The sequence below is a fragment of the Vulpes vulpes genome, chromosome 7, assembly GCF_048418805.1.
Source record: "Vulpes vulpes isolate BD-2025 chromosome 7, VulVul3, whole genome shotgun sequence".
NCBI lineage: Eukaryota > Metazoa > Chordata > Mammalia > Carnivora > Canidae > Vulpes > Vulpes vulpes.
The window spans coordinates 40,314,007-40,386,095 of NC_132786.1; the positions used below are offsets into that span (position 1 = coordinate 40,314,007).

At 41.6% G+C, this 72,089-nt stretch overlaps 1 long non-coding RNA gene across 1 annotated transcript; it reads left to right on the forward strand.

Annotated features, from left to right (window-relative positions):
- The first annotated feature begins 5,035 nt into the window (after nucleotides 1-5,035).
- Nucleotides 5,036-37,459, forward strand: LOC112916090 (uncharacterized). The gene is made up of 3 exons (XR_003234258.2): nucleotides 5,036-5,095; nucleotides 26,313-26,375; nucleotides 33,147-37,459. It is a non-coding gene; the product is annotated as an uncharacterized lncRNA (long non-coding RNA).
- Nucleotides 37,460-72,089: the final 34,630 nt, after the last annotated feature.

The window sequence follows — 72,089 nt, forward strand, 5'->3', positions numbered from 1 at the left end:
GTTGCAGAGGACAGATGAAGCTCTGGAGGCAGGAGTCTGTGGTCTGACACTGCCCCAAGGAGGAGCTAGACACCCTCTTATTGCTTCTGCCTTAAATAAGACCAGGATGGAAGGTGGAAGCTAAGGAAGACCCAGAGAAGCTACAGGTTATGGCATTTCAAACTGAAATGAAGTATTAGCTTGGCTAAGTCAGAATGCACAAGGCATTTTCACTTGTTTGTTTGCTTATTTATTCACTGAATATTTACTCAACAGCTACCATGTACTAGTTTAAGAATTTAATCATTTTCTAAATGAACTAAACATAGACATGAAAATATTATATTTACAAATTGATTGCAATTATAGCAAATGCTGAAGAAATACAAGCACCTAGGCACAATTTCTTACTTTTAGTGACAATTCTTAACCTGCTAAAAATCATTATTTAATCCAATTGTGGTCACATTCAGGCCCAAGGTAAAACTGGCTTACTAATTGTCTTTGGCTTTCTTCAGTTCAAAAACAGACCTTGGCAGTCCTCTAGATTTTGGCATTTTGGCCCATGAACTTTGCTCTCAGTGACAACATCATCAGGGAACTTGTTAGAAATGCAGATTGCCCCAACTATTGAATCAGGAAGCACACTTTAACAAGATCCCTGAGTGATTCCTGAACCTATTAACATTTAAGAAGCACTGCTATAGACTATATCTGGGCCTTTTCTAACAGGAAAGCCTCTCTTTGAATCTTGAATGGAAGACCACTTTGTCCTTTTGAACTTGCAGCTAAAAGACCACACCATCTCTATTACCTGCACGCCCCAAGCTCTGCTTGAGTCAGTCTCTGTTCTGTCCCAGTGGCTCAGAGGTCTTCACAGCAAGACCTGCCTCTGAGTGTCATTACACACCTGCCACCTTTAGATTCCCCACACCCAGCAAGGAGTGGCTAACCTCCACACTCATGGTGATGGTGGCACTGTTGTGACAATGGAGTGAACTCCTGGTGGCACAGGGCCCCACCTCCTGCCTGCTCCTTCCCATTTGATCCAAATCCTTAGAAGCTCACTTATTCCATGCCGTCTTTTCCCCTGCCTAGTTGGGGGCTCCCTGGCATGCCCATTTACACTTCACTCCCAGTCTGCCTCCCTGAGTTGCTATAGAATGAAAGCCTACGGCCTTTGGCCCATTTACAGATGCAACCATGGCAGAGAAACTGGCAGTAGCAAGGCTGTCAGGCTGACCTGACTGTTACTGCAGATCCCTTCCGGAAATTTGCTAATCTCATGATCTCAAATCTCTGCCAGGCAGCTCCTGGCCAGCAACCTTACCCAAGCACCTAGCCTTGCCATCCAGGGCTATCTTATGCTCAGCATTGACCATCCCTTGCTTCGGCAAACTAACAAAACACTTAAGAAGAGGCATAGTACAGACCTAGGATCACACATGTTACCTGGCATATGCCCAACTCCCTTTGCCTGGTCAACTGAGATCATTTTTTTCTCTCAGGTGTTCCACCTCACTATATTTGCAGATTAATTATCTTTGTGCATTGAAATTACTTTTCTACCTAACAACCTGATTAGGCTTCTAAAAATTGTTCATATGCTTGAAAGGGGAGAGAAAAAAAGAAACTAAGCTCTCTCATCTGAAAACTGAAATTAAAAAAAAAAAGTTTAAAGGAACTACATCCCCTCTGCCACTAAGTAGTTTAAAGTACTTAAACAGATATGAAATTATTTCTTCAGTGTCTCTGATAGGATCCTAGCTGAGTTATAGCATACAGCTTAGGTAGTCAACTCATCATATTGACAGTGATTCTACTGGGCACAGCTCCATGAGCAAGGATAATAATGTGGTTTTAAAACTGGTTATTTCAACATGGCTGTGTACTTAGGTGGTATAAACTCAGCATAGTAACCAGTCCTTCACTTATAGAAGCCATGTAGATTTGCAGCCTTGAAGTTCTTCCACATGGAGTTTAAAGTAATGAGTAGTGAATGGTAAAGGTGTCTTGGGTCTGGTTGGCTGTTTCTGTGCAAATGTAAATAAAAGTTCTATAGTATTTTTCTCAGATCATACTTGTGGAAAGTGGCAATATCCGTGTGGTACACTGATGTCACCTGGAGGTAATCTGGAACCCAGACAAGATAGCTTTCAATGAAGATGACCATCCATGGGTCTCCTGTCATCCAGGTAGAGCCTGGTCCCCTGACAATGGGGGCAAATCACTATCCCAAGGCACACAGCTGGGAAGCATTTGTATCCATGGCACAAATTCTTCCAAGTTCCACCTGAGGGCAATTTCTGACACCCCACCACTACTTAACCCTATTCAATACTTCCTCTCTGCCTGGCTTTCTCTGCCAGAAGATTGCTCTGCCTATCTTCCTTCTTCCTCTCCTCATGACTATTAATTATTCCCAGTTATGGGAAGCTTTTGGAGTAACAAATTTGTTTCTGCCTTTGAAGGTCAGAACACACATAGAGATGATGACCAGGCATGTGCTTGGAGGGCAGCCAGTGGTAACGCTGCTGTCCAAGGGGCAGGACACATTCCTAATAGCAAGCTCCACAGCAGTACCCTACACGCAAGTTGGGACCCATTGCAGTTACCATCACTTTGCCCAACATTTTTGAGTAATGAGGCCATTTCCCAGGCCTGCCATTCTAGTTCCGTTGATACTTCCAGGACAAACATATTGTATAAAACTCAGAGCAGTCCTGGAATTTCCTCTGTCATATGTTAGAGGTGTGTACAGCTATCTGGTTGCCTAGTCTGGAAGGTTTGCCACCCACCCACACAGTGAAAATTCTTTAAAAAAGGCCCCTGTCCATTTTAACTGCAAAGAAATAGAGTTCCAACAGTCTTAAAATCCTGGAAGTGTTTCTGTTACATTTGTGTATATTTAACAATAAAGTGGCACTTGGGATTTCACAAATTTGAAAAATTATATAGACTTATTTCAAAGAAAATATAATTCTTAAGAATCCCAAAGAATACTTGGATCTGGGTCAGATAAATGCTCACTTGAAAAACTGGTCTATTCCATGAAAATGTCTTTTAGTTGCAATTATTGCTGGAAAAGAAGTCTAATTTTTGTTCATATTATGTAAATTTTCAAATATACACAAAAGTACAGAGATAAAGGTGGTATAAGGAGCCCAGGTATACATCCACCACCCAGCTTCAACAGCCATCAATTCATAGCCAGTCTTGTTTCTACTTATTTATGTATTTGAGAAAGAGTGAAAGAGAGAGAGAAAGAGCATGAGTACATGGAGAGGAGGGGCAGAGGGAGAGAGGACCTTAAGCAGACTCCATGCTGAGTGCCGCTGAAAATGGAGCCTGACATAGGGCTTGCTTGATCTTATGACCTTGAGATCAGTACCTGAGCCTAAACCAAGAGTTGGATGCTCAACCAACTGTGCCACCCAGATGTCTCTGGCCAGTCTCATTTCTATCCTTCATTTATTCCTCATGTATTATTTTGAAGCCAACCCCAGACATCATATCATTTGTTATTACTTCAACACACATTTCTATAAGATAAGGACTATTTTTCACCAAAAACTAAATCACAATTCCATCATTACATTTAATTTCTCAATGTAATTAAGTGTCTAGTCTGTGTTCAAATTTTCCAGAGTGTCTCATAAATGTTTTATTATAATTGGTCTATTCAAATCACAATCCAACTTTTTAGCGGTATAACTAGTAAGTTAGCAAATGTTTAATTAAGACTGTTAATCAACTTGAAAAATTAGTTTGGGGATTACTCTGTAATCTCTGGGCCCCTATCAGTGAACCAAGGGGTATGTTTTTGTTTTTGCTTTTGTTAAAGATGTTATTTATTTATTTGAGAGAGAGGGAGAGCCAGAGAGATCACAGAGGGAAAAGCAGACTTGCTGCTGAGGAGGGAGCCTGACGTTGGGCTCGATCCCAGTACCCTGAAATCATGACCTGAGCAGAAGGCAGATGGTTAACTGATTGAGCCACCCATGTACCCTGCACCAAGGTTTGAGAAACATTAATGTGGAGGTTAAGTATGGGCTTAGGAAATAAAATGGTCTGGGTTTGGATCCCGACTCCTCCATTCACTGTTACATTACTTCTGGCGACTCACAAGTGATGAGCCTCTTTTGCAAAATGAGATAAAAACAGTACTTAACTCCCATGTAGAGTCACCAGATGAAACACAGCATGTCCAGTTCAATTTCAGAAAAATAAATTTTCAGTGTAAGTATATCCCATGCAAACATCCAAATTTAATGGTGGTTTGTGTTTTTATTTGCTCTATCTTGCAATCCCACTTTCAGGGGTATTGCAAGGATTCTGTGGGATAACACATGTAAAGGGCTCGCTGTGGGGCCTGACACACTGTAACTGCATGATAGATATCAGCAGGTCCATGAGTCAGTCCTGAGAGAGAAAAGGGGGGGGCCATGCAGCCCTCCTGTGGGACTCCCATCTGCTCTCTGCTTTGTTTGAGCACTGTCCTCCCAGGTGGGAGATAACAATCTTCAACAAGCTCTAAGTTTGAGCTACAGCCAGTAGTTCCCTCCCACAGGTTTCCAGGCCTAGCTGAAGAATTGTATAGTGCTTGGGCACTGAGATGCTGCTGATAACAAAGACATTTCTGGCTTCTTAAAAACTGAGAGCTCTGGCAGCTTCAAGCCCGCACTCCCACCTGGCACCAATCAGGGGAGCTGAGTAGCAGCTGCTCCCTTTTGCTGGGCCTGCGCTTGCCAGTGTGCCATCTGGCCCATTCACAAACCAGTATCACCTGCCCGGACCCTGGGGGGGGATTTGAGCTTGCAACTCCAGTGCCTCCCATCCAGCCCTCCCTTGGGCCTCAGAAAATGCTGAGCCTGAAGTGGGGGCAGGAGGCTGGAGAGAAGGGTTAGAGGGAGAAAAACAGAATGGATGATCCAAAGAAAACATCGTTACTGGCTCCAATTCAAGAATCTGTGAATTGAGTGAGACCCACAATGGAGGATAAAGGGAGGGGGTGGGGCAGGAGAGGTACAAATAAAAATGAACATAAACCAAACCCAGGAAGGGCCGTGTAGGTGTAAGACTGGCAGAAGCAGCTCAGGAAGGAAGTCGGAAGCAGGTAAGAAATAGGAGTGACTGAAGACTTTGATGAACAGGGGTGAGTGGGGGAGCAAAGGGGAAAGGGCAGATGCATGGTGACTAGGAAAGTGACCACTAGTGAGTAGTACAAACTTGTCCCCCAGGGGATTACATCTCCACAAAGTATAGTCCCCAGCAGCCCATTTAGGAGCTTCTGAGGAATTCTCACCTGAATGCAAACAGACTGTGGCTCCCATACTGCCAGCTCCAGGCGCCGTCCCTCTTACTAATGGGCAGGCCAATGCCAGAATGGGCTTTGGGACCTGAAGCCTAGCAAATGGGACATAAGGCCAGGAGGACAGCTGGTGTTTGTTGCCTTTGCAACTAGGTGTTCCCTTCCACTGAATGTGCTTGGCACCTGTTTGGGGGTGGAGGTGATGACGGAGAGGCCCAGATGCAGCCCTGACCCCCTCCAACAGAGCTCCACTGAGTAACTGAGTTCCACAGCCCTCCTTCCACCCCTACTCTTCACTGATCTGCAGAAATAGCTAAAGGATGAAGGGGTGACAGGGGAGCAGGGTAGAGAATCATTCTGTCCCTGAAAGCAGTTTCTGAAATATCTCCTTTCCCCCAAATGGGCATCAAACTGTTGGAAAGCAGGAAACCTGAGAACGGGAAATAGGTCACAGAAGACCTGCCTTGAGAAAAGGGAAAGAGCAGGGGGCCAAGGGTGGTGGTGGGGGTGGCATGACGGCTTTGCTTTCCTGGAGAGAACAAAGCAACGAGATGTGGAGTAGATATATTAAGGAGAACCTGCCAGAAGAATGGGTCACAATGGTCCTACACAAAGCCATTTTGTGTAGGCCTCCCACTCCTCAAATTCTCTAGGCTGAGACCATCCCTCTGGGTGAGGAGGTGACATCCTCATCTGCAGGCAGCCAGTTTTAGAATCAGCACAGAAGTTTAAGGAGGATGAGCCTTTCTCTTCTTGCACAGGAATTTGGATGATCTTTGTTTACTCAGTTCTCACGACATGCCTTTCTGGAAATGTTATAGATTTTTCCATTTGGGTCTTGCGTATTTCTTATCTCTTATTCTTAGGATATTCCTAAGCATTTTATTTTTTGTTTGTATCGAAAATAAGAATCCTTTATTGAAACTTTCAATTGGTTATTCCTCCACAAGTGAATACAACGTTAGCTTCATTTACAGGTATATCCCGAATCCATATCTCTTGCTGAGCTTTCCTATTAGTTGCGAGAGTCAATTTGTAGATATTTTATTTAGAATTTTTTGCACCTTTGTTCATATGTGACATTTGCACATCATTTTCTCATGCTGTCTTTGCCCAGTTTTGCCATCAGAGTTATTCCAAAATCATGAAATGAATTAACAGGGCTCTTATGCTTTTGTAAGCTCTGGAACAATTTATGCATTATTGGTGGTATACATTTGTGTTTGGTAGAATGTACTTGTCAAAATTCCAAACCTCATGGCATTTATTAGGTGTGTATCTTTGCTCTTTGGGGATGTATGTATACGTACCTGTGTGTTTTCATGACAGGTCTTAGATCAACTTTTGACTAAGTTTTTATCTTCACAGAAGATCATCTCCTTCACCTGTATTTTTGTTTTTATTTAAAACAAAGTCCCCAAAAGTATTCTTTTATAATCCATTTCTTGAGTTCTGTTCTTTCTTGACCCTAATTTTGTTCGTGTATGTGTCTTTACCCTTGTTCTTCGTCAGACTTGCCAGAGATTTGTCTATAGTGTAACAGATCAATTTGTTTTTTCATCTATCCCACTACTTTTTTGTTTTGTTCATCAATCCCACTACTTTTTCATATTTTATAACATTTTACTTAATTAGTTCACTTTTTTCTTTTACTTCTTAGGGTTTGCTTTTTATTTTTCAGTCATTTCTATTGCATTAGGTGTTTTTCCTACCCACCCACACTTAGTGTTTCTGTTTTGAGTAGGACAGACCCACTCCCCATTCAAAGTGGTCACATTGGTGTTAGTATTAGGAGTGCTGAACTAAGAATATCCATGCCATGCACCGCAGGTGACCATGCTTTTGCAATCACATTGGAGTTTGCCTGAGAATGAAGGCAACCCAGAGGAAAGAGATTGATGATATTCATTGAGCACCTGGATCTACCCATGTCTGAAGGATGTACCTTGGATTCTTTAATTACATAAGCAAAAACGTTTTTCCATTTGCTTAAGCCAGTTTAATTTGGATTTCAGACCTTCATAAATTAAGGAATTTTGCCTTGTCTTCCAGTAAAGCCACTGGGGTCTATATGTTTTCCTCTGAGCATTCCCTGTATGCTGCAGGTTTGGATGTGTTTTTCTTACCATAGTTCATTTCTAAATAGCTAGTAATTTCTATTTTGGTTTTTCCTTAACTTGAAAGGTTTTAGAGCTTTTAAAATTCCAGTTGGATTGTTCTTGGGTTGTTTTTCGCTTCTATGTCTTTGATGTTGATTTTATTACATTATAGTCAATGAGTGTGGTCTAATTTTTGCTTGATTAGAAATTTCAAAATTTGTTAAGATTTTCTTTTTGTTAATACATAGATGGTTTGGGGAATGTTCCATGTTCTGTATGTTTACAAAGTCAGTGTATATGTTTTATATCCACACACATAATGTTTCTGTGAATGTAAATATTTTGTAATAAGTAATATATGCATGCTAGATTAAGTTTATTAATTGTGTCATTTGAATCCTATGCATCTATGACTGTTCATCCATTTTAGTGGAAAATATTTTAAAATCTCCCTTTAGGGTTGTGAACTTTTATTTTTTTATACTTGTACCAGTTCTTGCTTTATGTAGCTCAAGCAATTTGCTGGTTGCATTAGGATTCATGTTATAATTTCCTGGATAATTGCACCTTTTCAGACTCTGAAATATATCCTCTTTGTTTCTTTTGATGCCTTTTTCTTTCTCCTTTGAATTCTATTTTGTCTGATATAATGTTGTCACACTTGAGGTTTTTTGTTACCATCTGTTTTGTAAATCTTTTTCTGAAGATTTTTTTTCCCCAAAGATTTCTTTCTGTGTCATGTTTGTATCTCTTGTAAGTAGCAAGTAGTCGAATTATCTTGTTTTTATTTTTTGCAACTGACGGTATTTAGCAGGTGAATGCTATCCACTTATTTTATGATAATTGCAGATATAGTTAATTTCTGACAGTAGAAAAAAAATCTAACCAACTGGTATTATAGTTCCACACCAGGGAATAGTCTCATACTATTTTTTAGGTTATTTTCTTCCCTTTCTTTGTTCTATTCTCTTCTTTGAGATATATGTTACAGTTTTTGGAATGCTCTCTAACACTCTTAATTTCATTTTTCCATCTTCCCTCTGTTTGTTTTTCTGAACTGTCTTCTCAATTTCTTAGCTCCATTCTCTGACATGTTGTTTTTAAGCTTTGTCTGTTACCATACATTCATCTATTGAAATTATTATTTCAAACATCATGGTTCTTATTTTCGGTTTCTCTGACCATTATTCATACAACCTGATTTTGTTTTAGGGCTGTATGGTCTCCTTAGCCCCTTTGAAGTTATCATAATACCTTTTTTAAATTTTTTTTATTTTTTATATTTTTTTTAGTGCCTTCATCTCTTTATCAACTCTTTTATTTTAGCCCTTCTGTATAACTTTTGGTGTCTCTCTCAGAGTGTTTAATTTACCTAAAGTTTTAAGTAATTCCCACGGGGGTTCACATTTTTAGCAATACTCTCTTTTGCCTATTATGTGAATGCAATGCCTTTTAGACAAGGCTTCTGTAGCCATATAGGGGAGAGGCAGACTGTGCTTTCAAGGTGCTGTGCTGATGAAGAGCTGGTATTCAGTTCCTGGGCATCCCATGATCCCCCTGGCCTGTGAACTGTGTCTCAGAGCCAAACTGCCCATGTTCACTGCTTCTTTATTGGACTGAAGGAAAGCAGTCCCACCAACCATTCTGTGGTACTCCAACTTCTCATTCTGTTCTTCCCTGCACCCCTGGGAGCTAGGAACACCTCAGAGCCACATAAGCCATGAAAAACAGACCTCTGCTCTCTGGACTGGAGCTGCTTTTACTTTATTTTATTATAAATAATCAAAATTTTACTGTGCTGCATCAGAACAGTTCACAACCTTCTATACACGCCTAGAAATCATCTAACAGAACCAAGTCCCCTCATAACCAAAGCTTCAGAAAGCCTCACATTTTTACTGCATACATTAAAATATTTATACCCCGTTTTTGCCTAACATCTTAGGTCCCCTTAAAAGGCAAGGAAACATTTCCAATTTAAAATGAGATGTTTCTCAGAATTATACTGCACATTTCAATGTGTTCCACAGGGTTTATAATTAATAGTCAGAACAGCACCTGCTCTAAATCTTAATTGCTTTCTTCCCCATGAAAACTGATGCTGGAGGTGTGGGTGAATTGATTTGTACTACATAATACGACTGCAGACTCAGTTTTGGCACACACAATACAGAAAAGTGAAACACCTTATTGAAATTTTTTTCCCAAGGAAAAGCTTAATTATAATGGCTTCAGGTATTCCAGTCAAGTATCTGCTGACGAACATGATGGTGACAGTACTGCTATTTACCATTTGATGCCACACGTCTGCAGAGCCAAAGAAACCAAAGAGGTGGCATTATTTATCTGGTAATGATAGAAACATTCTAGAATCCAGTAACTCCATTTAGCATTGACTGTCTTTTACATTCAACCTCATTGTCCCTTTCATGTAGTTGTACCTCTTGGTGAAGGAGTCCTAGGTTCCGAGTCTACCTTTTCTCATCATGCCTGCACCTGTGCATACAGTGCTCACCTTCCCCAGACCTCAGCTCTCTCATCCCACAAAGAGGCTGTAGAGTTGGGCATGGCAAACACACAGCTGCTGCCACAAGTGAAGGGGCTCCAGCTCTCAGGCTCCTGGAATAAAATTTATTTCACAAGATGTATGTGGAAATGCCACTTTTGTAAGTTAAATTATTTTTCTGAAACTACTTCTATTATCTTTCCTTTTAAACAAGTAGTATGTGTTTATTTCTGGGAAAAAGATATGAAAAATGCAGAGAAACCAAGGAAGAAAATTTCCTGCATTGCTTCATTCAATTGCATTTTAAATGCCAAGAGGGACATAAAACTTTTTTTTAAAAAAGCATAAAATGAATCTTTCTGTAATATGGATGTTTGAGTTGTTAGCTTGATTTCTCATGCAATAACTTTACAACAGGTTTTAGGGGTGTTGCCCAATATATCCATTCATGCAGTCAGAATTTCTGGAGTACTCAGCTTTCAGGCTATGCTTCACCTCTGTTGCTGTTCATGCTGTACTTTATGTCAGTGCTACACCTTTCTGTGCATGCCTGCTGACGTTTTTGTTGCAATTTCATGCTGTGGGGCAGGAGGCCCATTTGTCCCGTGACTGACCCACCATCTATCTGGACTACAGAAGCTCTAATAACTCAGTGCGGACATAAGATACCACTGAAAGGCCAAACTGAGCTTTACTACTCTCGCAGTTATCTATCCATTCTCCAACAGAAACATTTTAAAAACATAGTTTAGGAGAACTTGGGAGGCTCAGTTGGTTAAGCGCCTGCCCTCCGCTCAGGTCATGATCCCGGAGTCCCAGGATGGAGTCCCCCATAGGGCTCCCTGCTCAGCCAAGGAGTCTGCTTCTCCCTCTGCCCTTCAAACCACCTGTGATCTCTCTCTCTCTCAAATAAATAAAATTTTAAAAAATAAAAAATAAAAACACAATTTACTTTTGGAAGTGACTCCATCACTCTGCCAGTCCCTTGGGTGGTGGTAGGAGGTAGGGGGCAAGGGTACAGAACAAGTAGCTCTCCCAGAGAAGCTGAAAGGCTCCCTCTGACCATGGATTTCATGAAATGCTTCAGTTGAATAACCAGATTCAAACATATACCAAAGAGATTGCTGTAAAACTTAAAAGTGCATAGGCCATTTCACGTCTTAGGTCTTATTATAACTGTTGTTCTGACATTCCCTATCTGAAGTAGAACAAGGAGGCCCATTATTAGCATGCCCTAAAGGAACTCTCATCATAAAAGGAAGCCAGGCTTATTAATTCAGTTACAGTCTTGCGGATTCCCAGTTCAGCTTCTTGTGTTAATGAAACATGCATAGCAGTTGACAGTAGCTGTTGAAATTAGCTGTCATATTTATGGTTTACCAGAGCCTTTTCTTCAGAGATTTCTAACAAAGTGACAGGGATTTCCCAGTAGTCTAGTACTTTATTTCTCTGGGTTTATTTGAGATGTCAGTAAATGTAAGATGGGAGTAAAAAATGTGTATTTTTACAAAGAACATTTATTTGATGCTCCAAAAATGTATTTTCTTGCATAAAAAAGTCTTTCTTCATTGCATTGTGTTTTTGTTATTCGGAAGTATATCATTTCAACACATCTTGATTGGAGCAATGAATAGTGCTCAAAAACAAATAACCCGTTAAAAAAAAAAACAAATAAATAACCCTCATAAGTTATGTAATATAGTCACAGCATACATGTAAGCATATGTATTACAAATATATACATATTTTATGTAATTATTTTAGGTTTGCACAGACATATAGTTTAAAAGCCATTTTACTTGTTTTGTTATATTTATAAAATATGTATGGAGGAGAAAAAGTTATCTGTGTTTATAATTTCCAACATATGTTTCACATCAGCTGTGGAGTAGTGATTTACTATTGGAAGTAATTTTATAAAACATTAGAAACTCTGTGGTCATTTGAATTTACCTATTATGAGTTTGTAAGGGCTTAATTATATTAAGAGCCTAGTAGGGATTGTATTGGTAAAATAAGACACGATCTCTGGGTCTTGAGTTCATATGTCAGTTGGAGGGACAGGGTGAGGCAATAAACCGCTGTGTGGATAACAGACAGACATCTGAGCCCAACACAACAGGCCACAAAGGTGAGAGTAGTTGGTCTATGTGAAGGTGAAAGAGGAGGTTAATTCTCCTGTTGTGTCCACCATACGATCTCCCATTTGGGTTCACGAGGTAACATTGTGACCCAGAACTGTAGGGGCAATGCACAGATGGAACCTATTTCATTGTGTCCCCAGGACACATCAGCGAAGTGGATTCCAGGTACTATCTTCTCTTCATGGAATTGTGTGTCTCTCTAAAAATCACCAGCTGTGACTGACTCATGTTCACACATTCCACACCAAAGTGGGTGTAGGTGCAAATACAGTTTACAGTACTTCTTATAGAGCTAAGCTCTGCCTTGTTATCATTCTTGGATTTGAATGGAAGGAATTATCTATTTCTGGTTAGAAATTAAAGGTAATTTTCCTTCCTTGGGTGGGTAAAAAAGAGAAAAAAAAGTAGATAGCAATGATTTCTGTCTGCCTGTTAGGATTTCTCAGCAATTTGTGTTTTTCTCAGCAGTTTGCGGTCCAATGTATTAAAGAAGTGGTTCTCAACCAGGGTTATTCTATCTCTTAAAGGACACTTAGTAATGTTGGGAGACATCTTTGGTTGTCACTGGGTGTGTACTGGTGGAGAGTGGGAAGGATGGAGAGGGTATTCTTGGTGTAAGAGAGGCCAGGGATGCTGATAAAACACCCTACAATGGACAGCACAGTCTCCCTCCCCAAAGAATTATCCAGCCCCACATGTCAATAGTGTCGAGGTTGAGGAACTCTGGGTTGGTTGGAGGATACCATGACCTTTTGAAAGTGGTTGCTAGAGGGAAAAGTTGAAATAGCGATCTGAGCGTAAGGGGTTAATATTTTTCTAGAAACTGGTCTCTTGGATGAGAAAGCTTTAAAAAAAAAGCACATCCACTTCTAGGTGTCTATAGACACCTATAGCAAAATCTTCAACTTGCCGAACTGTCTGTAATGGAAATCACTGAGTTGCTGCTCTGTGAGCAATTCCTCTCCCCTTCCAACCTGCCCACCATGTACACCCTCCCTTCTCCTAGCGCAGCATGCCTTCAACTCTTCATTGTCTGCATTTTTGCCATCCTCAGTTGCATATCAGTTCTTACAGGCTGTTTTCACCAAGAAATACCACCCACAAGATATTCAACCCTAGAGTCTGCAACCTAATTTCAGACAGCTGAATATTTCTTTAAATTAAAGAATTCTGATGGCAGGAGCTGATAACAACTGTGCACATTTTTTTTTTCCTGGCATTCACAAAGAGACATGCATTTCAAAAGGCTGCCTCTTCTTTCCAGGATACCATTAGAGGGAAAATAAAACAATTTACCCTTTGAAGTCTTTTTATTTAAAAAAAAAAGGGGGGGGGTGGTGAGAGAAAAAGTTTTTAAAGGGAACTTTCCTCAAAGGAAATATTCTAGACAGATGACTTGATTTAGGGCTCTTACATGCACTTAGCTTTTTAACAGTCTGAATAACTCAGCGAATCTGAAACAAAGAAGGTTCTAAAAAAGCAACTCATGGGTAGGACTGTGGGTAATGAAATTTGCTTTGAACAATATGATCACTGTGTGTGAATATTTCGGATGATGACCAGAACATACACACAAAAATCTTTGTTCTATTAGTTCTGTTCTAATCTTAGAACCAGATTAGACCCCGTGTTCTTGCCAGTGTGAAATTCTGCTTCCCATGGAAATAGCCACTCCTTCCCCAGGAGTGGGCAGACGACAGTACTCCAAACTTTTAGAGATGTCCTAGAGCAGAAGTGGCAAAGATGTGGCACATGCATGGCACACCTGCTGGCCTCCACTCCCCCTTCCTTTCCTATGACCAGCACTGTTGAATAACCACTGCCCCTTTCTGGGTAAGCCCAAATAAGGTCCTGGAATCTTCATATGGCATTCCTTTCTGTCTATGACACCTGAGGAGGGTCTCACTGTAGAACACAAGATTTTCAGGTCAGAGGTTTGACAGTGTCTTCTTTCACCTATACCACATAGTCCAACATCCTGCTGTCTGTGAAATGCAACAAGAAAACACACAACTACACAACTCTCACAGACCAAAAGCACCTATAAATCCTCAATTATCACATGGTCTTCTTGGTTTTAATAACTGTAGTAGATCAATCGCAAAAATAGCTGTTAGCTCCCTATATCCACACTGTCTGCAATATGACTTTGCAGCTACTCATATCAAGAGATGAAGAAGTCATTTTGCTCCTTGAATCTGATCTGGTCTAGTAACTTGATTTGGCCAATAGAGTGCAGTGGAAGGGACAGTGTGACAGTTGCTAACCTGAGCCTCAAAAGACCTTGAACTCTTCTACTCTGTCTCTAGTTCCTCTGCCTTCACCATGATCCTGTGAGAACATATCCCATTGGCCTGCTGGAGATTGAGACTATGGAGCAGAGCAGAGTAATAAGCCCACTGCACCAAGCCAGGGCCCCAGATTTGGGAGAGAGCTCAACCAAGTTCACCAAAACCACCTAAACTGCCACAGCTGGCCAAAGATGCATGCAAAAGTGAGCCTTGCTGAGCCACCCCACATCAGACCCAGAGTAGTGAGCAAAATGAAGTGTTTATTACATTATACAACCAAGATTTGGGAGTGGCTTATGAACTAGTAATAGGTAACTGGTAAAATAGCAAATCACAGTCCAATTTCCATCTCTCCCACAACACCTTCTTAATCACTTCAGCCAACATCATTTCTCATTTTCCAATGCACCACTAAGTATTTACTAAACCAATGGTTCCCATTTTTTGTTCCACAAAAATTCTATGTACACCTTAGTCACATACGTTTAATATCTGTTGAGAAAATGAATCATCACAATCACCTAAATTTAGTAACTTTTAAATGAACATTTTTTTTCATAATTATATATTTTGCATACAGTTAAAAAGAGTTGTACATATATGATGGAGACATTATTTATTCAGTCAAGGGACAATCATTGTTACACTTAAAGATTCAAAACCCCCTTATGAAACTTCAGCACTATTTTGGAATCTGGACTACAAAGTTGGAAACCTCTGGTCCATGTTTTTTGTCATTTAATCATGCAATGTCTAAGGGTGTGACTTTAACACTCTCTCAGATATTCATGGTATTGTTCCTGTTTTGAGAGGAGGGACTATGTCTGGTCCTTCCCTTGCCCTGCTTTGTGCCCCTTCTCCCAGCACTTAAAACCATGCTGTGCACACAACTGTAGCAGTGTGGGTAGGACTGGAGCCAACTACAAAGGCCTTATGTTATCTGTAAGGCTGTATCTTGTAGTCATTAGGAAAGCAGACTCTGAAGTCAAGGTACTTAAGTTCAAAGCCTGGCTCTGGCACTCACTAGCTCTGTGATCTTGAGCAAGTCAATTAAACCCTCTGGACCTCAGTTTCCTCATCTGTAAAATGGGCAGATTAATATACCTATTTTATAAGGTTGTTATGAGGGCTAAATATATTCTTACATATAAAACATTCAGATCACTGTGGAGCTTGCTAACTTCTGTTAACTTGCTAATATTAATTTATATATTAATATAACATAAATATTTATAGTACTATTAATAATGAAGTCCTTAGAAAGAATACTTGGCACAGTGCTTATTCAATGTTAAATATTATTGTTACTAATGTTGTTATTGCTATCATTGTTACTATTATTACTAAATATTTCAAAGTCTCTGAACAGTTGATTTGTCAAAACAGGAGTTTGCTAGTATCATTGCTGAATATATGATTCATGATCTAAATAAGCTCGGCTCCTTGAGTAAGCTAATTTTGAGGGTAATTTGGGCTAATTTTGGCATTGGATTTCATGATGGCAGATAAGAGTTTTGAGGAAACAGCCTGTTCCCTTTTTGTTCAAAGGAATAGATGTGACCGGACCTTCCTGAATGTCTTCCTGTTAATCATCTGATTCATGAAAATGCCTGAGTTCACCTTCTATACCATAAGCCCTTTCACATTCAGGAGAAAGAGCAGCAAAATCTGGGATGCCTAACCCCTATTACTTTTACTCCACAAAATACACTCAGACTTTCCATTTATTTTTAAATGTCCTCTGTGTTGCCATTATGGGCTTATTCCCACTATGGGGAAGCTAATTGTGCCCCTAATCTGAATGATTACATCTGAAAATCTTTTTAGCATTTTCAAATACTTGTCAACTATAACCAAGGACAAAGGCAAACCAAGGCAAAGTGTCACTTAGGTTGTACCCCTCTGTATCTCTTCACCCTTCTCAATGGGGCTAACCTTGTTCCTTTACCCATGGCTGTTGACTTACAAGGACCTGCTGCATTATCCCAAGAAGGAACATGGATCCTATAAGGGAAGAAGTTTTGCCTTTGAGAGTGCTCATCTGGGTTATTTGTGACAAGAGTTTTCACATTTGGGATAGGTGTCTATACAGGCAGCTATGCAGAGGTATTACATTTGGGGGATGCTCAAAAGACTTGTTTGGCTTATTAAAAACAGGCTCTGCAAAAGGAACCCTTAAACCAGTTAGAAACTAAATCATTCTGGCAATGTCAATGTGTTAATTCTTACTATCACTTATTTTCCTATGTTTCCATGGCCATTTGAGTCTATTCTTCATCAGGTATTCCACAGTAATGAGAGAAGGGCCAGACTCTTCATTTATCCATTCCACAAATGTTTATTGAGCTCCTACTAGGGTCATTGAAGAAGATACACAGTGGCTCTCTTCTCTCATGGGGTTGATATTTTACTGGACAAAATGGAATGTAAACAAATAAATAAGAAAAAATAGACGATGCATATGCTGAGAATTTTTGTAAAGGGGATTTGACAAAGAATACCAGAGGGGTTACATCAAATTTGCTGGTCAGGAGGAATTTCCCAGAGGAGATAACATCTAAGCTGAGATCTTTAAAAAAGCAGCCAGCCATCAAAGGTTATAGGAAAAACATTCCAGGCAGAAAGGCCAGGCAGTACAAAGGCTCTACAACAGAGCAAGCATGGTGGTGTTTGTAAACCAGAAAGATGCCTGCTATGATGGAATATGGTGGGCAAAGGAGACTGAGGCTCAAGATAAGAGAGAGAAAGAGAGAGAGAAAGACAGATGTGAATTCGAGGCAGCCTTTAAAAACCAGGGTAGGATGCTTGATTTTTATACTAAGTGTGTTAGGAAAGCATTAGGAGAGTTTACAGCAGGGAAGTGATATGACCTGGCTTCAGATTTGAAAAGAACAGTCTGCTGCCATGCGATAATGACCATGAAGCAGGAGTTCAGGCAGGCAGACCAGTTTGGGAGCTCCTGTGGAAGTTCTGACCATAGAACATGGAGATTTAGGCCAGGACTGCTGGCCTGGATGGGAATAGGGGACTGGTGAAGGAAGAACAACTGTTGGGTTTGGAACTTGAACAGCAGGGTGGATGGAGATGCTGTTTTCAGAAATGGGGAAGACTGAAAGAAAACCAGGCTTTTTTGGCATTTGTGTGGGCCGAGGGGGTGGGAGTAGGAATCATCTGTGTGCTTTAAGTAGTTAATGCCAAGTAACTAAACACAGTCTTGTCATAAACGTGGGTGGCAGCTTCTTTCATTGACATTATATTTAGATATGTAAAGAAAACAATCACCTTTGCAACTGCCTTTTTGAACATGACCAAGACTGAAACTGCTTCTTAAATAAGTTAGTAAAACCAAACATTTGATTAGGTTTTCTTTTCTTTGTACATCTTTCTGTACGAGGCTCTAAATGAATGTTTTTTCATGATAGCAATGATGATAACTTACAGGTAAGCTGACCTTTATCTTCCAGACCACATCAGAATAACTGTGTAATTACTGGCTTAATGGCTGTCTCCATCACTAGAATGTACACTCCACAGAGTCAGGGGCCTTATCTGTTCAGTGCTTGACACATTATGGATGCTCAAGGTGTTAAGTAAACAAATGAATAAAAGGTTACAGTTTAGAGAACCTTTGGAAGGTTATTCCAGTTTTGACTATTAAATAAAAAAGTTTTCTTTTCTTTTCTTTTTTTTTTTAAGTAAGACGGGCCAGAGAATTCCATTTCCTGGAATATGAAATACACATCTATGAAACAGATTTATTCTTCCTGCTAAGCACATCTGAAATAAACATAAGGGGACTCTGATGGTAGAGAAAGGAAGGCAGAGAATTCTGCTAGGGACCTCAGGACCTGAAGAATACCACAGTGCTCTCTGGGGTTTTTTTTGGTCTCACAGATCCTATGCTAGGAGCTGAAAAAGCCAGACAAGGGTTCTTCACCCAACGGTGCAGACAAGAGAAATCCCCAACAAAAGTCTGCTCTCTTTAGCCAAAGGACCAAAGAAAGGATAACCTTGAAAGTCATAAAACTTACATACAATAACCTCTGTACTTCAAACACCTCAGCCTCATCCCCATCCATGCTAATACAACTAAGTGGAGAGACTGGACTTCCACCCACACATGCAATCATAAGGTAGAGGTAGTGGCAGAAAAAGCCAGGGAACCAATAATGAGGATCCCTATTGCAACATGGGGAGCCTGGCCCTTCATTCTCATCTGCATTTATGAGGTATCCAGCCCCCTATTTTCTGGGGTGGTATGAGGGGAAGCTTACTGGGGATCAGGACTTCCAAGATCAACCAGCAGTAATGAGGTCCCTTCTCCTTCAGTATCAGTGAAGACCATAAGGGGCGTTAGAAATCCCACTCCCAACTAAAAGTATCAAGGATTCCCCCAGCACCACCTTCTCAGACATCAACAGAGGATGTGGGAAACCTGGACTTCCACCTACACCTCCCAGTAAAGAGGCTCCTGTTTCCCTACTGGAATGAGTGGTATCAGCAAAACAAACAAACAGAAAACCGCTAAAGCAGACAGTTCAAATAAGATTTAGGGTCACATAACAAAATGCAAAAATTTTCATATTTTAATAGCAAATCGTTCATCAATATGATCAACAGAAAATCATATAACCAGTAATATCCTAAAAAGAAGGAAAAGAGAGAATCAACAGATGCCAGCACTGAGGTGACAGAGATGTTAGAATTATTTGACAAAGATTTTATTGCAGCCATGATGAAAACTTTCAGGAAGAAATTAAGAACATAATTGAAGCAAATGGAAAAATAGGAAGCTTCTGCAAAGAAATAGGAAGTCTTGAGAAAGACATAGAAAATATCAAGAAGGACCAAATATAAATTTTAGAACTGAAAATATAAGAACTAAAATTAAAAAGCTCACCAGCAGCACAGAGAGGGTAGAGGGATACAGGCAGAGAACCGAAGAGGCAACAATAAAAATCACTCTAAATGAGAGAGAGAACATAAGCTAAAATTAAGTTAATGGAGTTTCAGGAACCTGTGGGCTGTAACAAAAGATCTAACATTCATGTCATTATTATCCTAAAAGGAGAGGAGAAGAGGCAAAGTTGAAACTATACTTGAAGAAAATAATGGCAGAAAACCCTCCAAATTTGGCAGAAGATATAAACCAACAGACTGAAGAACCTGAGTGAAACTCAAACACAATAAACCCAAATAAATGTTTGCAAGGGCACATCATGATTAAACTTCCAAAAACTAAGTAGAAAAAACCCTGAAAGCATCAAGAGAGAAATGAGACTTCATCCATAAAAAAATAATTAGAATGACATCATACTTCTCATCAGAAACTACAGACCCAGATATGGCCCAACATATTTTTTTTAAGATTTTATTTATTTATTATGAGAGGCAGAGAGAGAGAGAGAGAGAGAGGCAGAGGCAGAGGGAGAAGCAGACTCCTCACAGGGAGCCCAATGTGGGACTCCATCTGCAGACCTGGGATCATACCTTGAGCCAAAGGCAGATACTCAACCCCTGAGCCACCCAGGCTTCCCGGGCTCAATGTATTTCAAGCCATGAAAGAAAAGAACTGCCAATCTAGAATCTTGTACCCAGCAAATATATCCTTGAGGAATGAAGGGGAAATGAATACATTATCAGATAAAAGAAAACTAATAGAACTTGTTGTCAGCAGCCTACCCTAAAAAAATGGCTAAAGGAAGTTCTCTAAACAGAAAAGACATAATAAAAGAAGAAACTTTGGGAACTTGGCTCAAAGAGGAAATCTCATGGGAAATTGCAAAATACATTAAACTGAGTAAAAATGAAAATAAACATATCAGAACTTGGGGGATACAGTCAAAGCAACACTGGGAGGGAAACTGATAGCACTAAAATGAATATATCAGAAAAGAGGAAAAGTCTCAAATTAATGACCCCATCTTAAAAATCTAGAAAGAGAGGAGTAAAATGGACTCAAAGCAAGCAGAAAAATGAAATAATGAAGAGTGTAAATCAATGAAACTAAAATTTAAAAAAAAGAGAGAAAATCAATAAAGATGTGGGTTTTTTGAAAAGATCAATAAAATTGGCAAACCTCTAGCAAGTCTGACAATGAAGAAATAAGAGAAAATACAAATTACCAATATCAGGAATGAAGCAGGGGATATCACTATAGACCTTGCAAGTATCAAAAGGATAGTAAGGGAACACTACAAACAACTGTACACACATAAATTTAATAACTTAGAGGAAATGAACAGATTCCTAAAAAATCCCACAAACTACAATTAACCATTATAAAATATATAATTTGAATAGTCAGAACCATTAAGTAAATTTAATTTTTTTAAAGATTTTATTTATTTATTTGAGAGGGATTGAAAGGGAGAGAGGAGTGCAGGAGTGGGGGACAGCGGGCAGAGGGAGACAGGAAAGCTGACTGACTCTCTGCTGAGCAGGGAGCCTGAAGCAAGGCTCAATCCCAGGACCCTGATACCAAGTCTTGAACCAAAGGCAGATGTTTAACTGATTGAGCCACCCAGATGCCCTAGTAAGTTGAATTTTTTTAAAAAACTTCCAAAAAAGAAATTTCAAGGCTCTGAAAGCTTCACTTGGAAAAAATTTCAAATGTTTACAGAATTAACATCAATTATATACAATCTGTTCCAGAAAACAGATGAGGAATGAATACTCCCAATTCATCGTATGAAGTTAATATTATCCCGATACCAAGATCATACAGACAATACAATAAAAAAAACCTATAGACCAACATCCCTTATAATTAAAGATGCAGAATTCTTAACAAAATATCAAGAAATAAAATTCAATAGCATATAAGAACTATGCACTATGACCAAGTGGGATTTATTTCAAAGATGCAAGGCTGGTTCAATATTTGAAAATCTACCAATATTAAATAATATATTAAAAGGCTAAAGAAGAAAAATTACATCATGTTAATCAGTACAAAATAGTATTTTACACAATTCAATATCCATTTATGATTTTAAAAACTCAGAAAAATAACAATAGAAGAGAACTTTTCCAACCTGATAAGGATTATCTACAAAGAGGTCATAGCTAACATACTTAATGGTGAAAGACTGAATATTTTCTTCCTTGGATAAGAAATAAGGCAAAGATTTCTGCTCACCACTCTAGCTCAACATAAGCTAAAAGAAATAAAAGTAATCTTTTTTTCAAATAACATGGTGGTCTTTGTAGAAAATCCTAAAGAATCTCCAAAATTTCCTAGAATAAATGAATTCTAAGGACACAGGATACAAAATAAACATACACACATTAATGTATTTCTATATACTAACAATGAATACACGGACACCGAAATTAGAAATATAGTACCAGGATCCCTGGGTGGCGCAGCGGTTTGGCACCTGCCTTTGGCCCAGGGCGTGATCCTGGAGACCAAGGATGAATCCCACCTTGGGCTCCCGGTGCATTGAGCCTGCTTCTCCCTCTGCCTGTGTCTCTGCCTCTCTCTCTCTTTCTCTGTGTGTGACTATCATAAAAAATAAATAAATAAATAAATAAATAAATAAATAAATAAATAAATAAATAAATAAATAAAATATAGTACCATTTTTATTCTGTCAAGAAAGAATTAATGGAACGTCTGAGTGGTTCAGCAGTTGAACGTCTGCCTTCAGCTCAGGATGTGGTCCCGGAGTTCTGGGATCGAGTCCCATATCTGGCTTCTGCATAGATGTGTCCTTCTGCTTGTGTCTCTGCCTCTCTGGGTGTCTCTCATGAATAAATAAAAATAAAATCTTTAAAAAGAGAGAGAAAGAATTAAATGCTTAGTGTACATCTTTTTTTTTTTAATTTTTTTTTATTTATGATAGTCACAGAGAGAGAGAGAGAGAGAGAGGCAGAGACACAGGCAAAGGGAGAAGCAGGCTCCATGCACCGGAATCCCGACGTGGGATTCGATCCCGGGTCTCCAGGATCACGCCCTGGGCCAAAGGCAGGCGCTAAACCGCTGCGCCACCCAGGGATCCCCTGCTTAGTGTACATCTAATAAAACATATTTAAGGCTAGTATTCTGACCAGTACACCATACTGGTAAAAAGAAATCAAACATAAATAAATATAGAGATATACTATGTTTATGTTTTGGAAGTCTCAGCAAATTGATTTGTTCAAACTGATCAAAAATCCTGGCAAGATTTTTTTGTACATATATAAACAAAATTATTCCAGAATTTATATGAAAAGACAAAGGAACTAGAATAGCTAAAACGCTTTTGAAAATGAAAAACAAAGTGAGAAGAAACAATCTACCAAATTTTAGGACCTATTATACAGCTATAGTGATCAAGTCTGTGTGGTACTGGCAGAAAGATAGATATAAGATTAATGCAATGAATTAGATGTTATGGGCTGAACTGCATCCCTCCCAAATTTATATGTTAAAGTATTGTATTAGGTTTATTCAGAGAAACAGAAACAAGAAGCTGCAAATTTATGTATGTATGTATAGATGTTTTTATTTATTTATTTATGGAATTGGTTCACATGATTACAGAAGCTGAGAAATCCCACAATCTGCTGTCTGCAAGCTAGAGAATTAAAGCCAGTGCCATAATTCAGTCTGAGTTCAAAGGCCTGTGTAGTATTTATATACATATAAATATTCTCTCTATAGAGACAGAGACAGAAATTATAAGCAATTGACTCATGGGGTTATGAAGTTTGAGAAGCCTCAAGATCTTTATTCAGCAACTGGGATGCCCATGAGAGCTGAGGGTGTAGTCTAAGTCTCAAGACCTAAGAAGTAGGAAAGACAACCATATAATTCTAGTCTGAATAATGCCGACAGACCCAAGAACTTGAATGTGCCAAAGAATTGATGTCCTGGTTTTAGGCAGTCAGGCAGGAAGAGTTCCCTTCTACTCACAGGAGGAAGTTCAGCCTTTTTGTTCTATTCAGACCTTCAACTGATTGGATGGACCCTGCCCGTATCAGGGAGAGCAATCTGCTTTACTTAGTCTATCCATTCAAATATTAATCTCATCCCCAAAACCCTCGCAGGCACACCCAGAGTAAAGTTTGACCAGATGTCTGGGCCCAGTAGCCCAGTCACATTGACACATAAAATTAACCATCTGGAAGCCCTAACCCCAGTAGTTCAGAATGTGACTGTATTTGGTGACCTTTAAAGAGGTAATTAAGTTAAAATGAGATAATTAGGGTGGGTCCTTCAATGTAACTAGCATCCTCATAAGAAAAGGAAATTTGGACACAAACATATACAGAAGGAAGACCATGTAAAGGCACAAGGCACATGTCAAGTCAAGGAGAGAGGCCTCAGAAGAACCCAACCCTACTGACATCTTGGTCTCAGACTTTTTGCCTCCAGGACTGTAAAACAATTGATTTCTGTTGTGGTGCTCTCAAAGTCTGTGATATTTTGTTACAGCAGTCCAAGCAAACAAATACCATAGAGAATCCAGAAATAGACATGCACAATTAAGTCCAACTGATATCTGACACAGAGTGCAAAAGCAATTCACAACAGTGCTAAAGCAACTGGATATCCACAGTTGAAATGTGAATCTCAGTGTCTGACACCCGGTGCAAAAATTAACTCAGATCATGGACTTACATGTAAGATGTAAAAGTATAAATCCTTTAGAAAAAAATAGGGAAAAAAACACTTTGGTTTCTAGGGCTAAGTAAGATATCCTTAGACTTGACATCAAAACAATTCCTACAAACAAAAATTGATAAACTGGACTTTATCAAAATTAAAAACTTTCTTCTGTGAAATGCCCTTATAAGAGGATATAAAGATAAGCTACAGACTGGGAGAAAATATTTGCAAGCCATATATCTGACAAAGGACTAGTGTCTAGACTGTATAAAATACTTTTAAAACTCATCGTAAAAACAACGACAAATCTAATTTCCGAATTAGAAAATGGGTAGAAGACACAAATAGATATTTCACGATAGAGTATACAGATAGTTAATAACCACACGAAAAGATATTTAACGCATTAGCCAATAGGGAAATGCAAATTATAACCACAATAAGCTATCATTTCCTGTCTATCAGAATGATTAAAATAAAAAATAGTCACAACATCAAATCCTGGCAAGGCAGTGAAGAAACTGGATCACTCAGGTGTTACTGATGGGAGTGGAAGATGGTTCAGCTACTCTGGAAAACAGTCTGGCAGTTTCTTAAAAAGCTGACCATGCAGTTACTATATATGACTCAACAATTACACTCCCAAAGAAATAAAGATTTGTGTCCACATAAAAGTCTATAGATAGGTATTTTATAACTGCATTATTAATAAAAAACTGGAAACACAGATGTCCTTCAACAGGTGAATGGTTAAGCACACATTCACACTGTACTGTACTATGGAATTCTGTTCTATGGAATATGATGCAACAGTAAAAAGAATTGAAATATTGATACATACAACAATCTGAGTGAATCTACACAGAATAAGGCTGAGTGAAAAGTAACCAAAAGGTTACTTACTGCATGATTCCACTTATATTATTCTTTTTTTTAAAAATATTGTATTTATTTACTCATGAGAGACAGAGAGAGAGAGAGAGGCAGAGACACAGGCAGAAGGAGAAGCAGGCTCCATGCAGGGAGCCTGACGTGGGACTTGATCCCGGGACTCCAGGATCATGCCTTGGGCCGAAGGCAGACACTCAACTGCTGAGCCACCCAGGCATCCCGTGATTCCACTTATATAATTCGTGAAGGAACAAAATTATAAAAGTGAAAAGCAGAGTTAGTGGTTACCAGGGATCAAACAGGTGATGAGGTGGGAGGAAAGTGAGGATAGCCATGAGGAAGCCTTATGATGATGGTTCTGCATCTTGACTGTGTCAATATCCGGGTTATGACACTGCACTACAGTTTGCAAGATGTTATCAATGCAGGAAACTGGGTAAGGAATATATGGGATTTCTCCATATTATTTATTAGAACTTCCCATGAATCTATAATTAGCCCCAAATAACTAGTTTAATTTTAAAAATGAGTTATATGTATATTTAAAATAGCAACATGCAGAATGAAGTATAGAATCTGAGGGCTAGAAGGGCCTTTGATGGTTTTCATCTAATCCAAAATACACTGTATCAGACAAAATTCATTTTATCATTTTGGTTTAAGATAATAGTTTCATGTATAGGGGCACCTGGGTGATTCAGCTGAGCATCTGCCTTCAGCTCAGGTGGTGATCCCGGGGTCCTGGGATGAAGTCCTGCATCAGGCTCCCTGCAGAGAGCCTGCTTCTCCCTCTGCCTATGTCTCTGCCTCTCTCTGTGTCTCTCATGAATAAATAAATAAAATCTTTAAAAAATAGTTTCACTTATAAATATGTTAGGATATGTGATTACATGAAGAAACTTTTTTAAAAAGATTTATTTACTTATTTTAGAGGAGGGAGAGGGGCAGAGGGAGAAGGAGAGAAAGTCTTGAGCAGACTCCTCACTGAGTGAGGAGCCCAATGTAGGGCTCGGTCTCAGGACCCTGAGATGACTACCTAAGTCAAAACCAAGAGTTGGACGCTTAATCAAGTGAGCCACCCAGGCACCCCTGTATGAAGAAACTTTATTCAGACGATGTTTAGTCTAGGCTTAATTTATTAATGACTTGCAAAATATAATCAAGAACATCTTATCCTTAAAAGAATGGGTTAAAATAATCCTCTATGTCTATGAAGGAAGGGTCTGTGAGCTGAGGTCCAACTGCATTTAACAAAGAAGTATTCTGGCCCCTTCTTTCATGAAGCCTTCTTATATTTCATGAATAATTGAAATATAATAATAATATAACAATTGGAAAGAATCCCAGTTTATTTCTTTGCGAATGCGGACATATATCTTTCTAGTTTCTAACTCAAGGACTGATACATGGTAGATCTTGAATTCATTTTTGTTGATTTGGTACTGACATTTCTTGCTTTACATACTATCCTTGTCTATTGCTTTTTCAAGTGCAGAAATTTGCAGTGGATCACTGAACTGGAGAGATGAAGGACAAGAGGACACATCAAATAGGTATGGGTAACAAAATTCTTCAGTATCCAATCAAAAGAGTAAGAGACACCTTACAATACCTTCCTGTATTTCTTCGCCTATTGGTAAAAACTTGAAGAAATCCACCTGGTGAATAATTATAGAGTTTTATTTTTAAAGGTCTTGGATTCTTAGATATTTTTCTCTAGCACAACATGCTAGATTCTGCTAACAGGCACTGTCCTCCTCTGATGTAATGGATGGCTCCGATGGCAAGGACTTAACCATATCACAGAAATGTTTTCTGTCCACATTTCTCCTGAATTTCTGTTGCCAGCAGAGGAAATCAGAGGCAACAGAATCAGAGTGCCAGAACTTGAAAAGGAAATTTAGAGGGCACATAATTACCCTCCTCTCTCCCCAGGTAGATCACTGACATGTAGAGCTCATAAGTACCTTAACAGTGACAGGATGCAAATCTCCACATTCCAAACTTTTGTTTCCTTCACTTACATTTCCCCACTCAACATGTGATGTCAAATCTCAGGAACAGAAGGATTGTACTATATTTTCATCTTTTGCTTATATGAGAAATATTAGATCCTAAGTCCTTGGAGGGTAAAAATTTTGCTCTTTTTACACATTATATGATCTTGCTTGCTATGTGAAGTCATATAACATCCCCAATTTTTGAATTGATAATTTGAGCATTTGTCCCTTCTTTCATAAAGTGAATGTTGCTAATTTTTCTTAAGGCTGAGGACTTGCATGGCATTTGCATTGCTCAGAAGGGAGTGGTTACATGGAGAGAATTCTGTGTCAGGACTGCCAAGTCCTGTCAGACGAGCCCTGGCCTGTGCTCTTTGCAGGTTTGCTTTCTCACAGGCTGCTAATCCAGAAGCCATTTGATCTCTCTGGCATGGTCCTGGAAACTGAGGAGCAGCCCCACACTACAGCAGAAAGGCATTATTCTTCTTGCTGCCTACTTGTTCTAAACAGATTGATTTAGGGCCCAGCCAACTTGCAGTGCTACTAGTAACAAGCAAAAAATAAAATAAATAAAATAAAATATACAGTCAAACATACATCCACATTTTACAAAGGAAATAATTTAGGAAATAATTTAATGATATGAATCAGATTTCTACTTCAGCATCCAAAGCCAACTGAGAACCTTTCAGTTATTTTGATATCTACTAGTGTAATTGCTAATTACCTAATTTTGAGTCCTTTTAATTCCCTCAAAGCTATTGGGTCATGCATGCAACTTCTCTGAGAATCTAAAACTTATCGCACAGGTGTGCAGAGCGTGTGAGTTTGAAAGGAGGTCATCAATCACATGAAAATGAGCATGTGAATGGCTCCGGAGGCAAAATCTTGTACTGCTTTCTAGGTATCAGGAATGAAAGGATAAGAAATCTTAAGGTTGGGATGCCTGGGTGGCTCAGTCAGTTAAGCGGCTGCCATCAGTTCAGGTCATGATCTGAGCCCCACACTGGGCTCCCTGCAGAGGAGGGAGCTTCTCCCTCTGCCTCATACCACCCCCACCAGCTCTCATTAATAAATAAAATATTTTAAAAAAAGAAACCTTAAGGTTATTCATAGCAAGTAGTGTTTGATGTTGAAAGGCTGGCCATGTCCATGGCTATCAGAGGGCTGAGCCTCTTAACCCCATCTAACTGGGACAATTTACTCCCTCTAAATTGACAGATATGGGATAACACAAATCTGAAATGATAATTTTGCTTATGACTGCCATATGGCAATCCTTCTTATGTAATGTAGCCAGGAGTCCCAGGGAAGAAATCCCTTAGCTAGAGAAAAGCGTTGCAATCAGGAGCAGCTCATTGCTTGGGGAGTGTGCTCCCCTATCACAAAACCCACAGTGCTGTTCTATCTCTGAACCCTGGTCAGTGACCCAACTAAGTGTACTTCCTCCCCTGGGAAGCACTTCAAGGAGGAAAAGACAGGTCAGCATCAATCATGCTGTTGTTACCTTATGAGCAAGCCAGGGTCAGTGGCCTTCCTTTTGTACATGAAAAGCAACTTGCCCCGTTTTCTAATCTCTAAATATATTTTTTTAAAAAGACAAGTGTCTGAAAAAGGGCTCCATCCAGGACCATAGTTCAGAGCCCTCAGGTTCAGATGACATAGTCCTACTTCACCCATTCATCTTCCAAGCTCCTGGATGACAGAAGAGCTGGTGTAACAGAGAAAGATGACATTAGCAGATGGCTGCCCAGACAGAATGTCCCATAGAAGCAAGACTGCCCTTTGCCAAGGCTTTGCAGCCACTGAGATGCCTGGAACCTTGAGGCCTGGAACCCCGGATGGGAGCTGGTTTTACAGTTAGGTCCTTTGATGTGGTACCTAACTGTTTCTTTGAAATATTCATAGTGCATTCCATTTTTTAAAAGGAACACAGCAGAAGACATGGCAAGTCCATACCCATCCCTTCCTCCCAGAGGTAACATTAAGCTGTTGAATATTTCTGCAGCTCCTCTAGCTATTACTCCTTTGACTTCTGCACAGGACTAAACAAGTGAGAACAAAATCTGAGAATAAGTTGGTGCACACCTTGATCTTGGTTTCTATGACAACTCAGAAAGGAGAAAATTAAGGAGAATTTATGCAAAAGAAGTCATTAATTTTGTTGTATATTTTTTATTGAAGTATAATTTATTAACTGTAGTAGACGTATCACAAGAATATAAGTGGGTCTTGATAAGTGCAAATGTTGGTGTCACATTCAGTCAGTCACTATTTTTAAGTGCTCAGATTTCTAAGGTCATATAACAGGCTAATCTAATTATTTTCAGGTAAACTTGTAATATTTTTTTTCTTTTAAAGGCCAGATCTGATCTTGGAAAAGCTAAATAGAGAAGGAATAACAACCTGCTTCTTCCCAGGCCAAAGTGTTTTATGAGTTGGAGCTAGGTTTGGACCCACTCTTCAGAAAGAAATGGATCTTGGGGTAAACCGAATTTCCCTTAACTTTTGGTATCTTGAAGCAACTCGTTAAAAAAAGACTCTAATTTTTAATTGAGCATCTAATAATCTTCATCGTTCCCATTTCCCCCCCGCTATTCTATTAAGAAAAAAAGGAAAAAGCTTTGACCCTTGAAAAAAAGGCCTCAAGAACTCTGAATGTTACAAATTTCATGAATGTTATTTTTGATGTACAATTTTTATTGAAGAAGGTACTGAATTTTAGATAGTACTTTCAAAATCCTAAAACATCAGTACTTACTAAAAATGTAGTCCCCACCCCACTCCATTTAAATTAGCTCTTGGAGAATCTGCATTGTACCAAATGGCTCTGAAGCTGGGACACATGGAAGACACCTAGAGAAACCCAAACTTAAGGGAACCCAGGCAACAGTCCCAATGAATATCCAGTAATGCCTAAAACCATGCAAAATTACTTTTTTCCTTTTTCATTCTATCAGTATCCTTCTGGTGGACAGGCTCTGAAATCCACAGAGATAAGCTTGCAAGCTTGCAATCCGGCAGCACAGTTGGATGGTTAACTATGGAGTCAGAGGTTTAAAGTTGGACTTTGCCACTTACTAGCTATGTCATTTGCCCTCTCTGTGACTTGGTTTTTCACCTGGTAAAATGGGAGTGACATTTTAAAATTTTGTTAGTTAATTTTTCTAAAGGTTATCAGAATTGGAGAGGGACAATGACAGTGCCTACCTCATACTGGGGGGAGGATTAAACAAGGTATAGTAGCCTATTAATATAGGCTACAAATTTATTTGTAACCCCCAAATCAATACCTGTGGTACTTTCATGGTCATCCTCAGATATATGCAATGCTGAAGAATGTGTGTCGTGATGTGCACAGTCTCAGTTGAGATTGAATAAGATTCACACTTTGCCTTCTTGTTTCAGCTCTCAGATTGTAAATTAGTGTCATTCTGGAAGTCTACTTAGTGCCATGTTTTTGCATTTTTATGCTTTTTGTTAGTGATTTAGCTGTTTAAAATGGCCCCCAAGCATAGCCCTAAAATGCTGCATAGTGTTTGTAAGCACAGAAGGCTCTGATGGGCTATACAGGAAAAAATACGTGTGTTATTAGATAAGCTTCATTCAGGCACGAGTTACAGTGCTGTTGGCCATGAGTTCAATGTTAATGAGTCAACAAAATCAACTAAACAAGGTGTCTTTAAACAGAAACACACATAAAACAAGTTATGTACTGATTAGATGATGCAAAATGCTGTGACTGGAGGGTTGCAGGAACCTACCCTTAAATCTCCTCTAGGAGCAATGGTTCAGTATTCATTGATTCAGTATTTACTGCAACTTTATAGAACATAACTACCTCAAATAATGACAACTGGCTGCATACTAAGCCAAGCACTTAAAGTGATCCCAGGCACATAGTCACTGCTATAGAAATACTTGTTAAATGAAGAAATTCCTGAGTTTTTGGAGTTCAGATGCCATCTCTAAGGAGGCTATATAAAAGGGATCTAGTAGGAAGTAGAACAGTAGGTGTCTCCATGGTCCTTCTAAGGAAAGTCAAGGATCCACGAAAAGGGAGTTATAATGGGCCACAGCAGATTTGGCAGGTGGAATTCCCTCAGATTTTAAGGCCTGTTATAAGCACTAGGGCTGCTTTAAGCAGCAATCAGAAATGCTGCTGGAAAGGCAGTGTGATTCAGAGGTCTGCTGCTGATCATGAGAATCTGATGCTGAGCATCAGAACCACCAAGAGGGCTTCAGAAACATCTGCTAGGCAAATTTCCCCAGCTTCACCTCAGAAGTTCTAATTCAGTGTCTAGAGGTGGGTCTAGACATCTGTAGCCTTGAGCAGCTCCCCACCACCGTCCAGAAACAGCATTGGGAGCCATTTGGGTGAAAGAAAGAACTCCTCCTTTGGAATAGGACAGGCTTGGTTCTAATCCAGCTACATAGCCTTGGGCAGGTGATTGAAATCAGTGAGCCTGAGTTTGAAGTAAAAATGATTACCCCAACCTTGAAGCATCATTGCTGAGAAAAACAAGACAACGTATGTAAATTTCGAGATCTGATGTCTGGGGTGTTGTAGATGTCCAGTGCATGGTAGGCTCGTCTTCTTTCTTGTTAGTACTTCCCCAACTGCTGTTCCCATGTCTCACTTTATATATGGAAGTGACCCTCCCTCAGGAAGCACAGGATTACTTTCCAGCAGGGTGGAGAATTTGTGGAACGCCTTCCCTCTGGCAGGGCTCACACATCTGGCTTAGAACAAATGGATATGAGGGCACCTGGGCAGGAACTGGGGACAGAGCCCAGTCTCATTTTCCTTGCAGTTTCTGCAACCCCGGGAAGCCTGCCACAGGCTGCATTGTTGGTTAGAATCTGAACCGGAAAGAAAGCACTCCTTCCTTGGGTCTGACGTCAGCCTTCCTTAGGAACTTGATCCAGAGCCCCAGGGGCTTTGCAGATGTAATTGTTGGATTGAGTAAATGCATACAGGCCAGGTGGGTAGCGTGGGCGCCTGAGCACAGGTGGCCACCGGCCTCAGCTGCATCTGGCACCAGCCGAAGCTTCCCCAGAGTCATCTGTAGGCCCTCCGGGTCCCATCTGTTTGCCAGTGTCCACAATGCAGGCCCCTGAGGCCCTAAGCAACAGCTCTGTACCACAGGAAGAGCTGTCCTTAATAAGAAGACCTATGTAGCCTCCTTTACTTCCTCCCCTTCCACGCTTACCATCTTGTCCAAGCCTGTCTCCCCCAGTCCCCCACCGCCTCCCGGGGCCAACTCCTACCCAATCTCCAAAGTTCAACATTTCTTCAGGTCACTCCCAGGCTTTGTCATTCATGTTTTTGCTGAATCTTGGCTAAGAGCTCTGCAAGTTTTCTACCTCCTCTCTAGTGGCAAAGCCATAACTGCCAATAAAAGTGATTTCCTTCTGACGCCTTGGCAGAGTGAGATGAAGCCCTATATGATTTCCCTTACATTCCCCCTGACTGAGTTTTGTTCCAACCAGTGTCCAGGATTTGCTGAAGTTCAGTTCTGTCCAGTAGAAGGCAGGAATTACACGATCATTCATCAAACTGCTTCAAGTAGAGTAGAATTTTCCTAAACTTTGAAGTATGTTCTATTGACTTCTTCCACCTGGAGTGAAGAATGAGGACAGCTTATCTAGGACAGTGGAGGGTTGAAAATCCACAAACACATATGTTATATTACCTGACATTTCTTCAGGGCTAACTCTGTGTCAGGCCTGGTGTGAATGAACCAAATCATTTGATCATTTCAATGTCCAAGGAGTTAAGAACTATTAGAATTCGGTACTTTCTTGATTTTACTGATGAGGATAATGACACATAGAGAGAGATTAAGCATTCTGAACAAGAGCCCAAAGCTTAGAAGCCATAGCGTCAGGATTCAAAACAGAACAGAATGTCCCCAGAATCCCCTTCACTAAGCAGGGCTCTAAAATAGCATTTTTCAACCCAAGAGATCACTGACCCTTAGGCTTCCTAGACACTCCAGGGACTGCTGGGGGCAAGAAGTACCAAATTTGGGGGCACCTAGTCTCCGCCCCTCTCCTGAGCCCATCTGCCCTGGTGTCTGCTGCAATCACAACCCTTCTGCTTTTCTTTGTTATACAGAGTGGGCTTCCAAGTAAGTCTTAGTTTGAAAGATGACCTGAGGCGAGTGTGTAGCTCACCTGAGTTCCATTGGTCTGGGATTGTCTGGTTGGTGTTCATAACTCTAGCACTTAGCAGGAGATCTGGTATTTGGTGGCTGTCTAACAACTGTGTGTTGAATGAGCAAATGATGCTACCCACCCTTGCCTTCCCTTCCTCCACAGCAACAAGGAAATGAGCGCAGGAAAGGGAAGAGTGTGACCGAGCAGCAGAATGCAGCAAGTATGGCCCTGGAAGTGACCCTTCATAACTCTGCCACTCATCCAGTGAACCCAACAGGCCTCGAGGGCCTCACCTGTGAACTCTGGGTGTTGGACTAAAAACCTCAAGTTCTAATATGAATATTTCATCTCTATGAGTCAACAGCAAGGACGCCAGAAATGGGAACTAGTTGAGCATCAGAGGTGTCAATCACATCTCTTATCTATTAACAAGGGAATCCTCCTTCTTCCAGCGAGTGCACAGGGTACATTGTCTGATGTTATCTCTGGGAGCTCCCCTGGGGAAAAAATTAATGGTAAACCTCCCAAGGAAAGAAACAGACATGTATAGACAGTTGTTTTTAAGTATGACTGGGTCCAGGATGCTACATGAGAATGTGACCATTAAGAAGGTTCTGTCTACAGAGACAATGTTGAAGAAAAAATTACACAGGCTGGAAAGTGATGAAGCACCTTCGGGATGTCACTCCATCAGAAGCAGTAACAAATGCAGAGACACTGCCAGTCAAATCACATCCCCCAGATGTGTCGAATATATCAACACTGACCTGAGAGAGTGAGAAGTAGCCCTTGCCAGAGGCATGAATACAATTTTTAAAATAATTTCTTTTACAACAGATTTAAAATGGTATTCTTTCTGTTTTACTTTTAAGTGAGGCAGCTGTATTTGTTTCCTGCAGTTGCTATAACAAATCAGCCCAAACTGGGTGGCTTAAAACAACAGGAATGCATTTTCTCAGAGCTCTGGATGCCAGAAGCCCCAAGTAAGTATCACTGAGCTGAAATCAAGGCACCAGCAGGGGTGTGCTCCCTCGGAAGGCTCTGGGACAGAGCAGGTGGGTTCTTGCCTCCTATAGCTTCTGGTGGCTGCTGGTATTCCTTGCCTTATGGCCACAGCTCTCTCAACTCTGTCTTCTTGATTACATTATCTCATCTTGTGTCAGGTCTCCTCCTGCTTTCCTCTTATAAAGACACTTAGGATTCAATTGTGAGTGCACCTGGATAATCCAGGATAATCTCAAGATCCTTAGTTTAACCACATCTTTTGGTATATAGGGAAATGTTCACCTGATATCTTTAGGGGATATTTTTCAGCCAACTATGGTCCCTGAAGGCCAAGAATGAATTGCTAGGCGCCAGGCCACTGCAAGACTCAAAAACTATCCAAAGGGTGAAAAAGAAGAGTAAAACCCCAAACACCATCACCCACCTGGAATCACCCACCTATAAAGACAGAAATGGGTGCTGAAGAGGCCAGAGAAGGTCATAAGGATGCTGTTCATTCCCAACCTCCCCACCCCCATAGAGGAAGACAGAGAACTTTTCCCTACTCCAACCACGGAGAGTGCTGCCAGGAACAGAGTGGAGCTCCGTAACAGAGTTTTAGCTTGACTGCATCCCCCTGGAGTGTGCAGCTGCACTGGCCTGAGCTGGAGAAGCCAAGGGATACAGCAGAGGGACTGCAGTAAATGTGAGTGCTTGCTCATGGGCCCCTTGGGCCTTGCAAAACCCATATGGGCTTCCAGGAGGGGCACTGGGATCCAAGAGAAGAACCCACACACAGAGGCCCCAAGTTGGGGGAGCAAGTATCATAAGGAGGTGGTCAGAGGAACAGCATTGCCCCTACCATTAGGTTCACAACTTGAAGGTGCCTCAAACAGAGAGAAGCAAAATTGGCCATCTGCCACGCCCTATGTATGACCCACTGTCTGATTACACCTGTGCCCCTCCAGAAAGACTTCTAGCCCATTCTCATACCTCCCTTGCCCCAGCTCCAGCCTCAGAGAAACCAAAGCAGTTTCACACTGCAGGAATAGGAGGGAAAATCCTCATGTTGGACCTGAAACCCAAAGCAGGCACAAAATTGGGGGAGAAAAGCTTTAGCTTCAGATGAAGTTTTCAGTTTTGATGTCTATGCTGAACTGGCCATTTTAATCATTGAAATGCTAAAATTTCAAAGTGAGACCCATTTAGGGAACTCAGAGGACTCTTTATTACTACCAGGGACAAAGTCACTGAACCTCAAAGAGTTTTCCCCCAGCAATGGGGAATAAACCAGCCCACAGAATTACCAAATGGATTTGCACATACCAGGAAAATACAGTGGTTTTCTGCACATGCCTCATTAAGTCTAACCCATTCGCTGTGATGTTTGAATTTCTTTTTATCCTTTGGTCTCTTTTTATTATTTAGGGCAAAGAGCTGGATCTTGCCCATGATTCTAAGCCTCAAGGGAAGGCCACAAAGGACATATGTACCCACCAGAGCTGCCCAGGTCTTTCTATTTTTAAAAATGAGCTGCACAAATCACCTTCACAATGTACATCCTTAAGCCATGAATTGCAAGGATTGCTGGGTCAGTAGGGGAATGCCTGTGTTTCCACCGTTAGCTATTAAAGCTGCAGCTCATTTGGCTTCCAAATGCCATCCTGTGGACCCAATCCAGTTTCCATATAGCATCTTTCTCCAGCCTGGGAGCAAAGTTCCCTGTTTTATTTTTATTCCCTGCTTGGGAATCCCTGTGCCTTTCATCACCCTTTGTAGCTACTACAAATGTGATCATCTTTGCATTTATCTGCTCTAACAGTTAAGGCTGCTTAACATTAGGACCAGGATAAAGAAGGGCCAGGATGGAATAAAAGTGTTTAGGCCAGGCTTCCCTCTTCTGTTTCTCTTCTTTGTAGACCCAGGCAGGGAATTTAAAATTTGAATCAAGGTGATAAACAGAATCATGGTTTCTCATAATCTCTGGTGGACCTGAGAGCATCACCCTTCCCAGTGGCAGATGGTGTCATAAACACTGGCCAGAACCCAATATGAAAATGCAAATGGCACCAAGTTAGAAGGCAGAAGACCTGTGCTGTGCCATTTTTCTGTACTATGGGCAGACCTTTTTGCTGTAGATGGGCATATGACAGCCTCATGATCTGTCTAACCAGCCTGAGAAAAGCCAATGAATCAAGGACTTGGAAAGTGCCGATACCAACACTCAGTAGTGTGAAAAGAGCTGATTGTCCTTCTGATGGAGGTGGTGATGAAGAGCTCTGACTCCTCCGTGAGGATGATGATTTATCAGTTATTTAGCTCCACTCCTATCTGTATGTTCAGTAGAATGAAGGGAGGGCATTATGTTATCAGGACAAGGAGATTGGACAGAAGACAATATAACACACACACATATAAGGGAGTGGATATGCACATGTATGTGTAGTATTTTTAAGAAGTAGAAACACAAATGAAAACCTATTCAGATTCTAGCAGGTGCATTCTAAGCCAGCAGCAGGGGAAGCTGGGAGACAACTCCATCTATATCCAGAACCTTGAGAAGCGTCAGAAATTGGCAGCACAGTTACCTTTAGGAGTGAGGGTGAATGAGGGGCCAAAAGGGAGCAGTTGGTTAAAAATATATTTACAAAGCAGTGAGGCGCACAGTCCTCTTCCCAACACTGTTCAGATTCTCCACACACACACACCCCTCCCCTCGCCCCTGGGAGATTGGAGGCTTATTCTCCAGGAAGGACAAAACAGAATCGACAGACCAGCGAACACCAGACCAGCTGCAGCCAAGACTACTTGGCTGACAACAGGAGGATTACTAAAATATCTTACCCTTCCTCTCTACATGGAAAGTGCTGGAATTCAGGGTAACACTCTTCAGAGAGAAGACTGGAAAATCTTTTGCTGGGGAATACAATCATCCTGAGAGAAAAGACCCAAAGACACTGAGTTTGGTGTCCTGTGGAAATACACAGTGAAGCCAGCTAGCCGCCCCCAGGTACACGGTTCCCAGTCTGATGCTTGGGCTTCCTCTAACGCCTGGAAGCAGAGAGCCAAGGATCACAGGACATCCGAGCCAGGTCTCAGATATGAAAAACAGATTCCAGGAAAGATAAACAGAAAAAAACAGCTTGGAGTAAACAGATACTATGCAAGGACATGAGAATTACTCCCTTGCCCTGTCAAAAACAAACCACCAAGAAATCTATCTTTATCATTCCCAGAGAGATAACAACAGATATTACAACTCAGAAACAAGCATGGAGTTGTTTAAGGAAGGAAAGCATAACCACGTAGTGAACACACTATACAGCTCAGCCGCAAACAGTATTTTACTAATCTACATAATGTAATCTGTTATGATATAATCAAAAGCATGGTGCAATGATATAGAAATGAGCAGGGATGGGCGGTAAAATCTGTGCCATCATCTTCCATGTGGGAAGATCAGACCTAATGCTTAAAACTGAAAAAAAAAAGTCTTATTATATACAATGGTGGTGAGAAACATACACATACATATGAAAAGAAAAAGTAAAACCACTGAAAGTGATAGCTTTGAAAAGAGGAAACAGGACAGCTGGGGTGGCACTAGGGGATTGACAGAGTAGCATTTTTGGTAATGAGCTCTGAGAACTAGTTAATTCTTGAAACCACGTTTATTTATTTATTTTTTTTAATGAAAACGGAAAAGCAAATTCTAAAAGAGCTTCGGCTCTGGCATTGGGCTGCCTGGATTAGTAACTGGCCCCCTTCCCTGGCTCCCTATAGGATTCTGGGCAATCTACTCAACCTCTGTGTGCCTCAATTATCTTCTCATATATTTAGGTGCTGCCTTATGGAATTGTTGGGGGAGAAAATGGATAATGTGTATAAGGCACGAAGCATGGAACCTGGCACATAGTATGTGCTCAACAAATGCTGCCTAGTGTCTTCATCGTTGTTTTCCTACCCTCAGGGATCTGATTTAATTGGGCTGGGCTGCAGCTTAGATATGGGGGTTTGAAAAGCCACCCAGGTGATTCTAACACATGAAGGAAAATCAGTGGCCTACAGCCTAGAGGAAGTGATGGGGACTATAACTACTGCTAAAAAAAGTAAGTGTTTCCTGGATGTTTTATTGTATGTCTTCCCACTTGAGCCCTACAGCATCCAGATGATAAAGAAATGGAATGCTAGCACCCCAGTGATTCTCATTTTTCAAAACAGTAAAAGTCGACTGAGATGTTGACTATATACAGAAGTTTGCTGAAGTGAACGCCACTTGTTCACTGAATGAGGTTTGATTTCAGACATAAATTTTTCAAGGAAAATGCTGACCCTAAGACATACTAAGGCTTCAGAATGCAGCACAAATTTTAAGAGCACACAATTGAAGAATTTAAGCATAAAAAATTTATGAAAAATATTAATAATCTCTAACCTTCTGGGGGTTCAACTATTGAACTATTATAACACTTAGACTGAACCCATATATAAAGCTTGTGGAAAAAAAATCAATTTATTTTATCTTTAGAGATGTATAGGTCTGCCTCAAATTTTTAAAATGGCACCACTCCAACACAACTCAAAGTAGCTTAAGCAGAAAAGGGAATCTGTAGGTTCAGGTAGCTGGGGAGGCCTCTAGGATAGTCAACAGAATGAAGGGAAGAGTAGAGCTCAACAAATGCTGCCTAGTGTCTTCATCGTTGTTCAGCACCTTAACAGCCAACATTGGAATTTACAGTATTCACCACATTCAAGGTTCCCTGGATATGTGGGGCACAGTGATGAAAACAATACAAAACTGAGTCATAAACAGCATGCAAAAATAAAATATATCTACCTCAGAGCATAAAGATTTGTTCAAGAGCAGTGAGGAGGCCAGTGAGCGCCAAAGAGGAAGGGGACAGCATGTTACAGGATAAACCACTGTAAGACTCTGCGTTTACTGTGAGTGAGATGAGAATCCTTTGAAGGATTCAGAGGAATGACAGGATGTAATTAATGTTTCAAAACTTTGTGCAAGCAACCAACCAAATGACCTCTTTGCTGCATGCAAAACTGAATGTGGAGAAGCAAAGCAGGAGCAGGAAGACAGGTAAGAGGCTACCATTTTCCAGGGGAAACACTATGCTGGTTGGACTTAGGTTGTCATGGCAGAAATGATGAGATGTCATCACATCATCAAGGTCTGGTTGTATTTCAAAGGTGGGAATAAAAGGACTCGCTGATAGATTCCACTAGACTACAAGGAGAGGGAGACATGGTTGATTCTCTGCTATCAGGACTCTCTCCCTTCCCATGCGTCCTTATGAATGCCTCGATCTATCTTTCGTCTCTGCCTCTGGCTTAATTCTAATTCTCCACATGGCAGGTAATAACATGGTGTCCAAGAGCTCCAAATTCAAACCCTCCCATTTACAAGCATGGGAGTATATCTGTACATCAGACCTGAATACGGTCCTATTTGGGTCATGGGCCCAATCCTTGGACCAGTCACTACTGTCAGGAAGATGCATTTCATGACTGTCCAGACCTAGAACACACACTTACCCCCAGGAGTGCTTACATCCGGGCAACAGGGCACGTTTCTGGAATTGGAAATTTAGGAAAAGCTTTACAGGCCCATAAACAGTCTAACCCATGCTCCCCACCCCAACAAAAACCAACTTATTTCCCCTTTGAGTTTTCTCCTCTTCCCCAGACCCTGAAGGCTCTTCCTTTCTCCAAAACTCAGAGCAGCTTCCAACATGCGGCACTCAAAAGGAATAGTGTTCTTTTATTATCTAATAGTACGAAATCAAATTAAAAGTCACAGTAATTTTAAATCTGGCCTCAGGAGCCAGTTTAGTCTGTCATTCAAAAGCAGGTGGAATAGGGAATGGGGCAACGAGAGAATTCTGAATCCCTCACCAGCTTAATTGTTCAAAGAGTCTCTCTCAAATGCTTTCAGAAAAAGTTGCATAGAGAAGCATTTCCAATAGGTTCTCTGGGAGTCCTGAGCAAGCTATGCCTCCATTTTTTAAATCTAGGCCTTTCTGCATTCTTTGTCAGTTAAGAATTCTTGGCCCCAAACCAGCTCTACCACTAGCATTTGTGAGTTTTGGAAAAATTCTGCTCAAGAATTGAGGAAATAGTCCATAGTCTGAAAATATGTAAATGTTGTGGCAATTTAGGATCTTGAAATGGATGTTTAAAAAATGGCAGGGGGCCCTGTGTGCTGTGGCACTGGCTGCCAGTTCACATTAACATTCGGTGACTTGGCTGCCATCAGTCTAATCCCACCAAGGCTGCCATCTTTATTCTTCCTTCTGGAACACCTGCTCCCACAGTCACTGAGAAAGAACTGATCTCTGTTGACAATTTTCCTTACCCCAAACAACCCTGGGCTGTTTATGGTAAATATTGCACACTAGTGAGGTTTTATTGATCTCTTTTTCCCAGACACCTCACCGTCTCCTCCCACCCCAGCCTCATTTTTGTTCGTCTGCCACCTGGAAGCAGCAAATGCTGCTCCTCTTGCTTTTCTGCATACCAGAGGCAGTGATAATATTTACAGTGGCAGTGAAAGGCCCTTCCTGCTGTCTTCACAGCTCTGGCACTCAACAGTGCTGGGATCCAGGGAGAGCCAAATGCACAACAAGGGTTCCTTCCCTCTGCATATCCAGAGAGGTGTTCAGCTCTGGTCAGAATTCCTGGTGTGATCTGTATAGAAGTTCCTCCCTTGGCCACCTGGGACATGGTAACCAGGGAACTCCCAGAAATTTCCAAAAATGGAACGGTGTCCCTCTAGGTGTTCAAGAAAAGGTTATATTTCCTTTTGAAAGAGAGTTACAGAGATGAACACATCTGGTAGAATTTGATGAGTTGCCTTCAAAATAGATTTCATGTACCCCAGAGGGAATGAAGGCAATCCATTACAGTATAGAGAAAAATATTAGAAATTTGTTTTTTAAATATAATTTTTAAATAAATATATTTTAAACAAATATACTAGTATAGAAGTATATCAATAAATATAAATTGAGGCCATATGCTCAATTATTGCTTTGAGTAAATGATCAAAACAGTTTGAAAACCATTAAATTAGGAGATACTCATGCTCTTTTCTCACCCTAAAATCCTGTGGTTGTATGATTTTGTCGCAGGACAAAGTCTGCCATAACAGACCTAATAAGGGAAAGTGAAAACAGGCAACTGGTCTCCAAGTGGTAGCCACATTCTAGTAGGGTTTCTGCCACCTGGGACTTTGGGCCCCCTCCCTACTCATCTCCTCTACCCCCAGAGAAGAAAGTGAGGGAGGTTACAGGCACAGGACAGAGGACAGGCCTCACTGCTGCCAATCCAGGGCTCCTTTCCTCATGGGGGTATAGCTTCACCAAGAATTGGGACCAGGATGCATCTGAGAAAAAGACAATTGTGGCTTCTGGTCATCTTATCCTAGTTCTGTTTAGGTTTTTGACTAGATGCAGGCCACATCATCCCTAGCTTGCAACTAGAAAGGCCCATCTATTGATCTTCTGGCTCAACTCTGACCACTTTGTAGTTCTTCATCTGGGGCTTAAGATATGTTTTTTTTCTCAATCTTCCACTTGTCTTTACTCCTTTACCATCCAACTTTTCTCATTTACTTTTTCTTTTTATCAATTTCCTTCCTCTCATTATTGAATTTCACCTTCCTCCTCCCTTCTGAGGATCTGGGGCCTGCTCGTGGCTAGCTCCCTCCCGGCAGTACGAACCTCATTCTGTCTGGTAATCCTTTTGTAAAGATCATGTAGGGAACCTGAACCTTCATGTCAGGTGTTCCACATTCCCTGGTGCTTCTAACCTGTCCTCCCAAACAGTAGCAGCTTGGAAAGCTAGGATTTATTTATTTATTTATTTTGTTTAAAAACCACAGCTTCAATGTCATCTTTCCCAAAAGCCCTCCCTGGTTCCTTATACACCATGCATGCAAGCTTGCAATCCCTTCCTTGTACTTTCTGCACATGCTTTATTTTTTTTATTGAGCTATAACTGACATATAACAATATATTAGTTTCAGGTGTACAGACATGATTCAGTATTTGTATGTATTGCAGAATGACCACCATATAGTAAGTCTAGTTAACATCCGTTACCATGCAAAGTTAGAAAATTTTTCTCTGGTAATGACACCTTTTAAGATCTACTCTCTTGGGCAGCCTGAGTGGCTCAGTGGTTTAGTGCCGCCTTCAGCCCAGGGCCTGATCCTGGAGCCCAGGATTAAGTCCTGTGTCGGGCTCCCTGCATGGAGCCTGTTTCTCCCTCTGTCTGTGTCTCTGCCTCTCTCTCTCTCTCTCTCTCTCTCTCTCTTTCTGTCTCTCATAAATAAATAAATAAAATCTTTAAAAAAAAAAAAAACATCTACTGTCTTAGCAACTTTCAAATGCACAATATGTATTATCAACTGTGGTCACCATGCTGTACATCATATCCCCAGGACCTCCCTGTTTTATAACTAGAAATTTGTACCCTTTGACCCCTTTTTATACTCTTCTTTTGCAGCACCAATGACACTTGGTTGCACCAATATATTTGCATGTCTGTCTCATTCTGCTGGTTTGTAAACTCATCCAAGGCCAAGGCTTACACCCTACACACAGCTTCGAGCACAGTGCCTGGTACAAAAGCAGGTTCCTAATAAATGCAGTGAAGGAAGGAAGGATATATGAACACAACTACTCTTGGCCTCCCCACTGATCCACTAGAATGTGGCCAATTGCAAAAGTAACAATAAGAAAACTAATATTTATTCTGTGTGTTCAGTGAGAAACCAATTAAATATATAAGTGACCAAGTGGAGACCACCAGGCCAATTAATTATACACTCTGTTAACTATGAAGCAGAGTACTTCTCCCTTCTTCCTACATACTTTAGGCCTGTTCCAGGCTAAATGACAGTATCCTATCTGTTTAACTGCCACGTTGTTTCTTGGGTTTATTTCTGTCTTTTAATCGCAGTTTCGACATGATTATTCCTGGACTTTATGGATTTAAGTTTTGTACCTGGAACAGTGACATTTTCCTGTTCCTAGAAATTTTCAGTCACCAATATGCTGAATATGACTGAACCACAACTTTACCTGAATACAGTTTTCTTTTTCTTCTTCTCTAATAGGGAATATGATTTTTTTAAAAAAGGATCAGCAACTTGAAAAAAAATAAATGCAATGTACTAATTAACTTCTCTATCTGATCTGCATCCACAGCCAGGACAAATCACTATTTCCTCTTGTATGCTTTTTATGTCTGGTGCTTACTCGTGTTCTCTCTTTCTTGCTCATGCACACACATGCATACATACATGCATACACACACACACATGAATGCACGACCAGGAGCCATGTAGCTTTAATTCCCAGGCCATAAAAACTTTGGCACATATGAGTGCTCTCTCTTGGCCTTATAACCAAGTCAGCCCTTACTACCCAAAGCTCACTATTAGCAGTTGCTCAGAGACCAAGAGAACCTGAAAGAGCAATGCACCCCCTGGGGCCTCTGCCAAAGCTTGCCTGTCCCCCAGTCCCCATTCCCAGACTGACAGACCCATCCCAGCAATGTGCTGTGAAGAAAAATCCTCTCTCAAGGAGAGGCAACCCCACACTGTCCTGTAACTTCAAAATTAACTTCTTCCCTCTCTGGTCAACGCTATGATCACAGTCTCAGGAAACTGAAAATCGAATTGATACTTGATCAGAGCTCTAAGATTGTCAGTTACCTGAAAACAGAGACTCTGGGTGATTCAGAGCCTCTCTGGATCATGGTGAAGCGGACCAAAATCGCATTTCTCCCTCTTTTTCGTTCTCTCTCTGATCTGCCCACTCTCCTATTCTCTCTGTTTCTATATAAGGTCACTGTGAGGATAGACGTGATAATGTTTGTGAAATGCCTTGAATTCCTACAAAGGAGGTTTATAAACTCAAAACACTATTGCTTTTTGCGACGTTATTTTTAGTGCTCTGCAAACACTGTTAACATATCTTTAGAGATAAAAAGAGTCCTGTGGATGGGTGGTGGTGATGGTCACCAGCAATGTGAACGTACTTAATCCACTGTATTGGGATTCACTTCACAATGGTTTTGATGGTAAATTTTATGTTATGGGTATTTCACCACAATTAAAATAAACATGTAAATAAAGAGTCAAAACAGAAATAGAACATCGTTATTACCTGTTCAGAGAGCAGGTTTCCTGGCATCCATCCCCTCGGCATCCTGTGTTTTGTCTATGTGCATCTGCTTGCCCTCTGATCTGTTATCAAAACCTCACAGAGGTTGAAAGAGGGCTAGAGCTGGAAGGGGTGGAGATTGGTGGCCCTCCTCACCCCTCCCTCCAACATTACAGATGAGGAATGAGGCTCACGTGGGACGAAATGGTCAACTACCACTTAAGGCTCCTAATGTCACGTCCAAATTTGTTTTCCTGAGGGAAAGCGGTGTATCACTCTGCGTATCTAGCAATGACCCATACTATTGGTAACTATCACAATGCAAATCTATAACCTCCTTCACCACACCACTCCTGCGGGCCTTGGGAGAGGGTGACAGAGACGTGAGCCCGCCAGGCCGGGATGCGCTGCCATTGCCCTCCATGCCCTCCAGAGGCATACCCTCGAGGCTGGTGCCCTAGAGCTGACAGGCCAGAGGGGCCACACACTGGAGTGCGTCAGTTTCTGGCCATCTGTCCCTCGGGCTCTAGGTGACCGGCATTCAATCCTTACCGTCCCAGATAACTGAATACCAGGTTTCACCAGAAAATGGACATTTTACACCTGGGTAATAAACGGTCATCAAAGGGCTTTCAGAGGCTGCCATAACCTCCAGCCACCCTGGCTGAGCGGCGCCACCGTACCTCGGCCTGGACCTCTGCACAGAGCTCTCCTGGAACCAGGCCTGCCCGCACAGAATGGGATCGCCGGGCGGCGATCCCAGGAGGGGGAGCTCGGAGGAGCCCCAGGAGGGGGTCCCAGGAGGAGCTCGGAGGAGTCCCAGGAGGGGGAGCTCGGAGGCACTACGGCAGGGCCACTTGCAGAAGTCAGAGTGGGAGGGGACCTGAGCGAGCCCCATTCAACCTCCTCACTTCGCAGGTGAGGGTGTGAGGACCGAGGCAGGCGGGGTGCGCTCAGCGACCTGGCCCGGGCTGCCGGCCGGTGCGGGGCTCTTCCCGCCGCCTGCTCCACCGGCCGCGGGGGAGGCGCGAAGGTGAGCGGGGCGGGGGGAGCAAGGGCCCTGGAGCCGGGCCAGCCGCACAGCCCCCGCCCCTCTCCCTCAACTGCAAGCAGTGGGCAAGTCACCCTGCTTGAGCCTCAGTTTCCTCTACAAAATGGGGACCATCCCCCATCTTTCAAAGAAGCTCGTGAGCATTCAATGAAGCGAGTGAAGTGCCACCCTAGAGTCAGGCCCAACAGACGCGGTCCACGCTCCTCCCCATCCACGGGGGCCGCGCGACACCGGGGATGACCCAAAGCCTCTATATACGACTCTCCCATATGACACCCGGACAGACTGATGCATACACCAGACACGCGAAGGAATAATTAAGTCGTACTCACGCCTCTTCCCGAGAGGCCGGGAACCCACGACGCCCACGTGATGCGAAGAAGCGGGGAGAATGACGTAGGCGTGACGACGTAGCTTGGGCGGCTCCCGCCGTGATGACGTCATGATGACGCGGTGACACTGCAGCGTCAGAAGGAGGAGGCTGCGGTTGACTGGCTGGCGATTGGGACGCCCCTGGGAGGGGGAACTGGCTGCCGCGGCCCGGGGGGGCTACGGTTCTGGGGCCCCGGCTCCCCGGGCCTGCTGGGCAGGATCCCGAAGGCGCTGCGCGTCCGCCTTGCTGGGTGAGGGCAAGTCCGGAGCCAGAGGGGGGCTCCAGCTCGGAATGGAGGGGCGCGGGGAAGAAGGCCCCCGGCTGCTGGCATGCCCCGCACACCCTGCTCTCCGGATTAGCTGACACCCGGACCCGTAATTAGATGACCAACAAAATATCGGGGAGGGAGGCAAAGACTAAAGCCCTTGCAGTTCCAGGTTGGGAAAAGAGAGGCTGCTCCCCATCAGTTGGCTTGAGGGAGCCATGCAAATTAATGTGGGGTGTGCCCTCCAAGTGCATGCAGCGGGGAGTGCACAGAGCTCTCTCTTGGCTCGGGGTGGGGAGGCACACAAGGAATGTGGAGTGTCCTAGCTGTCCTAGGGCATAATAGCGTAGGATCCCCTCAGGCCAGTGGTCTTCCAAGGGTGGTCCTCCAGCTAGAAGTACCTGGGAGCTTGTTAGATGCAGATTCTCCGGCCCCATCTTGAACCAAGTGAATCAGAAAGCTCTGAGGATGGGCTCCTACAAACTATTTTACCAAACTTTCCAGGTGATTCTTAGACATATGCAATTTGAGAATCTCTGACCTAGGCCCCTTATCCTGATTTCCTGATTGATAGCACAGTGGCTGTCAATCTTAGCTGTGCAGAAGTAGTCTGGTGCCAAGTCTCCAACTGAGAGAAATTAGAATCTCGGGGATTGGACCCAGCCACCAGCTTTTTAAAGATTTTTCAGGTAATTTCACTGTTCAGCCAAGCTTGAGACCCACTGAGTTGGGGCAAGAATTTGAATGAAGCATTAAGTCATTCATACCATTTGTGTGAATGCGATAGTGTGGGAGCCTATCAATCAATGCAGAATGCTAGGAGTCACCACCATTTCCTTTGCTCTGAGTTTTCTTTTTCTTTTTTTTTAAAGATTTTATTTATTTATTCATGAGGCACACACACACACACACACACACACAGAGGCGGAGACACGGGCAGAGGGAGAAGCAGGCTACAAACAGGGAGCCCAACATGGGACTTGATCCTGGGTCTCCAGGGTCACACCCTGGGCTGAAGGCATTGCTAAACCTCTGAGCCACCCGGGCTGCCTTGCTCTGAGTTTTCATGTTTGTTTTTCCCACCACTACTTCCTCAACTGTCCACTGCTGGTTCCGTATTCCCAAGAGAAGTTCTGAGTACACTTGTTCCTCCTACCCATTCACCCACCTCTACTACCATCAGATTGGTAACGTTATTGAACTCACGGACTAGTGTTAACGAAATGTTAAAGAAGATCCAAGAGGAAGCTCCATTTATTCTCTTGGAATCCACTGTGAATTTCTAAATAAAAGACAATTATGTTTCCATCATATGTGTGTCTCCTTTGTCATCTGTAGTGCTTCTTATGTTGATGCATTTTATTTAGCTTTTGGTTCAGATCAGCACCAAAGCAGGCTAATAAAACTCTATCTGGTTTATGTTATTTGGCCTTATGAAACACCCAAGTGTTTCAGCCGGTAGAAGACTTAACATTCGAGACAGTAGGTGGTCCTCACCATGATTTCCTTAGCTCAGGGAGGGTGAACAGTAACAGAGAATCATTTATTTTCCCCAGTATTCTGTAGACTGGAAGGAAGTTGGTGAATAAGGGCCAACATGTTCAGGTTCTAATAAAAATACTATGTTTAAAGATGAGGCAATAGAGGGCGCCTGGGTGGCTCAGTTTGTTGAGCGGCTGCCTTCGGGGTCCTTGGATCCAGCCCTTTGTTGGGCTCCCTGCTCAGCAGAGAGCCTGCTTCTTCCTTTCCCTCTCCCCCTCCACCCAGCTTGTGCTCTCTCTCAAATAAATAAATAAAATCGTAAAAAAAAAAAAAAATAAACATGGAGTAATAGGAGAGTATATCTAAGATGTCATCAGAAAGGCTAACCTTACAGTTTTAGCTTTGGATCAATTATTTGGAAGTTTTAGAAATCTTCCAAGAACATCAATTTTGAAATGTATACAGTTTTGTGGAGTTAAACATTTTAAATCTGCCAATAAAAATCAAATGTTCCTTCTCAGAGGATTTCCTAGGGCACCAACTTCCACAAAGTCACCAGGAGTTCTGAGACTCCCTAAATTCTATTTAGGGAGAAACGGTTATTGAATATACTTGTCCATGTTTCTCTGCACGTGTTGGAATAACCAATGACCTTGATCTCTCTAGATTTTTCCCATATAAGCACTGAAAGTCCCACATCCACTTTCCGTCCTGAGCAAACTGGAACAGTTGGTTACCCTACATAATGCCCAGAGATGCTTGTTTACCCTCTGTCTCTTTATAGATCATCCCGCATTTGACTCATGCACTGCTTCGTCTCAAACCATCAGCACAGTGCCTAGAACACATACACACACACACACACACACACACACACAGTTCCTTCATTTAAGAAAAATACATTCTTTTATTTTTCTTGAATTTCTACTTCACATTTTCCCACTGCCATCACCACCCTATCTCTCCACAGGGGTGATTCCAAAAACATCTTGTTCTTTTTCATCACACTGCCAGAGCAAATGTAGAGAAGAAAGGAAAGTGATTCCTTTGTTTCAGAGCTGAAACTAGATGAAAGAGCACATCATAAAAGTCAAAGAGTGCCTTTTGATTCAATGAGATAAATCTTTATTGCTTATCCCTAAAGTGCCAGATACTGTGCTACACTGCATTCATAGTAAGAAAAGTCCCTGATACCAAGATAATAAATGAGACAAATGTGTCCCCTTGGCTCAATAAGTAAGACTCCCTGGCATCTTAGATGGCCTTGTTCCTTGATTTTCCACTGGAGTGGGCACGCACAGCTTTGGTTTTTGCCATCCCTTATCTCGGGCAGCTAGTAGCAATGGACTGAATCCACTGCCAATTTATTCTTTCTAATCTCAGTGCTGCTCCAAAATTATTATAATAAATTCAATTAGTTTCTCACAGTGATTCCAAATTCTGTCCACACTGAAGCTCTTTCACCCATCCATCATGCAGGGCAGGGCTTTGTCATCTACCTTACTGAGATCAGCACCATTTGGTGGACTCCCATCCAGCATTCATTTCCTACATTAAATTTCCCTGAGGCTCCTCGCCCTGTGGCCCTAAGTAAGGAAACATATTTTTTCCTCTCTGAAGCTTCTCCTTTATCCTCTCTCACTTCTACTTTAACTTGCTTCTTCAGTCATTACCCATCTGAGGTACTTTTTTCTGCCCTTGACTTCTCTTCAGCATGCAAATGTGCTTATATCCCAATTGCTCTTAAGAAAATTTTTTTTCAGGAAGAAGTGATCTGATTCCGCTGGAACTAATTCCCAAACTTTTCCTGCTTTTCACTAAATCCCCCCTCCCCACCCACCCTCACCTTTCTCATCCATCACTCCCATCCATGACTCAACCCTGTGCAGCCTGGGATTGGCTCCTGCAAAACTGAAATTTCCTCTCCAGATGTACCAACAAACAACTTGTAAAATGCGATGCCTCTTCTAGGCTCTCATCCAGCCCAGCCTCTTGGCTTCATTTGAGCAGTGTTAGTGTTGACCCATATCACATTCTCTATCCTGATTCTCCTCGTCCTTCTCTCCCTGGGGCACATCACTCATGTTGCCTGTTTCTCCTCCATGCCTTCTCCCTTCTCCCCCTCTCAGGCTTGACCTCAACTGATGCCATGAGCTGTGGCTCCAGCTCCATTCTCTTGACTCCCATTTATATTCCCATCTCTGAACTCTCCCCTGCACTTTCTATGCATCTTTCCAAACATCTAAAAGGCAGGTCTACCTGGAAAAAAACCCCAAGATGCCAAGATCCTCAAACTCAACTTGCCCAAAATTAAGTTCATTACCATCTTGTCTAAACCCTGTCTCCCTGGTTTTCTGTCTTAGTCCTGGCTAACCCAACTCTACTAACCCAAACTCCTACATTATTCTTTACCTTTTCTATTCCTAACTTCCAGGCATTTGGCAAATAACATCATGTTATTTTATCACTGAAATTTCTTATTACAAATGGCAGAATGTCAACTTGGATTAACCAGAAAAGGAGATGTACTGGCCGGTAGCACCAGACCACAGAAAGGAGAGCTTCATGTCCATGGTCCCAGACTTCTTTCTTCACCTCTCATCTGAGCTTTCGTTTGCATTTGCCTCATTCATTCAGGCTACTTCATGGGAAGGAGGCCACGATCACCAGCGGCTCTAAGGACACACCATGCTAACAAAACAGGAAAAGACACTTTATATGTGTCAGGCACCATTTCTAGGCATTTCAGAGCCCACAAGGCAGGAAGAAAGAGAAATTATTCTCCATTGCAAATTTAGAATATCCATAGACAAAGTCTAAAGTGGGCCACAATGGAGGTCATGTCCCAACCATTGGAGTAATCACACTGTTGAGAATCATGAAGTAAAGTGACTGGCCCAATGTGGACGTCTCCCCACCTATGAGCTTAATGTTTCATGTAGGAAGGGTCCAATGAACTACAGCAGGTAGAAAACATGCAGGGTTAGATTTGCAGGTAAGAAACCGAAATGCAGAAACTTAACAGTGCTTATTAAGGTCCACAGGGTTTTGCATTATTTTATGAAAATTAAGAGGCAGCAAGGAACTGTATCTGAATAGATGCCCCAACCACCAAGAAAAGAAAAACCAGAACAGAAGAAAACCAAAACTTTCCCAGAACACAGTTTTGGGCATACACTAAAACACAAATAAATGGATCACCAAAGCCCTAAATTTTATGCTGATGTCCCTAGCATCTACAAGTATAGAATATCTTCTTAAAATTAAAATACTTCCAAACTTATAAATAATGGTGATCATAATGATAAAATGCATAGTGATTTGACAGGATGGCACCTCTTTGTAGAACATTACTGTTTATCCTACAGGTGATATGTCACCTCCTACACATAGTCTGAGGGCCCATGGAGGTCTGCAGTCAGGAGCTCTCCTTTCTCGTAGAACTTTGGAAGGATTTCTACCTGGAAAACTTTGGGAGAAGGTATTGAAATTGTCCACTGAAGCCATAAAAATCTCAATAATGCACCGATGGGATGTCTTTGTTCTTAAACAATTTAAATTTCCAGTGTCCCTTATTTTTAAGGTAAATAGTTGCCAATTTCACCTGTAGGTTAATTTAATGCTGGTTGTTGTCGGAGACTCCATAATACCGCACACATGAGCTGGCATCTATTATCATGCATGGTGTCCTCTATTTTTCATCTGTTTCTGCATCTATGCAGTTCCCCTGATTATTGACTTCTTATTCGTCGGAAGATTTGTAAACATAATGAAGCCTAAATGGAGCACACATGAATATGAATTCCATGGTATGTAAATTAAGCCTCCCACTGTAACATTTGGGAGAAGTATTTCTCCCATGAGTGAACGCTGCCACCTGACAGGTGTGTTATGAAATGCTGTTTTCATCTTCCATGGTCTAAGGTTTACGATGTACCTGGAAACATTCTGGAGGTGGAAGGGGGTGGTTTACTCCACATAAGTGTTGTGAAAAGCATTATTCTATGCCATGCTCAGTTGGATTTAAGGATGAATGAAAACAAATGCTGAAGAACATTCTGTTTCCATGCTAGGCTATTTCATCTGTTATCTTTTCCTTTTGCTCTCAAATGTGACCAAAAGAGCTTCCAACATGGAATATAGCCTTGTGTGAAATCAAATTAACCTCTTATTTATAATGTATCACAGAATATTTGTCCTGAGTCTTATTAGGCTTCAAAGCTATTTGTTTTGTAAAAAAAAAAAAAATTTAAAGATAAAGGAAAAGCCATTTGAAGTTTGATGGTAAAAAGAGAAACTATATAGTGTGTTCTACATTTGAAATTCCACACACTGTCAGTAATCAGGATGTTTCCTATAAAGAAAGACATGCACCCCTTTGCCCAATTTCTCCACTTAGGTGTTCACTTTTACCATCCCCCAGTTCCCCTTGTTCAGTCAAATATGTATGAAGTCCAGAGCTTTCTAAGAAATGCTCCAGCTAGGATCAAAGGGAAGCTTCTGGAATAGGACATAAACAGTATGGCTCCCTTGGTTCATTTTTTTCACTCCATTTTTTTTTTTTTAATTGTCAGCAGTGAATACCTTTCAGAAACAAAGCCACCTGCCATCAATATAAGCAAAGCAACACTGACTCTTTGTGTGCCTGTGTACATGCATGTGTGCTGGGCCCAGGGACATTTAGTGTGTGTGGTGCCGTGTAGGAATTATTTACATGTCTGACCTCCCTTCAGTCTATTGCAAAATGTTCAGCAAGCTGGAATTAACCTCCTTGGAGGGTGTGAAGCTCCAAATGGCCATGTTAGGGAGTGACCACTCAGTCCCCTCTTCATAGGTCAGGAGTCCTGGGGCATCTGGGTGGTTCAGGGCGTTAAGTGTCTGCCTTCAGCTCAAGTGATGAGGTTCTGGGATCGAGGCCCACATCTGGCTCCCCACTCAACAAGGAGTCTGCTTATCCCTCTCCCTCTGCCTCTGTTCCCCACCCACCCCTGCTCATGCATTCTCTCTGTCAAATAAATAAATAAATAATCTTAAGAGAGAGAGAGAGAGAAGAAGAAGTCCTGCCATGAAGGCACCCATGCTGAGAGGCATCTAGCTTAGCAGAATGAGCATTGACCTGGGGAGGACAGGAGAACTTTTCCTTTCTTAGCTGTCAAAATAGGGGCATGTGACAGTATCTTCAGGACCCTCGGTTTTCTTTTCTGTAAAATGGTAAGTTTGGACTAAATCTGAGGCCTCCACATTGCTGCACAGTAGACTCACTTGATTTTCTTTTTCTAACAGTGATATAAGGGTCTTACCCCCAGACCGATTAAATTAAACCTCTGGTGGAACCCAGATGTGGATATTTTTTCGAAGCTTCCAGGTAAGTCTTGCTGCAGTCAGAGTGCAGAACTGCCAGGTGAAGTGATCTCTAGTGTCTCTCCAGGGCCAGCACTGCTGGGCTGACTGCTGTCACCTTGGGGTGGGGGTAGGGGGTTGGTCAGCTGAGTCTCCTCTGCTCTGCACCCTGCCCAGCCCACCCTTCCAAGTGCAGAAGTCAGTAGGGCCACAGCTCCAACAGGATCTGCTGAAACAGTCAATGGATTTAACCAGAATATCCCACCTAAAGATTGAGGTGCTCGAGGGAGGGAAGGGTAGGATCTATTGTTTAAAGAGAATCTTCATGACTCCTAAGAAATCTGCAGGCCAGCAGCAAAGCCCGCTCTGGTTTCTCTCGAAGCCTGCACAGCGAGCTCATTTGCTTGTTCATACCAGCTCCAACTTCTGTTTTGCAGCACAGCGCTGTGCTACAGAGATAAACTGCATTTTGATCTTGCAATCATGTCACATAATTCCCTTTTCCAGGGCAGGGCCACACTTCTCTCTGCCCTGTTCTCTTGTCTCTCGGAGCCTTTATTCCCTCTTATTCCTTCTTAACCTATCCATCCCCACGTCCCATCATCTACAGATCCACTCCACTGTCACATACCCACACCCCCCTTGGCCTGGTTTTCCTTTGTAATGTCCCATTTCCCCCACGTCTTCCCACTCCTTTATTTCCAGCCAATATTGCTGGGCCACTGGTGGCTGTGAGGATGTGAAAATCTGAGACGCAGGCATGAATAATGAATTGGGAGAGCCAGACTGAAGTCAGTCAGAACTGAGAAGAGTATTTCAGAAATGCAGCCAAAATGACTTAGTAAGAGGTGGTATTGAGTTACTGCAGCCCCCAGAAGCCCTAGATACACTGTTAATTATGAGAACGCAGTTCTAAGGAAGTAAAAATCTGTAATTGTCCAAAACCAGGTAAAAGCATCATGCTCTGCTTTGGGGCTAGAGCTGGGAGTTCTAGAAGGTGCAGAGATGCTTGCCCTACCTACTGCACTGGCCAGCCAGTGAGATTATTGGCTGGATGGCCAGCTTGTTCATTCTGAGAATGTCACTGCCACACCGGGCAGGATGCAGCTGGACGGGGATAGCTAGAGAGGGGTGGAATTTAAACTCTATATAGCTGCCAGGTGGAAGCTGGCAATTGGGGGAATCTAGATCTTAAGGTTGCCAGAGAGGAGACAGGCTGGAGGTCTGGAAGCCGAGAAGAGTTGTCTATTGCTCTTCTAAGTCATTAGAATCCAGCCTAAGTCCCTGCCCTCAGCTCAGATGTACCTGAATCTCTTTAGTCAGTAGGAATAAGATTCCCATTTAGTGAGAAACTGCCATGGGACCTTCTTTTACAAGCAAGACTTGGTGGATGGGTCTGTGAAGCCCGTGGAACAATCTGGGGACTTGCCGGGGCTGGCTGGTGAGCAAGAGGCCTGCAGGACAACCCTAAGTGGCATTCTTGCTGCCCCTCACACCCCCTCCCATCTGTCCCTCAAATGCAGCCAGACATGTCGCTATAAAATATAAACCTGGTTATCCCACTCTGTTGCCAGGAACCTGTCAGTAGCCTGTCAGCTCCAGAACAGAGGCTAAATTCTTAATCATAGCATTCAAGGCATCTACGACTCAGCCCAAGCTCCCCCACCTTTCCAATCAGTGACTTGACCTGACAGTCCAGAGAGGCTGGATGCTTTGTTCTCTTTGTACTCTCTACGGCCCCTCTCCCGCATGCCTTTGCCCAGGCTGTGTCGTCTGCCGAAATTTCTTTCCACCCACCTCTGTCTGCTGTATGAACACCCATTTATCCTTCAAGACCCAACTTAGGAGCCCTCTTTTTTTTTTCCAGAGGCCTGAAATTGGATGGACTCTCCTCCTCCTGGGCTCCCATCACACCTACTGTCCATTTGACATTGAGGGATCTCTTTGTGAGACTAGAATGGACCCTCTGGGGCAGAGACCTTGTCCCATTCACCCAGGAATATTCCTAGCATCCAACACAATTCCTGGAATACAGTAGACAATATTTGTTTAGAGGATCCTGGCTGGAAAAGACTTGGAATGTAGGATAACAGTGTTCCAGTCTGACAGGCATGGATATTCCCTAGTTCCTGCCTTGAATAGAGGTCCAGAGATCTGAGCAATGCTCCTCTTCCTCACTCCCACAATAGAGAGCTCCCCAGCACATGCTTACAATCCCTCCTCCCCATCCTCATGTGCTACGACTCTGATCTCATGCTGTCAGCTGCTCCCAAGTTCCCAGGCTCTTCTCATCTTTGTGGGGCCTTCACAGGCAGTGGAGACATGCCCTGGTGACTCACATATTGCCAGTGGTGAGATAAGTCTTCCAAGCGAAAACTTACTTCATTTTCCCAAAGTATGAGTCATGGAGGAAACAGGTACAGCAGGTATGAATCTCTGTCTGCAAATCTGAATGTACAAAAAAAAAAGAAAAGGGTCTTGATTTTCTCACAATTCAATTTAATTTCTATTTCAAGTCTCATTTTTTTTCTTTGGGTGGCAGGGTCTATTTTCTGTCTTCTCCCTTTTCCCTAGTGCGGCATCTAAGCACAAGGAGTTATGTGGCATCTGAGTGAGGGTATACCTGGTCTTCATCCCCAGGACCATCTATTCATTCTGGCTCCAGGTGGGAAGCCCCATCTCATCTGACATTCCTGCCCACCCACGTGGTTGCTGAGGTGGCCTCATTGACATTCTCTGTGCTGCTCTTGGGGGCCAAAAAACCATGTTGGGGCCATGATGGGACCTGGGAATTCTGTAGGCTGACTGAGGCCACATCTGCCAAGTCACACTACATCGTCATCACCACTTCCCTGGAACCTTAAAGAGAGGTTCGCTCTCTTCTCTGGTTCTATGAACTTGTGTGTGAAGAGTTTTCTGTTGGTTGGTTGGTTGGTTGGTTGGTTGGTTGGTTGGTTGGTTGGTTTTTGGTTTTGTTTGTTTGGTTTTAGGTTCCAGCATCCCTAATATTTGACATGGGAGCCAGAGCTTATGGCCTCCTTCCTCAGAGACCTACCAGCTGTGTGCTTTTATAACTTCCATGGTCCAATTTGTCCACCTCCCAGTCCCTAACACTTTTCATAGCCAGTGTGTGGTGGTGGGGGTGTGTGTGAAGGAGGGGGTGCCTTCTTATTTCTCATCTGATATCTGCCAGCTTGTTTATCTCTGTCCTGTTTCTGCTTCCTCAGAGTCTATTCTTTCAAAATTCATAGGCCACAGAGACTTTTTTCTCTCTGATCTTTCCTGTCACATCCCCTCCCCTGGGTCAATGATCACCTACTACAGTCTGATTACCGAATGGAGAGAAGAGGTAAAGTCTAAGAGGGAACTGGTTGGGGAAAGTATTGTTAAGGATGTTGGTGAACACAAAGGTAGGAGCTCCAGGGTGACTCAGTCCGTTAAGAGTCCAACTTTTGATATCAGCTCAGGTTGTGGTCTCAGGGTCCTGGGAATGAGCCCTGCAATGGGCTCCTTCCTCAGCAGCAGTCTGCTAGAGAGTCTCTCTCTCTCTCCTTCTCCCTCTGCCCCTCCCCCTGCTCATGCTCACTCTCTCTCTCAAATAAATAAATAAATCTTTAAAAAAAAAAGTTGTCAAACACGAATGTAGTATTTACAACGAATCAGGCACTGCTCTAAGGACTTTACATACATTAGCTCATTAAATCATAGCAGCCCAGTTAGGCAGACACTATTGTCATTCCCGTTTTACAGACGAGGAAACTGAGATGAAGTTGTATCAGATTGTAGGAGCTGGGGCTTGAACGTGGGCCATCAGCACCAGAATTTGTATCCTTAACCTTTACGATGACAGGCCGTGACAAATCAGTGCCCTGCCACGCATATTATTAAGTGTAGAGTTGTCTTCCCTGAAGATGAGTAGGAAAAGTTTTAAAATATTATGATGGAGTCTTCTCTCTCTATTCAAAGTGCTTATGCTGGGATTTAACAAATTCTGATTTTCATGAGAAATCTATCAGTCATCCAAGTGAATGTCAAAAAAAAAAAAAAAAAAGCCTAAAAGTCGTTAAAAATAGAATCTCCCAATATCACTGATACTCATCTGCCACTGCCTTCATCTGCCTGGGAGCGTTTTATCACACCCTCAGAAGATTTGACCTCTGAAAAGGTACGCTAGTTCCCTATTACACTCTGCATGCCCTTGACCATTCTAAAAACTTACATCCCGTTTGAATAAAAAGTTACCCAAGAAAAAGCACCTGTGGGCTTCTAAGTTCTCAAAGACAAACATTCTTAACATTTGGAGGCAGTGTCACAGACCTTTTTGCAAAAAAGAAATACCTCTCTGTGAAAATCAAGTGCATATATCCAAATGCATATACAATGTATTAGGGAACTGTAGGGAAATTACTGAGTGCTGTACTGTGTGTGAATTCTTCCTGGAAGTGAAGTTGCTTTACTCATTTCTTATACCTTCAACACATAGCAGAGAATAAAATAATTGAGTTAGGCTCATCCTGTTCCATCCAGCCCCCATATCCATAATGTCTCTCTGTGGTACCATAAGAGACAGAAAATCTTCCCCTCCCTCTACTACATCCCAGATTCCCTGCAAATGCTTGGTGCTAACAAGGACTCTGGGTTTTGTGCATTGTGTGCAAGCCCTGAACCCTTGCAGCAACTTATTAGAAGCAGCCATTCTGATTTGGAGACCACTTGGAGGCCACACATAAAACTCTCCATGCCTCCTAGGGGCCAGTTAGAGAAGGACGGAGGCTCTTGGCCTCTTTATAAGCCCATAGGGGACTCCTCCCCAACCCATTACTTCAGGGTAGCCAATCCCGACCGGTTTTTTTCTCTTTTCAGAAGGGAATTCAACACATCAAGGTTTAAAAAGAACTTCTCAAAGAAAGCAGTTAATGGGTTTTTCAGGACCTCAAGAGTATCATGGAAGTGCAGTTAACTCTGCTTCTCAATCCTCTAATCAGCTAACAGAGAGAACATTTGAGACAAGGCCAAACATTATTCTTTCATTGAAGGAAACACATAGACAGTTCAGGATAAACTCTCTGAGCAACTCAGAGTCCTCTGCAAGAAATCATTGTACCCTACAAGTGCAAACACTTACATGATTATCATTTGTAGTTAAGTGGAGTCACACCACTAGGGTGATTATTAAGAATAAGTTGGGCATGCAGACAGCTAAAAGATATTGGGACATAAAAAGAATATCTTTTTTCATTGTCATTTCCAATTTCCTTTCCTCTAGTAGTGGAGTGGCATGGTGTACCCCTTTCATTCCTTCCTATCAACCTTCTCTATTTCTTTGATGATTTTTTTTTCTTGTGACCTATTCTTGCTATCAAGTTTTCATATCTTAACTGTGTTCATGGATACTTATTCCATGAAAAAGGCCATCTTTGTTTCTCTAAGCCTTTGTGATATATATTCATCCATAGCTATTTTAGACGTGTTCCTTGTTGTAAGCACGCTTATGATTATATAAATTGCATGCAAGTAAAACTGTACTAATCCATTCCATGTATTATGAAACACCACAAAACAAATTATAAAAGGAGGAGATGAAATAATTATAAATAGAGTGCTAACATTTTATTCTCTCTCCTGATTATCCACGTTCCCTTGGGAAACACAGATGTAGTGTATCAAAGCAATTAAACATACAACAATGCCCTCCAAAAGGTTTTAAATTGGAGGTTACTGCCTCAAATTGTAACTTGTTATACCCCTTAAAAATCTCCATTCATATAAGTGAATTTAGAAGAGACTCTGTTATAAATTGAATGTTTGTGTCTCCTCAAATTCATATATTACAACCTTAACTCCCAGTGTGGCTGTATTTGGAGATGGGGCCACTAAGGAAGAAATCAAGGTTAAGTTAAGGTAGTGCTCTGATTCAACTTGATTAAATAGATTTAGTGTTCTTATAAGAAGAAACACAAGAAGCTCATGCTTCCTTTCCTTCTCTCTCTGTCTCTCTCTCTCCCTCTGTGTGTGTGTATGTGTGCACTCACACTGAGGAAAGACCATATGAGCACAAGCAAGATGGTAGCCATCTGCAAGCCAGAAGAGGGTACTCATCAGAAACCAACCCTCTCAGACCTTGATTTGGGACCTTCAGCCTCCAGAACTATGAGAAAATAAATGTGTGTTGTTTAAGCCACCCAGTCATCGTGGTATGACAGCCCCAGCTGACTAAGACACTCTCAGAAACCTCACCAGATTATTCCTATACCCTGAACTCAATAAACACACACACATAGAGTCATTCAACATAAAGTTAATACTTTCTTCAAAGCTGGTCATAAAATTAGTATTAGGTAACAAATTTCAGTAGTGTCAGAAATATATGGTGGTATGAGAAACTCACACAACATCCGTCTAACTTGGGCAAGTGAGAAATGCAGGGCCAGTGTAGCCCTGCTACTACAGCCGAAATATAGACCCTTCCTTTTCCATCAGATATGCACTGGCTTCCCCAGTGGACTGTATGGTAACTGTCCCCATGATTGTGCCCCAGAGAGGCAAGAATTGAAGTTTCTGTGGGAAGTAATTAGAAACTGAAAGTCAACTCTCTAGAATTTTATAGACTGCCGCTTCTTGACATCATTTTGAAGAGAAAGCATAATCTTTTCCACCAAAAACAACAAAGATAGATGCTATTTTTGCTTATTTATTTTTAAAAGACAAACCTCTTCCTAAATGCATTCATGAGCAGGTTAGAAAGGAAAAAAAATCAATGATGGGTAAAAGCTAATTAAAAGGAGAAACATGTAGAGGTAGCTAAACACTGAATCTGGCTTTTGCTCTGGGGTAATGTATTAAACCTTGATTACTTTGAACTCCTGTTTTTAACAACTATGCAATGTGTAAGACATGAGACAAACCCTTGAGCCCAACTGAAGACAAGAGTCTGAAAGGAAAACCTGTAAGCAATCTAGGAACATCAGACAAATAAGAAACCACAGAAAGGACTGCTGAAAGTTACTTGTTTCTTTCAGCCTTGAAGCTGGGTTGAAGGAAAAAATATTTCTCCTGAGAATTCGTAACTGTAATCCAGTTTTCATGTGCATTTTCAGCCCAAATTCACAATACTTCAAATCTACAATTGACTTTAAAGTGGCCCTTAGTTGAGAGTGTCCTACCGGTGCCAGGTAGAAGTAAATGCATATTCTTTTTCAGGGAACTTACCTTCAATCAGGACCTAAAAACTACTACAGGTAAAATTCTAGGGAACATATGTCCATAGTCAATATCACAGCTAACACATAAATAAAAGGCATCATGAGTGACATTATAAAATCAATCAAGAAGATTCAAAAGACTCCAAAAGAATGTCTAAAAAATAGAGCAATTGAAAGTCGAGGCCAATATTCATAGTAGATACAGTTTAAGACTAATTTAGTGAAATGGAAAATAGTTCAGCAGAAATTACCCAGAATGCAGCACAGAAAGAAATGAGGTGGAGAAAATCAAAAAGTCATTTAGAACCTTGTAGGATTCAATGAGTTGTCGAATCATAAAATCACAATTGAATTTTGGAGGGACATAATAAAGAGAATGAAGGAGAGGCAATATTCAAATTGAAAAGGGTGCATAATTTTCTGTTACTGTTAAAAGATTCCAATATTCATACTAAAAAGATGAATACACGTGTATATATAATGAGATATTATTACTCGGCCATAAAAAAGAGAGATCTTACCATTTGCAACAACATGGATGGACCTAGAGTATATTATGCTAGGTGAAATCAGTCAGAGAAAGACAAATACCGTATGATCTCACTCATTTGTAGAATTTAAGAAACAAAACAAAGGGGAAAAAAGAGAGAAACGAACAAAAAACCAGGTTCTTAGATATGGAGAACAATCTAGTCATTGCCAGAGGGGAAGTGGGAGGATGTGAATGGAGAAGACACTTATCTTGATGAGTAACGTATAGAATTGTTGAATCAGGGGCTTCTGGGTGGCTCAGTGGTTGAGCATCTGCCTTCCACTCAGGTCATGATCCCAGGGTCCTGGGATTGGGTCCCACATCGAGCTCCCCGCAGAGAACCTGCTTGTCCCTCTGCCTATGTCTCTGCCTCTCTCTGTGTGTCTCTCATGAATAAGTAAATAAATAAAATCCTAAAAAAAAGAAACCCAAAGCATTGTTGAATCATTATATCTGAAACTAATAGAACAATGTGTGTAAATTATACTTTATAACAAAAGAAAATAAAAATTTAAAAAGAAAGATATTAAAAAAAAAAAGAAAGATATTGTCAAGGAAATTTAAGTTTTAAAAAGTCTACAAGTATACATATCATAATCAAACTGCAGATGGAAAGTAATGAGAGAATCTTAAAGCAGCCGGAAAGAAAAGATGATCAAAGTGTCCTCCAACAGCTACAGTGGCAGCTGACTTCTTAACAGTGAAAATCAGAAGACAGCAGAATAATATTGTCAGTATGTGGAGAAAAAGTTAACTCAAAAACTAAAATTTTATATCTATAATCTATCACTCAACTATGAGGATGAAATAAAGATATTTTAAGACAATAAAAACTAATAGTTGCTAAGAAACAGACCTTTGCTACAACTTATAAATAAGCATTTTGTATAGAAAGAAACTAATCCTAGACAAAAGGTCTAGAATAAAAGAAAAAAAGGTAAAGAAATTAGTAAAATTTTGAGTTTATATAAGTTTGTAATGTGGAAAACAAAGATAATATATTCTTTCAGAGTTTAAGAAAAGACAGAACTAAAATACAACAATGATATAGAAGTAAGGAAGAGGTCTTTGGAGTTTAAGTGTTTATAGATTGGATGGTTTATGAGGATGATAAAGATGGTAACAGATTTTAGACTTTAAGTTTACATTCATTTGAAAAAACTCCCAAAGTAACTGCTAAAGGAATACAATGCATATACTCAATTCTATTTCTAGGAATTTACAACAATAGCGACAAATTGAAAACATTAGAAATAGCTATCAATAAACAATTGGTTAAAATAATTATGAATAGTAAAATACTGTGGATAGAATCTAGATAATTGATTGCCATGCAACCATTTAAAAAATGCAATTGCTACGTATGTATTTCTTTGAAATAATCTCCAAGGTAAAAGCAAAACTGGTGTAGGGGAATCCCTGGGTGGCTTGGCAGTTTAGCGCCTGCCTTTGGCCCAGGGCAAGATCCTGGGGTCCTGGGATTGAGTCCCACGTCAGGCTCCCTGCATGGAGCCTGCTTCTCCCTCTGCCTGTGTCTCTGCCTCTCTCTCTCTCTCTATCATCAATAAATAAATAAAATCTTTTTAAAAAATGGTGTGTAGCATGTGTACTATTTATTGTTTTGGGGTGTTTTTTTTTTTTTTTTAAAGAAGGGACAAGAAATAGGCTTGTAGTTTCATAGAATAACTCTGAAAGATACACTGGAAATTCTCAACAATAATTGCCTCTGGGTTAGCTTTGAAATTTTCTAGTGTGTATATATATTCAAAAGAAAGATTTCTGCTAAAGACGCACAAAAGCAGATTAAAAACAATACACAGAACTAAATACCCAGAGAAAAATGGACACACGTATGTACACTCATACATAAATACAGTAAGGAACCCGTGGCAAAATGTATCATCTTTAAACTGTGTACCTCACCTTTGTGGTAGTAAAACATCTAAAAAAGCACTCTGACTTTCCATTTTTTCATGTATAATGACAGCTCTAATCCTTGGATTTGCCACAGAGTGTAGCATGGGCATTGACTCCCTTACTCTTACGTCCTGTTTGATTATACACTTCTTGAAGTCCTGACTCAAGTATATTATTTCCTTTGTAGTTCTTGAAATATTTTTAGTATAAGCTTTATATATGGTAGGAACTTAATAAATAAATATGTGAAATACCATGTATCATTTTTTATGGGTTTGAAATTTTGGAACTACCAAATTGACCTGAATCATATTAATGAGTTTTGATAACATATGAGACTCAATGGAATATTAGATGAATTTGGGATGGTTTTAAAATTTGAATGTCTGCTGGTTTCTTTCATTGTCTAGAGTGCTTGCTAAATTTGACACGATAGGAAAGACTTACCTTAGGCATTTAGGAAAGCAAAAACCGTAACACAAGGCTGTCTTGCAAGTAGCCATAGTAGCGTGTTTTTAATGTCTCATTCTGTGTGACCTACAAGCCAGCATGGGAATGCATTCTGCAGTCATGTTTGTGCATGGCCCATTCTGAAACTTTGTCTGAAATGAGGAACTCTTGGGCTGAAGACCAGAATTGAGGACTGGAGGGGATGAGTATGGTCCTGGGTGTACAACTGAGGGTAAAGTGTTTATCTCAGATACCCAACTAACACTCTTGGAGGGGGGGTCTTCAGAAACCCGTGATTTGTACAAATCAGCTGTAGTTGGAGGTACAGAACTATGTCCTTGCAGTAAATGAAGTGAGTGGCTTTCTATGTCCTGAGTTATCTGGACAAAATCACTTTCTTATGCATTCATTTGCATTCTGACCAGAAAGAAATCATTAGTGAAGATATAAACGTGAGAAGGTATCATTCATATATTTCCACTAGAGCAATCATTTCTAAAACTTTTCAGGGTTTGGTTTTGGTTTTGGTTATGGAAGTGCTTCTTCAAATGAAAGCATAGAGGAGATTCCAGTGTGTAAAATAGATGAATTCAAAATGGGAGTGGGGACAGCCCAGAATCCCAATTTCCAATTCCTAGATCTATGAACATTGAGCAATGTTCCTCAAACTTTAGTGTGAGAATCACCTAGGAGTGGATAACCCGTGGGCTGATCAGAACATCTGGGTGCCTCTGAGAGTTGAAATCTTAACAAGCACCCCAGAGGACATAGAGGCTGTGCCCGCCCCTCCACCTCACAGTCATGGTCTTAACAGTGACACTCAGCAGAGCCCAGTGTGAAAACTATCTGCAAGAGAATCCAAAATGAGGTTCACTCTTTGACTCACTCATAAAGCAATAGTGGTACAAAATTTTCCATTACTTTGGTTGATTTTCCCATAATTTCCTCCCCCAAAGCTGAGGCAGCAACTACATTGTATCAGGCTGGTAAAAAGAAGTTTAAGAACTTGTTTATTTTAAACCAGTAACAGTGCCCTAAATATCCATCTAATACCCATTTCCCAAATTATCTCAATAGAAGGAAGGAGAACAACATCTAGATCCTATGGAACTGGTAGGGACAGCAGCTGAAACCCTAAAAATAGCTGAATCATGTTCCGAGCCCAATCAGGGAATTCCTTCCCAACATTTGACTTCAATGGATCGTCATGAATGCACAGCTGCCCAGGCGATGCAAATGTGCCTCACAGTGCTGAAACAAAGGGTCTTAGATTTTAGAAACAGTGGTCACTGGAAACCCTGCATTGGGCTGGCTACTTTCTTGTCTAAGGAATTGGATGTTGACAAAATTCCCCAACAGGGGAGTTGTGTGGGGCAGGAAATACATTTCTGTTTCCATTTTGGAGGTAGTGATGCATCACACTTGATGCTCACCCTGCCTCTCCAATTAGATAGGAGAAAAACTATAGGGCAAGAGCCAGCATATGTCTTTCTTTATCTAGATTCTATCACAGTGTTTTTTAAAGAGTGCTTGATAATTCCAGGTGATTCTGTCTGGGCAGGAAAAAGCCTGGGGTGCTAGTTAAGATTTGCGAGATCCACTTTCCTTCAGGAGAAATCACCAGCACACTTGGACATGTCGACAGAAGTTGCAGGATCTCAGTTTTACAAACATAACACGTGGCACTAAGTTTGGCCAAAATCACCACCAACAAAAAAACACCTAAGCTACGGTAAATTATAATTGGTATTTCTCTAAGACCTGAAATTTTCAGAGAATCTGAGAACCCATATAAAGAGATACTATTTAACTTGTTCTTTTCTTATAAGGACTGTGGAAAATTTACTCTAAAGTCTGCAAAGCCTTTCAATTCTTGGAGGAAGTATCTGGTTAAGAAAGATGATTATCAAGTATTAATCTAATTTTTAAACAAGAGTACTAGAACTTTAATATTAAAGTGAGGGGTGCATAGGTGGCTCAGTCAGTTAAGTGTCTGACTTCCACTCAGGTCATGATCTCGGGGTCCTAGGATCAAGCCCCAGTTCCAGTTGCACTTAGGAGAGAGTCTACTTCTCTCTCTCTCTCCCTCTCCTTCTGCCCCTACCCACCCTCATGCTCTCTTTCTCTCTCTCAAAATAAATAAACAAACAAACAAACAAATAAATAAATAAATCTTCCAAAAAAATTAAAAAGAGCATTAACCTTAAAAATTTGTTACTCTAGAAGACTCTAGCTGATTTCAATGAAGCTGCCATTCCTCAAAATATCTCTAAGCTCCTATTTTGTAAATTGCCTTTAAAGGCAGGATAGGAGGGATCCCTGGGTGGTGCAGCGGTTTGGCGCCTGCCTTTGGCCCAGGGCGCGATCCTGGAGACCCGGGATCGAATCCCACGTCGGGCTCCCGGTGCATGGAGCCTGCTTCTCCCTCTGCCTGTATCTCTGCCTCTCTCTCTCTCTCTCTCTGTGACTATCATAAATAAATAATAAAAAAAAAAATATTAAAAAAAAAATAAAGGCAGGATAGGAGCCATATAGAAAACACAATCTTATTACAATATTTTTTAACCTTTTTAAATGTACACATCTTTTGAAATGTGAAAAAGAAAAAAAGACCATCAACTACTCTCCATCTTAAAGCACATATCATGGATCATATTACCCAAGAAAGTTGAAATTTAAAGTCAAAATTTATTTTTTATTGTTTTTAAATGAAATCAGGATTTTCTTTCCTATTTTCCATCTGTGAATGCATTTTCAAAATACATCACCAACACACCATGCCCAGAATTTTTATTTCCCACTGAGAATCACTGCATTATATTTTAGTAAAAGCTTATTTCTAACCCAGACTCAGCTTGATTATTCCCTTTACTCAACAGCTTGGCTCTGAATGAGGCCTTATTCAAAAATCAAATCCATTTGAATAGAGAGAATTTGCCACCCTAAAATAAGAGATGTCACAGATTCTGAAGGCAGTTTCAGATGCATTCTTAGAGACTTTTCATATTGATATTCAGAAAAGACAGTATCTGTTTGGGTGCTCAAAATCTAATAGGTTAAGAGATTAATCTTAATAGTTATTATCGATTAGTTACAGTTTTTAAGCATAGCGATTGTTTTATAATATAGGTCACTATAGTTGAGAAGCTATGATGTAGAAAGCCAGGCTGAGCACTGGTTTCTTAGAAATACAGTATATTAATCATGAACCTTGAAAACTAGTCATTGAGAGGACATTCAGGGCACCTGGGTGGCTCAGTTGGTTAAGCGTCCGCCTTTGGCTCAGGTTATGATCTAGGGGTTCTGGGATGGAGCCCTGTGTTGGCTTCCTGCTCAATGAGGAGCCTGCTTCTCCCCCTGTGCTCCTCCCCCAAGCTTGTTCTCTCTCTCTCTGCCTCAAATGAATAAATACATAAAATCTTAAAAAAAGGCAGAGACATTCGTATGTGTATAACATAAATCCAAAAGCAAGACCTAAATGTTATTATAGAAGCAAGTGTGTGTGCGTGTTTTGAGCAGTGAGGAGATGAGTGGGGGGAAAAGATATATTCAAATTTACTTCAAAGACATTTTTGAAGCTGACCACTTCCAAATAAACAATGAGAAGAATTTGATCAAAGAGAGAGGTTTGTAAACTACCTCTGCCATTAATGCAGCTTGGATATTTTCTTTTATTTACCAAAAGTCTGTGTCCTGCCACAGTCATGTTGGAAATATTTGAAGTTAGAAGGGCATGGGTGATTATGGGATCCAACTTTTTAGTGAAAGGAAAATCATAGGTGTGATATTCCCTTATGGAAGAGAAACCTACCACATCCATCTCAGCCTAAGAGAACCGGGTGATGGTGGTAATAACACCTATGATGCTGGTGGTGGTTGTGGTGGTGGAAGTTTTGTTAGTGGGAGTGATCCTTCGACTACTTCTCATACCTTTCTCCCAGCTGCTTCCACTGAAGCAAATAATGTGATTTCCTGAAACTTCCTGTTATCTCAGAAACAAAAACACAGATACTGAGTTGCTTCTGTTTTGAGAGGGTAGAAGAAAATGAGCCAAAGTGAGAGACCACGTATCTTATGAAAAGTAATATTGTTATTCCATAGGGAACCAGGGGCCAGGCCTTAATTTCCAGATTCAGCATTCCAGTCATATAAACTCAATGTGACACACAGGAGTATATGTGGGCTGTTTTTTCTTGGGTCAAGGTTACAAAAATGTTCATTTTGAGGTGCTACTGTGTGGGTTCCTTGCAAAATACATTTTTTATCAATGCTAGCATTAATACAATATCCTCCAGTAGTTAAACAGATAAAACAGGAGACAACATGGTATTTGGTTCAAATCCCAGCTCTTCCACTCTCATGTTGTGTGAAGTTAAATGAGTTAACCACTCTGAGTCTCTATAAACCATTTTTACTCATAATTCTTACGACACTAAATGTGAGTTTTCCACACCCAGCAATTCTCCAACTTTCCAGATACCAAGTGAGTGCCCTACAATTCAATTCACCTCTGTCACTAGCTACCCAGCGGTAGCATCAAACCCCCCAGATTAAGAGTCCAGTCCCACAAAACTGGCCTCTGATTTAGAGGCAAGTAAAGTTGCAGGGGCCTCCCATACTTCTAACTGATCGGCTATAAACTGAGGATTTCCACAACCCTCTCCTTGGGTTCTGCAATTTGCTAGAGTGGTTCACAGCACATAGGAAGGCATATCACTTACCATTACTGGTTTATTATAAAGCATACAATTCAGGAACAGCCAACTTGAAGAGATGCAGAGGGCAAGGTATATGGGATGGAGCCTGGAACTTCTTCCTACGCCCTTTCCAGGTACACCACCCTCCCAGCACCTTGATATATTCACCAACCAGGAGGCTCTCTCAGGATCTTTATGGAAGTTTCATTACATAGGCGTGATGGATTACAGCATAGCCCCTGGGGATGACCTTAACCTCTAGCCTCTCCCCTCCCCACCAGAACTCAGGGGGTAAGGATGAAAGTTCCAACCTTCTGATCATGTCTTGGTCTTTCTGGTGACCAGCCCCCATGCTGGAGCTATCTAGGAGTCCCCAACCACCATCTCATCAGTGTACAAAACCCATTCTTATCACTCCAGAGATCCCAACAGCTTAAAACTCTTGTATCAGGAGTCAGCGACCAAGACTAAATATTGTAACAAAAGATGCCCTTATCACCCCTCTTGCTCGGGAAATTACAAGAGTTTTAGAGTTCTGTGCCAGGAACAGAAGACAAAGACCAAATATATATTTCTCATTATAGTACAGCCTCAGTTTCTTCTGCTGTGGGTAGGGTTATGATTAATACACCGCATAGTAGTTAAGAGGATTCAATCCGTCACTTGTTAGCAAACATCTGGGACTGACAAAGTTCCCCTTTGGTGACAATTACCTTATTTTCCCTGTTCGCCAAAGGCATAGTGGTTACTCCCTTTGTGCCAATCTTAGAGCTGGGCACTCAGGGGTACTGAAAAGCAGGTTGCAGTCCACAAAACAACTCAACAGAGCTGTGTGAGCCCCTTCTGGGGATAATTCTTCTCCAGAGTAGAAACTTAGTTCATAGAGTGGCTGGATATTTATTGTGTAAGTGTGTCAAGTAGCTGAGTGTCTCAAATGTCAATGATTAGCTTACTTCCACTCAGAGTCTAGAGACCCACTTCATGTATTTGTTTAGAGATTGAGGCCCATGATACCAAAAAAGGAAATTGAACATAGTTCTCCTGTGTGCTAAATCTAGAATGTTGGTTGGAGCTAACTAACATCTGCCTCGTCCTTTAAAAATGAGCTGTACATACCTTAGGTTAAAGATAAAATAGAAAAAAAAAATAAAAATAAAATAAAGATAAAATAGAGAAGAAAGAAAGAAAGAAAGAAAGAAAGAAAGAAAGAAAGAAAGAAAGAAAGAAAGAAAGAAGCCTTTACCGGTACATGGACAGAAAAGTATTATTCAAATGGGATCAAATATTTTGAAAGTGCTTTATGAAAGGTACGGTTCTATATAAATGTTTGGCAAGCTTCCACCTACACATTTTATTACCTTTGTTATTGTAGCTTGAGTTATAATCGAAGGTTTTAAGGTTGTAAGAACATAAGTCCTCCACCTGCACTGAGGATGTTTGAGAGAGAACAGTGACTGTGTGTGCTCATGAACACACATGTGTTAGGGGCTATGTGGAGAAAGGGGATGTGTGGCTCCCACAGACTGCTGCTATCGTTTTTTTTTTTTTTTAAGATTTTATTTATTTATTCATGAAAGACACAGAGATGGAGGCAGAGACATAGGCAGAGGGAGAAGCAGGCTCCCTGCCGGGAGACTAATGTGAGACTTGATCTGAGGATCCCAGGATCACGATGAGAGCCAAAGGTAGATGCTCAACCACTGAGCCACCCAGATGCCCCAGACTGCCATTATCTTAAAATATTTAAAATATTGTTCTATTTGTAAATGCTAGTTTTTTCAGATTAAATATGGACGTTGTTTTGATGAGCAATAGCACTCCTTTCATGGTAGAAATTTTATAGGAAAATGCTAAGAAGCTGATGAAGATCAAGTGTGCCCACTGTGCCCCTGGCATCCCAAATTATGACCTTGAAATGAAAATGGGTTATTATCCTTGAATGCCCAAGACATTAATGCATGAGCCCCACCAGGTTTAGTTGCTTGGATGCGGTCTCCACTCCTTGGCACCCACCTACATCCTCATCCCCTGCCTCCCAGCCAGCCTGAGGTTTCCCAAGGTGCCAAAATGTATGTTCTCAGGAACACATTTTTAGTTTTGCTGATGCCTTGTGTCTTGGCCTGCAGCCTCTCCTGCTGCTGCCCCATAAGAGTACAACTCTGACAGAGTCTGACACTGGTGTCCAGGCAGCCAGTTGGCCCACTGCCTGTCTGGCTGTCCCCAGAGCCATGGATGGAGCCACTGTGATCCAGAAGGCCTCATTGGGAGAGCAGGCCAAGGCTGTGGGGACATAGCAGCCTTCACGAGGGGTGCTCAGGAAATGGGGAAGAGTTGCCCCATGAATACTGAAACCTTCTCTCAGTGACCCAGAAGGATGCAGTTGGCTGCTGGAGCATTGCCTGGAAGCGCTGGCTCAAGGCTGAGCAGAAAAGCAGTGAAGAGGGCTAGGAAGAGAAGGGCCCGGAGGTGCAAGAGTCCTGGGAGAAGGTGGAGCCTGGGAGAAGGTGTGGGATGTGGTGGTGGGGCTGCTGGACACCACACCATGCCTTGAGCATACTGGCCCAAGCTTTGTTGGTCTTCTTCTGTGAGATCACGAACAGCCCAGAAGAGGTGGTCTCACTGGCCAAGACCACCTTCAATGATGCCATGGCTGACCTGCACGCGCTCACCAAGGACTCCTCCGAAGATTACACCTTCATCATGCAGTGGCTGCAAGACAACCTAATGTTGGGGACGGCCTACAACACCAGGGAAGAGGGGGTGAGGCTTCCAAGGAGCCCCAGAACTGAGCTGCTCCTGCCACCTTCCCTGCAGGCCCCCGCTCCCTCAGAGAGGACCAGTATGGGGTGGCAGGCCCCATCACTGCTCTCTGAACCTTGTTCCTGAGACACGCCCCCCCATGAATCAGGTCACTATTCACCTTCTTGACCCTCTCCTGCCCCTGCTGTCTCTGGATCTTAGGAATTGAGGACAATCCCATCCTTGTGGCTGAGAACTGGACTATGCATGTGGCAGTAGCTAGATATGAGTGTGTATGTGTGTGCAAGACCAAGAATGAGAGGGAAAGCATGCCTGTTATGTATGACTATATTTCCTCCCAATAAAGATCCCCTGTGACCCTCTGCCCCCCAAAAAGAAAAAGAGTGCAAGTCTTCTAGGCTAGTCATCTCTGTCATCCTAAGCATCTTTCTGCAGGCTACAGGAAGCCCATGGTTCTCCTTAACTCCCTGCAGTACACCTACACATGGTACCCGGTACACTGGAGATCAGGTTTTTGTAAGACTTACCAGAAGACCTGGTCACAAGCTAAGTGAAATTCACCACTGCTTCTAGAATTGTACACTTTTGCCATTTTAGGCTCAGACCCAAACTCTGCACCCTGGCTTAGGTTCCATAGGCCTCCCCAGACCTCAAAGTCCAGGGCCCACTCAGTTCCCAGAAGAAAAGAAGAACCTTACCTTGCCAGTCCAAAACCCATTCTTCTCCTCCACCAGGATGGGTGATCATTGTTTCTTCTCTTTGGGGGAAATCCCACCCTTCTTCTAAGCAGACATCTCTCGTCTCTCGGAGAGTTGGCACTGCAGTCGCTGGAGCCATGAGAACACTCCCAGTGCCTGGCACAGGTCCCCTGAAATAATGGCTCTTCCAGGTGATGACACAGACCAGGCTGCAGGAGCCCGGCCCAGTCATCCTTTTCTTCTTCCTTTCTTCCAGCCCAAAGTGAACAGAAGATCAAGTACGCTTGTTTTTATTGACAAAGCTGGTTCTCATCCCTCATTTTTTAAAAACAAATGTGTGGACAACAAAGTCAACCTACCTCTCATGAATGACAGTAATATTCTGGAAAGTCAGGGGGAAGCCATTTTTCTATCTTTACAAAATAGAGTTCCATTGTCATACCTACTCAACATTGTGAAGCACCGAGCAGCATCTCAACCTGCAGCATCAGCTCCTGGATCCTTCTCTGGGTTCCCGTTTCCTTTTGCACAGAGGCAGTCATATGTTTCCTAACTAACGTGCTGAAAGATCCTACCAACAGTCTTACCACAGGGGAAGCTCTGCCCCAAAAGAGTGCTGGTATTCCTCAGTGTGGCAGAGTTTTGCACATCAAAAGATATCTTATGTCTTATGTAAATGTTAAGATTTCCATCTTTCCTACTTCTTCACTCAATCATACAACTCTAGGGCATTGCTCCTACTAAGTCTTCAACCTGTTGTAGCACTGTTAGAAATAAGCATCCCCCACAGGGGACAACCTTACAACCAACCACAAGGTAGAGTCATCCTAGGAGCAGGCAGATGATGCTGGAAAGCTTTACAAATCATTAACGACGTTCTTAAGAAAGCTAATCTATTGGTGAGTTTGCTAATGCCAGCAAGTCCTCTTCCCCATCCCCAAAGATAAAAGCAACAAACAAAGATTGCCTTTCCTTTCTTTATTGGCATAATTTTACACTTGCAATTTCATTAGCTGTTTAGAGAATGTGGCGGGAGCAACAAATAAAGCCCATAAAACAACAATAGAGTAGATCACTTGCAAGTGTAGAGCAACTTAATTGTTGTTTTCAGCAAACCCAGAATGACAAAGGGGATTATAATTTAAGTTGTGCTGCTGGCATTTGTGTTAG